Source organism: Saccopteryx leptura, chromosome 1 (genome assembly GCF_036850995.1).
Source record: "Saccopteryx leptura isolate mSacLep1 chromosome 1, mSacLep1_pri_phased_curated, whole genome shotgun sequence".
NCBI lineage: Eukaryota > Metazoa > Chordata > Mammalia > Chiroptera > Emballonuridae > Saccopteryx > Saccopteryx leptura.
Window position 1 is genome coordinate 260,661,062 of NC_089503.1, and position 68,878 is coordinate 260,729,939.

Below are 68,878 nucleotides of genomic sequence, written 5' to 3' on the forward strand. Positions count from 1 at the left end.
GGTGGGCTTCAGGTACCAGGTCAGGCTCCTCTAGCCTGCACCTTTTAGCCCCTCTACTCTCTTGGCATCCCCACCCCTCTGTTGGTCATTCATTTCCCCTCGCCTGAGGAGGGCTTCAGTTCTACTCTTTTTTATTTTATTTATTTTTTATTCATTTTAGAGAGGAGAGGGAGAGACAGAGAGAGAGAAGGGGGAGGAGCTGGAAGTATCAACTCCCATATGTGCCTTGACAAGGGTTTCGAACCGGCGACCTCAGCATTTCCAGGTCGACGCTTTATCCACTGCGCCATCACAGGTCAGGCCCAGTTTCACTCTTGATGTCAGTTCAAGCCATTTTCCCAGGAGGCTTCTGGTTTCCATGGAAATTGGCCAATACAAATAGCTGTGAGAGGCATCACCCTGGCCCCACCTCCCTGTGGTGTCTAAGTTTCCCCTGCTTCCAACTGGGTGAGCCCTGCCAGCTGATTGGGGCTGACATGTCCCTCTGCCCCAGTTACCCTACCCTGACCCCTCTCATCGGGGACTTGGCCAGGGTGTAGGAGAAGGACGTTTGTCTGCCCTAGGCTGCCTCCTGACTTTGACTTCTGAGTCGGCCACCTATGTGACCTTGGAACAGTCCTGTAAGCTTGGGGCAGTCCTCAGGCTCTGTGAGCCTCATTTTCTTCATCTGTTGCATGATGGAGGATGGGGAAGATTCTGCCAGCAAGTTTCTGAGGAAGTGTGAAGTGTTGTTCTGTGATTCCTGCCCCACCTCTGCTCTCAGCCTGCCTGTGGCTCCCCAGTACCCTCCTCATAAAACGAGACTGGATATGCCAAGGTTGTGAGTTTGATACTGGTCAGGACACATAAAAGAATTGACCAATGAATGCATGAATAAGTGGAATAACAACTCAGGTATCTCTCTGTCTCCCCCTTCCTCTCTCTAAAATCAATAAATAAAAATAATTTTAAAATAAAAATAAAACCAAACTGTACTCCAGGCCCTGCCTGCCATTTCCCACTCTCATCTTCATGCTCTCCTTTAAGCGTGATTCCAGCTACACCAGCCTCCCCACCTCAAGGCCTTTGCGCGTGCTGTGTCCTCTGTTTAGAATACCCTTCTTTCTGCCCTCTCCCTTTTGCAGTGCCACAGTCCCATGCCCCCTTGTGCTATGCCTCTGTCCTCTGATGCCAGCTAGGTCCCCTTATTTGTATGCCTTCCTGTTTGTCTGTCCCCCTACTTTGTGTGAATAGGCCCTTGTCTCCCTGCTCTGCTCCAGCTTCCTGTAAACAGTTCTGAACATATACCTGAATAAATACCACAGGTGGTTGGAGAGAAAGCCTCCTCCACAGCCCAGGGCCCTCCCCTGGGTCCCCAGCCAGCCTTCCTAGGGCAGCTCCCATTTATCAGTTCTTCCCACCTTAGCCTGAGGAAATAGGCATCTTCAGTGGGTGCACTCAGGGCCTGTTTGGACATCCTCAGGCTGGGCTGGGTATTCCACACCCTGCTGAAGACCCCACATTTCACAGAAGTTGGCTCTTCCTGTGTTTCAGTCACTGCTCTGCCACCTCAGGTTAGCCTCAGCCTCCTCTCCTGAAAACAGGCTAAAGTGTTGTTGTTGCACTGGGCCATAGCTCCCTGCAAAGCTTGGTGGGGATATTCCCAGCGCCACATTCCACCAAGGAGTGCTCGTCAGCCTTGTTGATGACTACAATACGTGGGCTGAAGGGGACACCACTGCAAAGGAGGTGCCAGCATGTTCAGGCCGTGCCTCTGTTACTGGGTGCTCTTGGATGAGTGACCAGGCTGCAGAGCCTTTGGGGAACTGAGTGAGAATGTCTTGAGACCAGTTGGGCTTGGTTGTAGTCACTGTTGTGTCCAGGACATGTCCCTCCAGCCAGGGAAGGGCCTAGGCTCCTGGTTTGCAAACTGAGGGCCTAGGCTTTGAGAGGCAGGGCCTGTGAACCCCATTTTTCAAATAAGAAATAGACTAGCCAATATGTGGTGGGCTGGCAACTCTTTTGCCAACATTGCTAACCTGACTGGGCAAATGGCTCTCTTGTCTGTGTTGATTAAGCCCTGTCACTGTACCTGGCTCATTGCTGTTGTGTGAGATGATTCCTGGGATCCCTGAAAGGTAGAGAAAATGGGGTTAAAGAGGTAGTGTCCTGCCCAGGGTGAGCCAGGCCAACTCAGAAGAGTTAGCTAGGATCCTGGGCACCGTGGCCAAGCATAACTTAGGTGCCCATTGTGGGGTATCAGCTGATGATGCCAAAAGGCTTTGCCTGACATTGTTGGAAGACTACAGGAAGGTTGGCTGGCACCAGCTTGCTGACAAGCAAACAGAAGCCAGAGCCCAGTGTTTCTGGCACCATCAGGAGAAGCAGCTGGGTGCTAGGCCACTGCCTGACCTTTGCCTCAGTTGGCAATGTCTGTGGGGGTACCTTGGAACTTTCCAGGAGCTTGCTGCTTTCCTCTGGGCCTGGCAGGTGGGTGCTGTGAGTGGGGACTCCTCTGCCATTAATATCTCCCTTTTTGGGTGGCAGACTACACCCGTAGTTGGTCTATGTCCACATCCCTTAAAGTTATATTTACAAAAAGAGAAACAGGCCCCCAAGAACAATTTGTCCATGAATGTTCAGCAAGCACTCGCTGCAGACAATGCAGTTGTTTTACTTCCATTCAATAATGCCACTGTCAACCCTGGGAGGTAGTTGGAGAAGCTGAAGCAGGGAGTTTGAGTTACTTGATGAAGGTCCTATATCCAACAAGTCCAAAATAGCAGGGATTCAGCTGTGGTTGGTTAGATCCATCATCCCCATGCACAGAAGTTGCTGGTTTGATTCCCAGTCAGGGCATACACAGAAACAGATCGATGTTTCTCTCTCTCTCTCTCTCTCTCTCTCTCTCTTTCTCTCCCCCTCTCCTCCTCTCTCTCTAAAATCAATAAGTAAATAAAAAAGAGCAGGGATTCAAACCCAGCCCTGAGCCCTTCCAGCAAGGAACACTTGTAGCATGGAGCTAGCTTGTCTCATCTGTAAAGTAGGCACTGTCACCCCCCACCCCCCAAATCTGGAAGTCAAGTGGTGACAGGTGTTTGGGAAGCACCAGCCTGGCAAGGACCTAACATTTCAGTACGTGTTCAGCAGACTCTGGGTTCTTCCTTTTTGCCAGAAGGCAGAAAGGAGACCAGGGCCTTAAAGATGTGGGGAAGCAAACCACAGCGAAAAGGTATGGAAGGCAGGAATATCATGGGAATATCAGGTACCAGATGATGTTGAGCTGTGACTTCCATGGTATGAGTCCCAGTCATTTCCTACAAGAGGGCCCTTTGACACGTCATGGATTAAGCACATATGGGGACTAGTACAGCCCTGAACTGTGAGCCCTTATTAAGGCTTAGCTCAGCCTTGCTCCTCCCTTCCAGGACTCCCTGGTTCTGAACTGCATCTCCACCACCCCCAGCCTGCTCCTGAAGTAATAAGAGCCAGTATTTGGAAACATTTGTAACCCTCTCTGCCCTGGAGATTAAGGGAGTCAGAGAATGGGTAGGTTTGGAGGAGGTGCCAGTGACAGCAGAGCTCCGAATGACAGATGGATCCCTAAACTGCTGGTGTCTTTCTGCCAGGAATTCCAAGAACCACACCTCACAGAGAAGCTGAGGCTCACAAGCTATGACCTTCTGTGGGTCAAAGGCTTTTACCAGAAGATCAAGGTGAGGGCAGGGATATAAATTCTCCAGATGTAGGAATCATTTTCCCATGAGGAAACTCAAAAGTGCCCAAGGTTGTGCAGTGGCTCAGAGGCTATTCTTTGACACTTGCCTTATCCCCTTCCAAAGAGCAGACTGCTCTAGATTCACACCCAGATCAGCCATTGAAGTACTTTGTGATGTTAGGCAAAGAGCTTCACATCTCTGTGCTCTGGTTTCTGAAAAAGGGGGCCAGTGGTCGCTTTGAACTCATGGGGTTATGGTTAAGATGATCAAAAGGCTTATCAGGGAAGAGGACGGACTGGGATGTCACTGAACTCAGAGAAGTCAAACATTTCCAGAAAAATGACAGCGCGTGAATAGGATTCCACGTCTTCACACTAACCCAGGGCTGCAGAGGGCGAGCCAGAGTGACCTCCAGCGAGTTTGCCCTCTCCGTGTCGTTTGCAGGGTAGTAGTGGGGAATGAGGAGCTGGAAGATTATTCATGAGTCCTTCGGCTATGATGGCCCAACTTCACTCTAGACACTCTCGGGATCGCACGCGGTGCGTCCGAGGGCACCTCTACCCGCCATACTCAGGGCCAAACTGCACCTTGCACAGTCGAGCCCCGCCCGTGGCGCACCGCCCACGGCCTCTACGACTGGCTGCTGGGCCTGCTCATCTTCGGCTTTGTAGCCAATCCTCTTCCCCCTCTAGGCTACTCCCTCCGTTCCACTCGGCCCAGTCGCTCCACCACCTGGCAGCCCCATTCATGTTCTCCAGCGATTAGTCATCTGGTCTGCCTGTCTTCTGCCAGTGTTCCAATACTCGCCTGCCTTCAGGGCCTCACCTCCCAGCACCTCGCACCGGGAGGGATCAACCCAGGATCCTAGAGTCTCTCCCGACAGCCCCGCCTCTACCCCTCAGCAATTGGCTCTCGGGGATGCTCATCTCTTCTATTCTCACCAATCATTGCCTCATTCAGCACTGATTGGTTACCGCGCAGCCAATAGGGGAGCGTCATGGACCCCTCCCGTGGCGCGCGCTTGGGGGTGATCGAGGTGGAGTCTTGATAGCTGAAGGTGGTGGCGGCGGCTGTGGCAGTGGCGGTGGCGACACGTCCCAGCCGGTGAGTGAGCGCGGGGGGCGCGGGTTGGCGCAGGCTTCTGAGGGCAAGTTCCTCTCGGACCGAGCCACGGGGAGGCACGGCCCTGTCATGGGGCGGGGGCGGACGAGGTGGGGCGTGACAGCAGCGTTGCAGGGGCAGGGAGACGACAAAGCCCCCCCTCCAACCCACTCACCCTGCGTCTAGTGTCCCCCAGGGGCTCCCATAGCCGGATCTGAGCCTCTCATTTCAGCCTACGCACACTTGACGCGGAGTCCATTCTTCCCCCCATACACCTGAGACTGTCCACCTCTCTGACGTCCCCTGGGGCTGAGTCCTCAGGCGCCCCGCACAGATAGGTCTGCACCCATACACGCATCTGAGTCTGTACCTTCCACTTATTGTCACCTACACCGAGTCCATACTCATGGATACTCCTCATATTTCCTGAGACTGCCCCTCCCCCCTTGATGATACCTCACAGCCGGAGCTGTCTGCCCCTACACCCACTCCATCTCCATTGGGCCTGCACTTCGACACCAACATTTGAGCCTGTGACCAAAACTCACGGCCCTACACTTACATCTGAGCCTGTTGGTATCCCTTCACTGACTTTGCTCACATCCAGGTCAGTGCTCCTCTTCCTGCCCTTCTCTTCTTCATCTACTTGGGTCAGGACCCCAGGTACTCCTCCCTAGCACCACATGCCCTGTGCCCCTAGCAGCCTCAGTCAGTTGCTCACACAGCCCCAGTCAGTGCACCTGCTGGTACCTGTATTTGCGTCCTGTAATACCCCCCAATCCCCCCCCACACACACACACACACGCAGGCACGCCAGGTCCTCCACCATTCCAAACCTCAATATCTCAGGATTACTGGGCACACATACCCCAAGAAAAGCCTACCCAGATTATTTTTTCATTTATGATTGTCTATAAAGTGATTTCTGGGTTTAGAATAATTCCATCCCAAACTAAACCAGAATTATCTCCATTTTAATTTAATTGTAACAAACCTAAAGTGGGACTTTAATTGGGGAGGCAGAGTGCACTCCTCCCTGAGCATTACTGATCCTTCTCTGTGGACCCCTCCATTTTGCACATCTGTTGTATTTATCTCTGAAGGGTTGGCAGGGGATCCCCACCTGCCCTATAGCCATTCTCTTAGGTATCATGTCTTTGACTAGATCCAGAAAGACTGAGCTGGAAGGGCAGCCCATGGTTGCTGCTGGAGCTTGAGTCTCCCAGCCCTCTGGTGGGAGTGGGGAGGACAGTGGGGGAGAGGTGCTTCAACACCTGGGGTGTTGCCTCTAGCAGGGTCACTTGGAAGGGAGTTGCATGCTCTGGCCACCTTTCTTGCAGAAGCCGATGAACGCAGAGTAAGGAAACACTCTTCAGAGTGAGGTAGCTATGTTATAGGCACCTGAAGCTAAACTGCAAAACTGGAGCCTGGTGTGGTGCTGGGGATAATGATTTTTCTGGAATTTTTCAATCCTGGGAGTATGATTTGCAAGTGTGTAGCACAGAAGACTAATTGTTTAAAAAGTCAATGATGTCCCCCTTCCTGTAAGGCTTGCATAATACTCTTACACATCTACCACCCCTCCACCCCATCTCTCCCTGCAAAGATGGTGCTGGAATATTCTAGAGCAGTGGTAGTCAACCTGGTCCCTACCACCCACTAGTGGGCATTCCAGCTTTCATGGTGGGTGGTAGCAGAGAAACCAAAGTATAAATAAAAAGAGAGATTTAACTATAGTAAGGTGTTTTGTAAAGATTTATTCTGCCAAACTTAGCGAAAATCTGACATAAAGTACTTGGTAAATAATTATTATATGCTTTAATTTGCTGTAACTCTGCTTTATAAATTTTATAAAGTAAAGTTACTTCCCTACTTTATAAATCACCATTACTGTGGAACCAGTGGGCAGTTAGAAAATTTTACTACTAACAGAGATACAGAAGTGGGCGATAGGTATAAAAAGGTTGACTACCCCTGTTCTAGAAGGTCATAGCACTTTTAGCTTCTCCTGTGGAAATTGAGGCCATTGGAATTTTCTGTCCAAATTCAAAGGAAGTCATTTAAAATGTAGGTATGTGTAGGTGTATATATAGATGTTGTTATACACAAATATGCATATACCCATATATACATATACTGTATACCAGTTTTATATATGTATATACACACACATATATATATATACATATACAAATACATATGTGTAAACTGATGAGATAATTGATGTACATGTAAAAAAAAAAGGTGGTTGTAAAGAGCTTACAATAAAATAGGCAGGTCTTCCCATACCTACACCCCTACAGAGGCACCATGGTTAATGTCTTTTGTTTCCTTCCAGAGATGTTTGATGCCTGAGAGATGGGGGAGGGAGAGGAGAAGTATGTCCCCTGCCCCTTTTAAACCATTGGTAAATTTGCATCAGATTTTATCAAACGGATATGTTGATTTTCTTAATTTTATTTATTTATTTATATTTTACAGAGACAGTGAGTCAGAGAGAGGGATAGCCAGGGACAGACAGACAGGAATGGAGAGAGATGAGAAGCATCAATCATTAGTTTTTCATTGCTCGTTGCAACACCTTAGTTGTTCATTGATTGCCCTCTCATATGTGCCTTGACCGCGGGCCTTCAGCAGACCTAGTAACACCTTGCTGGAGCCAGTGACCTTGGGCTCAAGCTGGTGGGCTTTTGCTCAAACCAGATGAGCCCACACTCAAGCTGGTGACCTCGGGGTCTCGAACCTGGGTTCTCTGCATCCCAGTTCGACGCTCTATCCACTGCGCCACCGCCTGGTCAGGCCGGATATGTTGATTTTATACCCAGTGTCTTACTAAGTTGTCACTTGTATTTACTTTTACAAACCAGGCTGCACTGAACAGATAGACTCATGCATGAACAAATATGTAGTGAACGTGTGTGGCACAAGCTCTTTGAAACCTCCCTGACTTCATGAAGCTTATTTATATCCAATTCAGCGAGTTCCTAGGAGTGTCTACTCTAGGCCAAAGAGCATGTTCATTAAAATGGTTAATGTTCCTCCAGAGAGATTCTGTGGTCAACAGTCTCTCAGCTCTGAAGTTGGAATGCCTGTTTCCTCCAGAACAGCCAGGATGTTTTTTTATCAAGTATTCTGGTTTCTCTAATCTGATTGGTAAAAAACAGCCAAGAGGTCTTTTTGAATGTTGCTTCCCTGCTTCCTGCCCATCTCTTAAGGATTCTGACCCATATTGGGGTAATTAAACTTTAGATTTCTGTTTCTCTTCCATGATTAGATAGAAGTTCAATCCAATAGTTCCTTCTCTGCAAAGCTCTGAAGGAAACCTTGGGTTTGGTGGGTCATCGCCAGGAGTCCCAACATCCTGAGATGTTGGCACAAGGTACCTTGACAAGCATGAGATACCTTGATAAGAACAATTGGCTAGCAGAACTGTTTAGCTGTTGCTAAGTATTTTTTTCCAATTGAATCCAGCAAAAGAAAGTGGGTGTGAGGTGAGATCTAGCGAAGTCAGATGTTAAATCTATTTGGGAAGCTATCTCAAAATTCAGTTGTTGGCAATTTCCCATTATTGGCACCAGGTAGAGGGTGTCATCACAATGAGGTCAGGCCTTTTCCCACATGCCTGCCCATTTTATGTTCTTTTCTATTTTGACAGTTAAACATTAAAGGACTATTTCGATGGCCAGGGCTGTTAGCTTGTTTGGGTTTTATTTGGGCTTATTTGGGTTTTATTACTGCTTAACAAAAAGTATATAGTGTGCATATGAAAATAACCAAAGTAGAAGAAATATTGAAACTAACACTCAGCTCAAGAATTAAAGTGACCCCCTCTCACTTCCCACAACCCCTTCTTAGTCACTGAGCTATTTTTAAAATAAGCTAGTCAACATTTGTTTTCATCACTGAGTACCTTTTGCTGCAGCTGAGTGCTGGGATTCCAGGGTCTCAGCAAAGTTCCCCAGAAGCCAGATTTTCTGCTGAAGCTCTGCCAGCAGAACACCACTGAGGTTCAGAGAGGAGAGCAGTGACCTCAGGGCCAGGAACAGCTAGTTCACTAGCCAAGGGGACGAGCCAGCACTGGAAGGTTTGGTCTCAGACTCCTGCCATATTAGTTTCCTGGTGTAGCTGTAACAAATTACCACAAGCTAGGTGACAGAAATTTATTCTTTCATAATTACGGAGGCCAGAAGGCCAAAATCAAGGTTTCGTCATGGGCTATAGACTGAATATTTGTGTCTCCTTCACCTTGATCTCTGTCCTTGTCTCCATAGGCCTTCTTCCTTGTGTGTTTGTGTATTCTACTAAGGACACCAGTCACTGGTTTTAGGGCCCACCCTAAATCCAGGATGATCTCATTTCAATATCTTTAATTACATCTTCAAAGACCCTATTTCCAGATAAGGTCAACTTCTGAAGTTCTGGGTGAATATGAATTTTGGAGGACCGAATTTAACCCCTATAGCTGTGAAGCAGCATTCCATCAGGACATTATTCAAGGAAGTGTTTGTCCAACTGCCTCTGCCATTTCTGGCAAGACGAGGCCAGCAGGGTTGTAGTACATTTCCCAGCCCCTCCAGATATGGCCCATCTGGGCAGTTTCCTTGGGCTCCCTTGGTACCTGCCTCCCCGCCCTCAGATGGTGGCATCTGCCCAGAGCTAGTATGGACCTGGAGAAGTGAATGTATATGTCTCAATTTTGCTCTTTGCCACTCCTTAGCAAATGCTTACTGGGATGAGAGCTTGGTCCTAGGTTCTCCCAGTTTTACAGAAGGGAGACCAAGGCTCAAGGAGGCTTTTGCTGAATAACACACAAGGAGAACATGGGGAAGCTCAGACAGATGTAGGTTGGTCTGAATCCAAACAAGCACTGTGATTTCAGTTGCTGTTAGACACAGATGTTTGTAAACTGTCCCAGAATGCTGCCATTTTACAGCCTCCAGGAGTGGAACAAACTCAAAACCTAATTTTACAATCTAAACATTTGTATGCCAGGGCTGGGGACAGGTGCAGAGGATGCAGAAACACTGGGGCTCAGAAGGGAAGGGTACACGGGTAGATCAGACCCTCACCAAGTGGTTAGGGCACTGTACTTGATTGGTCCTGACCAGAGGCTGAGGTACTAATTTAGGGGTCCAGGAAGGTTCTCCAAGATCTGAAGCTATTAAGGAGTTCTCTTGATGGCAAACGTTGTGAGCAGAGGGAACAAGCGAGCCTGGATTTGTAGGACCCGAAAGGAGGCTGAAGGGTTGGGAAACCTTAGAGGGTCCTGAGAGGGACCTACCTGGTCTGTGGTGCTGGTGAGAGATGCAGGAAAAGCCAGCAGAGGAGTGGGCTCACATTCAGGCTGCTGTGGGCTGGCGTGGTCAGCTGACCTGGGGCTCAGAGCCTCTGATGGCCTGTGCCTTTCCAGCTGTGAGTTGGGGACCTGAACTGGAAACCAGCCTTGAGAAGGATTTCGAGATTTCCATGATGAAATATGACCTGAAGGTGTCAGAGCTGTTGCTCCTTCTCCAGGCCCTATGCCTTTGCCATGGGATGAATTGGAAAAGTGACTGTGTACATTTCAGCTATGTACGTACGTATTCATCACAGACTCGTCAGTGTGAGACCCACTAGTCTTCCATGTTTGTCAGCACAGCATGTCTCCCCTTGTCCTCGCTAAAGGGGTGATTCCTGGGCCTCATTCTGGCGGCTCTGACTTAAGTCACAAGTGTCCTCAGCGATTGTAGGACAGGTGCTCCTGGAAACACCTGGTGGAATAGTTCAGAGTTGGGGGAATATACAAGACACTTCCCTTCCCTGTGTTGTTGACAGATCCCTGTGGCCTTGAGGGGAAGGGGGCAGAATGGCACTCCTGGCTTGCAGCACTATGGGAAGATGCTGCCCACTGCTGGTCAGGTTTTAGCCTGTGGCTGGTCTAACCTCGATCTGGCAAGGGAGTGCATAAGAGCAATGCCTTGAAGAATGGGCAGGTTTGGGGGCTTTTCACGGCCCCTTTTCCTGGAGCACATTGGCCAGAGCCAAATAATAGCCAGCCTTGAATGTCAATTGGAGATTGCATCACTGTTGTGCTGGGTAGTGAGGGTCATGGTGTAGTGCTTGGTGGGAGCAGGCCACTTCCTGCATGACCACCATTTGAGGGATGGCAGGGCACTGCTATCCAGGTTTGCTCAAGAGTTGGGGAGATGAAACTGGAGGAGAGAGAGTTGGGGAGCTGGATTCCAGAGATCAGTGCTCAGCCCTTTCAGAGGCCCTGGTGTGGTGGGGTGCAGGCTGGCTGGTGAGAGCTGAGAACTTGGGTGGTGGTAGATAGGTTCCTGCCCAGCCCCTTCTAACTTCTTATTAGGCAGAATAATAATTACCAATACTTGTGACCCACTTGAGCAGCACCAGCCTGAAAAGATAGTGACAGATGGAGAAACTGAGGTCTGGGGAGATTTAGTCTAAAGTCACATGCTGAACCATGTCATCTCACAATACCAGCATGGCATGTCAAGAAGTCTGTATGTGCTCTTGCTTGGTGAATGAGCAGAGACTGAGGAGGTGCCCTTCCTGAAGGGCAGGATGATGGACAGCATAAGCACCTGTCTGCAGGTACCTCTTCCTCCTTGCTAGGCATGAACACTGAGCATGATCCAGGTCCTGGCCTTCCTGGAACCCTGAGCCTAGCAGGGGAAGCAACTGGAGAGTGGCCTCTTCCAGCACAGCAGAGAACCATGGAGTGTGCAGTAAAGGATAGAACAGCTAACTTTGGGGAGATGAGGACAGGACATTTAGGATGGGCTTTGAAGGATGCAGAGGAGTTTGCCAGGCATGAAGAGAGTACAGCCAAAGCAGAATTTGGCATTTCCAGGGAATTAATTCACTCATACAGCAAATAATTAAGTAACTGTGAGTGCCATGCTGGGATATGTGTGGTGAGAACACAAGGCTTTTGGGGCTTGGGCATTACACAAGTGCACCCTCTTAGTACCACTGAGTGCCTCAGTTGTTTCAGGTTACTGCAAGTTCAGTTGTCAACAGGTATGGCAGGACTGTCTGCAAGGACCAAGGACAGTGACTAACTGTAGAACGTTTTGGATCTTTCTGTATGTGGATGCTTGCATGTCTGACCGGTAGAAACTGCAGCACAGGGTTGCAATGACCGGAGTCTGTGTGAAAGGCACACACGGAAGTGAATGTAGCGTGGAGAAACACACCGCTGCCTACTGGGTTGGGGTTAACAAGGAGCAGCAGTTATGTAAGATGCTTTGGCTTGGCTTTCTTAGGTGAAAGTTAATGCCCATTAACTGGAAACAAGGAAAGGCCTTTATCTACAGGCAGATGCGATATTAATTGGTTTCTGTTTACTAAGCCATTACAGTATCTGTAACATGACTGCTTGTAAATTCCATCGACTGAAAAATTGCCCATTTGTGCAAACATGTCCCGTGGAGCGCAGCACACTATCGTACAGTGATCCCCCCCACACACACACGCGCACACATTGGCATGAGCAGTGGCCTTGGGCAGGAAACTTCCAAGGGAGTTGGGCATGAATGTGTGTGCACATGTGTGCAGTGTCTGCGTGCATGTGGTGTGTGTGTGTGTGTGTGTGTGTGTGTGTGTGTGTGTGTTAGGACAGCAATGCATAAGGAGCAGCTAGCTGCAGCATGGGGCTCACAGGCTAGGCTCCCTAAAATCCTATGACCTAAGGTTCACAGTTTCTAGACAGTGCTGTCCAGTCAGTTTAAGTTATATTGTTGAAGCCGCCTGCTATGCTACCCCACTTCACTTCGTTTTTTTGTTTGATGAATGGAAGTACTGAATTACCAGAACAGAAATACTGTGTGAAAAGATGAATGCTTGTTCACCAGGGCTGGTCTGTAAATGCTGCCCACCTGTGGCAGGTGGCGATGGGGGTTGGGGAGTTGGCGCCACTGCACCTGACCCCTAGTTTTCACCCTACTATTGGGGAAGACACTTGCTAAAGGTGCCTGTGGATAATGTGCTAAGGCGGGCCCACTGGCGCTGCAGACTGCTGTGTCTGTTGTTGGAAATGCAGCCCAGGGCTGGGGGAGGGTAAGGAAAATACACAGGTCAAGGCTCTAGGAGGTGCAGGGAGTAGAAATCCATCCCAAACGGGCTGAATTGGAAAGGGGGCTTCATGGGCTTCAGGGTGAAAAAGTCCAAGTTCTTACACATTGGGTCCCTGGACATCCCCAGTCTGCAGACATTGCCTCCCCACTCTTGGCCTTGGCTCTGTGTCACTGCCCTCCCTGGGAAAAGAGAACTGCCCTGGCCCAGGGGCCCTCTCAAAAGTCTCTTTGATTCCAACACCCTGAACCTAGGAGAGTGAACTCATGACCTGGCCAGGGTACCCCAGTTACCATGAAGTCAAGGGGAGGGTAAGCCCCCCCTTCTCCAAGGTGACAGAGGGTGGAGGGGTGGCTGCTCAGAGTGCTGTCTCCAGGAAGGGGCTAGACATCCACCGCGAGTCCAGCTTAACCGTCCTCCAGACTTTTCATCTTACAAAACTGAAACTTGGTTCCCATTAAACACTAACTCCTTTTCCCCCTTCCCCAGCCTCTGACACCCACTCTTCCACTTCCTTTTTTTCTTTTCCAAACTATAAGAGAAAGTTTACTTAGAAAGTCACAGAGTTAGAAGAAATGGGCTCAGGAAACAATCTACAGAGACCAAAGAAGTACCCTTGGAGCATCAGCTTTCCGTCTCTATGAATCTGACTACAGGGGTCATCGGGTTACAGCACTTCTGTTCCTACAACAGTGATGTAACCCGAATTTTGGTGTAAGTTGAAACATACCCTAGCCTAAGTAACTTACCTATCCTAACACAGTTGTAAAGTCATTATCTACCAGAAAGAAACATAACTAAGCCACAGATAAAGGAAAAGGACGTAAATATACTGTACTGTACACTGTACATAGTAACAGAAAAAAATGACAATGAGTGTAGCCTGACCGGGCAGTGGCACAGTGGATAGAGCGTCGGACTGGGATGCAGAGGACCCAGGTTCGAGACCCCGAGGTCACCAACTTGAGCGAGGGCTCATCTGGTTTGAGCAAAAAGCTCACCAGCTTGAGCCCAAGGTCGCTGGCTCAAGCAAGAGGTTACTCAGTATGCTGAAGGCCTGTGGTCAAGGCACATATGAGAAAGCAATCAATGAACAACTAAGGTGTCGCAATGAAAAACTGATGATTGATGCTTCTCATCTCTTTCCGTTCCTGTCTGTCTGTCCCTGTCTATCCCTCTCTCTGACTCTCTGTCTCTATAAAAAAAAAAAAAATGACAATGAGTGTAAAAAAAAGTTCCTTACCTTTATTCCTGTGGTTGGCTTGCACACTGGAAGGGTATTGCAAGGTGGAGAGAGTGACCTATGGGGAGGAGGAAGCTGGAGAGGCAGGAGAACCTGCAGAAGGTGCTGGAGATGCTGGGTCAGGAGAATCAGGATTACCTAAGGAACACGCAGGAGACGCTGGAGATGATTCTACCTGTACAACTAGTGCTTGACTTGCGACCAGGATTGGTTCCGACAGACCGGTGTAACACAATTTGGTCGTAAGTTGAGTAGGCTATATGTACAGTTCTGTGAAATGATATAAAAATCTTTAAGTCATATTTTATCATAATTTTCTTTCATTATTGTTATATATCATAATTTTCTTTGTTCATTTTATGCCATTTGTAACATCTCTATACCATTTTGTTTCTTATTTTTACATTCATCAGGTTTAAGTAAAACACTGCATTACCAGTACAACTGGTTTAATATTTGCAAAGACAATTTCCTCTTGGTAGACATCTTGGGAGGGGTTTGATGAAAAATATCCAAGACACAAAACACAAATTGCTGTACCGAGTCTGGGATAACAGTTGAAATGGTGCACACGGAGATGGTAGTGCTGCCGGAAGCTGGTCCACACTGTCGTACGCCCAGCTGGGCAGCGCTTGTGCTGCCAGACGCGGAGCAGTCGTGGCTAGCGATTGTGGTTGTCAAGTCGAATGGTCGTAAGTTGCATAGGTCGTAAGTCGATCAATATTTGTACTCCAGGTGTTTCATCTCGAGAAGCAGCTGATGTAGAGGGTACAGGATCTGTTGCAGGCCTCTCTACCTTCTTAAAGAATTGTTCCAGGCTAGTCTGGAAAGCTGATGACGTCTTCTCTTCCAAAATCTGCCTTAACACTTTTATGTCTCAATTTTTTAAAGTTTTTATGGGAGTGAGCGTCATAAACCCAAAACATCCTATGTCGAGACTGTTATAACCTGAGGACCTTCTATGCTCTAGGGATCTCATATAACTAAAATCATACAGTATTTATCCTTTTGTGACTGGCGCATTCCACTTAGCATACTGTCCTCAAGGTTTATCCATGTTGTAGCGTGTGTCAGTGCTTCACTCCTTTTTAAGGCTGAATTACATTCCACTGTGTGGACAGACCGCATTGTGTTCATGTGTATGGATTTCACTTAGACCAGGTCATTAAACACAGTCTTTTGTGTCTGGCTTCTTGCAACTAGCATGATGTTTTCGAGGTTCATCTGCATTGCAGCGCAAATCAGTGCTTCATTCCTTGTTATGACTGAGGAATATTCCACTGTATGCATGGATCATGTTTTGTTTATCTGTTTATCCATTGATGGACATTTGGGCTCTTTCTACCTTTTGTTTATTGTGACTAACACTCCTGTGAATCCGGTGTACAGGGATGTGTTAGAAGACCTGTCTTCAATTTTGGCTTGTGCCCAGGATCAGAATTGCTGAGTCATGTGGTAACTCCACATTCAACTAGTTGAGAAATCTGCAGACTGCTTTCACAGTGGTGGCTGCATCTGCACTCCCTGTGTATGAGGACTCTGGACTCCCTGGACAGGGTTAGGCAGACCTTAGCAGAATGAGTCGGGAGAACATGGTCCTGTTTGGCTCCCTCACTCTGGTGTGCCACAAGGGCTCTAGGATCTGGCAAGTGTGCTCACCTGGTGAAGGACAGAACCAGCCTTGACCCTGTGACTGCCTCCCCAATTGCACAGAAGACACTTCCTTGACTAGTGAATAGGGGGAGGTCAAGATGTGACCTTCTACCACTGGACCCATAAGGAACCACAGGGACAACCAGTATGACCTGCCCATCAGGGGGTGATGAAGCAGGCGTGAGTGGGTGAGGGAAGTGACACCTAGACAGGATCCACATGGGTGGTTTTTAGAGTATTTTTAGTTAAACTTAAGGGTTTTGTTTGTTTTGCTCACATACGCTCCCTGATGGTGTGATGGAATGTGGTGGTACCAGCAGTCCTGACAACCTCTTCTCATTTGGGAAGCTTGGTGTAGAGAAGTGGGCATAGGCCATTCGTCCCTTACAAGGACATGAATGAGAATGCTATTGAAGGTGAGGCCCTCAAACAGGGGCCTCCTGCCTCCACATCCGTGCCACTTGAGCCTCTCATCCTGAAAAACAGCTCTATGACCTCCAGATCTCAGTCCTTCCATGAGACCCACCTTCTTGCCTGAGTAACCCTGTAGGTATCCTCTCTAGGCCTCCCTGCCTCATTGCATCCCTCTCACACTGCAGCCCAGAGTGACCCTTGCCTCCCTGAACACACAATCCCTCCCCTCTCTCTCACTGGTCAGCTAGATCTAGCCCCAGGGCCTTTGCACATCCTGTCTCACTGCTTGGAATGCAGCACCTGCCAAACTTTCTACCCACTCCCTGTTTATTCGGGCCTCACTTCCAGTACTACCCCTCAGGGAAGCTGGTCCAGGCACCCATTCTTGAGTCTAAGCCCCGTTCATATGGTCTTCTCTCCATTTGCCTCCTTCATAGATTATCACTCCCTGGATTGTCTTGCTTGTTGCATGAAGGTATTCACTGTTGTGCTCCCAGGGCTAGTGGGACCTGGCATGGAGACTGAATGACCATCCCTCCCAGGCAGCTGTTGGGCTTCAGGCAGCACTGGCTGTTCTGGCATTACATTGGCCTGGAATCAGCCTCCCTGTGACTCTTGAGCTTTCCACAGGGACTCCACCTCCCAAAAGCTGCACCTCTTTCTTGTGACAGCCTGTGTCAGTGTCCTGTGGCTGCTGTAACAGACTGCCACATATGTGGAGGCTGATAGCAACACGGGTTTATATCTTTCAGTTCTGGAGGTCAGCATCTATAATGGATTTGCAGGGCCATGCTTCTAGAGACCCCAGGAAACAGTCTGTGTCTGGCCTTCTCCGGCTTCCAGAGGCGCCTCCATGCACTGGCCAGTGGCCCTTCCTTCACCTGCAAAGCCAGCACTGCAGCATCTTCTTGTCTCTCTGAAGTCTGCCTCATCCATCTCATCTCCTTTTCTGACCTTCCTGCGCCTCCGTATCATGAGGATGTTGTGGTGACATTGGGGCCATCCTGATAATACAGGATAGTTTCCCCATCTAAGGAACCTTACCTTGATCATATCTGCAGTCATGTTTACCATGTAAGGTAGCATGTTCACAGGTTCCAGGGGTTAGGACAGACGTCTTTGGAGGCCTTTATTCAGTCCATCACAGACAGCCCTTTAAAAACTGGAGCAAGGTGATCCTTACAGCTTCTCCTTTCCAGGACCGTTTCCCTCAGTATCAGGACAAGAGGATTCCAGGACCTTTGACCTCCAGTCATGGGTCTCCCAACCTGGTCCTGCTAGCAGTGCCATTCCTCCTGTCTGAGATCCTCTTACCAGGAGTGAAGGAGTGAATTCCCCTCAGTGCCCACTGCCCAGGCTCTAGTCCTTGAGTGCCCCTCAGAAGGCTGGGCTGTCACAGGAGCAGCACAGTAAGCATAGGGGTGAAGGGAAGGGGAAGATGTGGGGCAGTAAGGACCAGATGCATAGCAGGAGCAAGCATCCCACCCTGTACTGCCATACCCCTGCTCCCCGTACCACCTTCTCCTCCTTTGTCTACAGTACACCATCGGGTTGCAGGCCCCAGGCACACATTGATATCTAACTCTCAAGCTCACCCAATTGGCTCCTGCAGCTGCTGGGATCTTTGGCTTTGCCAGTGCCTTCAGGGGGCCTCTGATGCAGTTAGACCTTCGCATCTGCCTTCCGGTGCATTGGAGTTCCTTCTGGGGAAAGAACATCATTCAGGATGAAATGATGTTCAAGCTGACTGGAGGCCAGGTTCTGTGGAGAATGACATAGCAATGGCTCTGAAGCTTGGTGTCTTTGTGTGTGTCAAGACTGGGGTTCCCTCAGCCCTTGGTCTGGTCAAGCTTCTCCAAGTCTGCTTACCAGAGTAGGGAGATAAGCCAGCAATACTCCGGTGGTTAATGGCAGCGGTTACCACCATAGTAGTCTCAGGCAAGAACTCTAAGGCAAGGACTCACACTGCCCCAGCCTCCCCATTGGTGAAGCACCCTAGTACTTATTGGTTAAGACTGGCTTGATTAGAGAACACAGGGCAAAGGGATTTAAGAAACAATAGCTGCGACTGTGTAGAGCATCTCTCTTGACCCCATTCTCACCCCACATACAGAACCAGAGCTAGGCTGCAGTGAAGGCCGTGGCCTGAGGCCCTGCACCTGCTCACACGTAACAACCGCACTACTAGGAGAAGCCAGAGTCAGAGTGTACCTACCAGGAAGAGCACTGGTCACCCCACAAACCTGGCAGCATGAATCCCTTGCATGGGGCTCCCAGGGCTGCTGGTACTGTTGCCTGGCCTGTGATACTGGGCCTCTGGCTCAGATGCATAGACTGGACAGCATGGAGCCAGGTCACTGGGTCAGCCTCTCAATAGCCACAGACATCTGAAATGTGTTTCTAAAGGCAGCACATCCCAGAAATTTCTGGATTTCTCAAGGCATTTTTCCAGCTTTCTTTGAAAAATAATTTTAGACTTATAGAAAAGTGACAGAAATAACTGAGAGTCTCTTAACCGTTCACCTAGCTTCCCCCAGTGTTAGCATCTGTGTCAGCACATTAGTTATCTGAACCAGGAAATTTGCACTGATGCAACACTCCTGTTGTAGGTACAGGCCTGCAACAGATCCTGTACCCTCTACATCAGCTGCTTCTCGAGATGAAACACCTGGAGAACAGGTGGAATCATCTCCAGCATCTCCTGCAACGCTCTGCACCGATTTCGGGCTTCCCCAGCTTTGCCCTAATGCTCCTGTTCTTGTCCAGGCTTGCACTTGCACTGAGTCCTCTGTCTCCTTAGTCTTCGATCTGCAACAGTTCCTTGGTCTTTCCTTGACCTTCACACATTTGCTGAGAACTTGTCAGTCATTTGTAGTGTGCTTCAGTGTGGTCTGTCCAGTGTTTTCTCATGATTAGACTGTTTTTGGCAGGAATCGATGTGTGTCCTTCCTCAGAAGCAATGTGTGTCCTTCCCAGTGCCCCCAACATGCTTCTGTGGAATCTCTTCATTTAAGTTACCTGTAGAAATAACGGAAGACTACCCAACTAAGAACAGAGCCTGCTATTCAGACATTGCTAGAGCCAGGGAGCCAGCTGCCACTCCTCCACTGGGCAGGCAGAGACTCAAGGCAGGCTGGGAAGAGAGGGCTTTATGGTGGAGAAGGGAAGGCTTAGGGCCCCCACTGAAGGCTGTTGGCATGGGAAAGCCTATGTGATTGGTTAGGGAGTATGTTCGCATTTTCTGGTTGGTCCTGAGTTGAAAGCAGAGCCAAAATTAGGGAGACCACAGTCACCAACCAAGTCCCAACCGTTTTAGGCTGATTGCTATAGGGGCTGTGGTTTGCACCCTGGCTGGTTGCTATAGAGGTCACCAGTGAGAATTCCACCATCATGCATGGTCTGCCCTTTGACCCTGTGTATACTGTCTTTCTTACCTGAAGCATGGGGCTGTTTTGTTTTGTTTTTTCATTTTTAAAATTGAGATATAATTGACATAGAACATTATATTAGTTTTAGGTGTACAACATAGTTATTTTATATTTGTGTATGTTGAGATACAGTCACCACAGTAAGTCTAGTTAACATCCATCACCTCTCATAATTGCAGATTTTTTCTTGTACTGAAGGTTTTTGGGGGGTGTTTTTGTTCATTTGTTTTAGTGAAAGGAAGGGAGGTAGAGAGACAGACTCTAGCCAGGATCCGCCTGGCAATCCCTATCTGGGGTCAATGCTCAAATCAACAAAGCTATCCTCAGTGCCTGAGGCCGATGCTTAGACCAACCAAGTTATCCTCAGTGCCCAGGGCAACACTCAAACCAATCGAGCTGCTGGCTGTGAGAGGGGAAGAGAGAGAAAAGGGGGAGAAGGAAGTGGAGAGAAGCAGATGGTTACTTCTCTTGTGTATGTGCCCTGACCAGGGATTGAATGTGGGACATCTGCACACTGGGCCGACGCTCTATCCACTGAGCCACCAACCAGGGCCAACTGAAGGTATTTTTAAGAAACAATCCCAGCCCTGGCCAGATAGCTCAGTTAGAGCATTGTCCCAAAGCACAGAGGTTGCCACTTTGATTCCCGGTCAGGCGCATACAGGAACAGATTGATGTTCCTGTCTCTTTCTTCCTTCCTCAGTCTCTAAAATCAACAAAATAGACATCAATGTGACTTTTTACTGTGATGTTGCCCTTGATCCCTTGGCTGAGGTGGTGTCTGTCAGATTATCTGTAAAGCTTCTCTCTTCCCCCTTTCCTCTACCCTTTGGAAGGCAGTTTCAATTTATCGCCCACATCTAAGGGTAGGAAGTCCCTCTCTCCTTCCTGGAGGGTGGGACATCTGCAAAATTATTTGGGATTCTTCTGATGGGAGATTTGTCTTTTCTCGCCCATTTACTTATTTCTTCAATCATTCCTTTATACTAGTGTAGACTTGAGGACATTTTCTTTTTTGGATTATAATCTAGTACTGCTTTATTGATTTTGTTGCTCAGATTGTTCCAGCTGACTTGACTCAATTCCCATGTCCCATAATCGCACCCCCTTGATTTTGGTTTATCCCTGGCACCTCACGGTGCTCCAGGCTCATACCTGTTTCCTGCTCCATCCTGAAAGCAGCTGTTCCTTCCAGAACCAGGCCTGTTTTGAGTAGGAAACGGGCAGAGGGCGAATGGAGCAGAATTCCGCTTGCGCTTTTTAGAACCTTCTGCACTGACACTGATATGGAATGCCTGGGAGGACCCAGAGGGCTGGAGAGGTTTCCATAGCTTGCTTAGGACAAATATGCATTATTTGCATCATTTTATAGGAAAGTGTTTTGGTTTATTGGGTAATTTTAAAGCGTGGGAACTGAGCCCTCAAAGGACATTGGTGCAGAGTGGCATCTCTGTGATGCCTGGCCTTCACCCTTTCTTCCTTGTGGTCTCCTCACTGTGATTTGCTGAGCTTTGCATGTGCTTCCAGCTGGAAGATAAATGTGGGTTTACAACAAGGAATCCTCAAGTATTAAGGTCCTTTGCTATAAGCTCGGCTGCAAAGGGGAGGCAGCCGCTCAGTAAGAAAAAAATTGATTTTCTGCCCTGGCCGGTTAGCTCAGCTTAGAGGGGTCAGCCTTGTGTTTGTATGTCCCAGGTTCGATACCCAGTCAGAGCACACAGGAGAAGCAACTGTCTGCTTCTCCACTTGTCTCCCTCCCCCCATCTCTCTCCCCCCTCTCCCTCCCTCTTTCTCTCTCCCCTCACCCTCTTCCCCACACACATACCAGCCGTGACTCAAATGGTTCAAGCAATTTGGCCCCGGATTCTGAGGATGGCTCCATGGTCTCTGCCTCAGGCGCTGAAATAGCTCCATTTGGAGCAACGGAGCAGTGGCCCAAGATGGGCAGAGCACCGCCCCCTAGTGGGCTTGCTAGGTGGATCCTGGTTGGGGCGCATGTGGGAGTCTTTCTGCCTCCCTGTCTCTCACTTAATAATAATAAAAAATGAATAATTTTCTAAAATTATTTCTGTGGGCAGAGGCTCAGGTCCAAGCTGACAAGTGGGCATTTGGCTCTGGGCAGGTGGGCCCTCTCACATCTGTGCCTCACAGTCTACTATGCCCCCTGCCTCCTACTCTGTGACCTCACTGTGGTTGCTTAACTTTTCTGAGCCCATCTGCCCAGTTAAAAGGCAGGTGATTCAGAGGCCTGTTTGTGACCATCAAAAAGTCTTTTGTAAATGATTAAGCCTTCTGCAGAGGGGACTGTGGCATCTGGATGCTGGTGAAGTGTCCTTCTGCAAGGAGACAAGCACCAGGTTAGGAAAATCACACTCAGACAGTTCTGGCTTCAGATGGCTAGGGCATGAGGCAGATGGGTGAGGCCCTTTCTCACCAGGTTCGTGTCCCCTCTTGCTCCTCAGGACCAACTCTCCACTGTCCCCAGCAGCCTGGAATGGGTAATGGTGTGAAGGAAGGTGCGGTGCGGTTGTGTGAGGATGCCGAGGCCATCTTGCCCTCGCCTGTCTCTTCAAAGGCAAGTACCTGACCTCCCCATGGGTGTTCTCATGGGTCTTTCTCTTGTGCACGTACACCCGTCACAGATCACTGCCCCACACATGAGTGGGACTGCATTGGTGTGACACCATGGGGGGAGATGCTGGCTACCCCATTTGTGATGTGAATCCAGCTCCCCAGCCACCTGGCAAGAAACCAAAGCCTTACCCAAAATTGGCTGGGATGTCAGAAGCCCTTTTTCTCACTCAGAGTAGAGAACATAAAAGAATCAGCAAGCTCGGGGTCAGTCATGAAGAAAGGCCCTGATGGGCCCATCCTAGCTCTTAGGGCACATCTCAGGTAGGTCTCAAAGTCCCAAGCTCAAAAGCTGAGGTGGTAATCCTCATAACCCTCCTGACCTTTCCCAAATTCCAGGTGGCCCTGCAAAGCGCCAAGCAGGTAGGAGGACTGGTTTATGGGCCGTGTGTGTGGGGCCACTGTCACCACACCATGTGGGGCAACAAGGGTGAGCCTATAGCAGTTATGTGTGTCCCTCCCAGTTTATTGAACTTCCCAGTAGAGCAAGTGGGAGACTCAACCCCTCTACTGACTGGATGGATCCCAGAAAAAGGCCTGTCTATTCCCAGACACACAGTGCCCATCTTCCTCTGGGCACACACTTGATATCAGTCTTGGTCCATTTGATCAGCCTGATGTGGGAGCTACCCTGTAAATCCTGTTTCTTTGGTCAAGAAGCCGAGAGTCTTCTCACAATGCTCACAGGCATGTGGCTCATCTGCAATGGCCCACATCCTCTGTCAGACTCTCTGCCTCGCACTTCATTTGCAGGATCCCTCCATGCGGTAGACAGGGACACGTTGACCACTTAGTGATACCTATCAGAGCTCTTCAAAGAATAAACTGCTGTGGTCAGTAAGAGGCATTGGAAGCATTGCTGGAAGCAGCAGCAGCCTTCTCTGCTGAGCCAGGAGGTGGACTCACATAGTGTCTGGGAGCCACCTTGAGAGCAGGGTTTAAGGATGTGTCCCAGATGCACAGAGCTGGCCTTGAAGTTGCAAGAACCATGGATTGCACAGCAAGTAACCTGCTGAAGGAGGCATGAAGGACACACCAGCTTCTCCCTCACTGCCCACAGGCTCATGGGCTATTGTGGCATGTTCTCTTTGCTCATGGTTCACAGAAAGGAAACTGAGGCAGGTAGCTGGTGCTAGTACAACTGAGCTTTCTGGCACCTGACATCCACATCTGTCAAAGCCAACATGACCAGACAAGTAGAAGCTTGCTGTGGGGCCCATAAAAGTCAGAGTCCTCTTGTGAAGCAAGGAGCAGGTGGAACCCTCTGGTAAAGCTCTGCCGCAGAAACACAGGAGGAAAAGCACTGCCCTAGAACTTGTTCTTTTGGGGAGGGATGGGGTAGGCAGGTGGAGGGGGTGCCGAGCATGAAGGCAAAGGAGCTGGAATCATACAGGGATGGGGCCAGGCTGCAGGGCACACAGCTGCTGGTAGCACCTAGGACACATAAGAGAGGACCTGGGAGTGGGGCCTGGACCAGGAGACATCACTCAGTGTGTCAGAGATGAGGAATGGGAGACCAGAGAGGCCATCCTATGGTCACTGTGGTTAGGACAGAGCCTAAAATCAGGGTTCTGGGCCACCGCTGAGCTAAGCAAACATGGTGAGGGGTTGTCCTGAGCCCCACCACATACACTCATCAAGGCTGCCAGTTTTATGTCCCCTGATGCCCACATGGTCTCCCCCGGTCACATCCTCTCTGGTCTCAGCCTCTACTACTCCATCCTGATTACTGCAGGGGCCACTGCTTCTCTGGTCATAATGAAGATGGCCTACCTTCCATGCTGCTCCATGTCTCTTTGGGCAAAAGCCAGCCTCCTTGGGCTCCCATGTGGACTGGTGACTGCACCTTTATCTGGAGATTTAGTTCATGTCTTGCTCTCTCTGTAGACTGGGGGCCCCATGGGAGCTGGGCCCCCACCTGCTTTACATGTTCCCAGGCCTCTCAGGGCGCCTCGTCAGTGTGGCACTTCATGGGTTCCTGGGATCATTGAACGACTTGACTCTCGCCATTCTTGCTCATTGTGGATCGAGGAAAGATTGGGGCATCTCCAGTCTAGAACGTTCTAAAGTGTTTTCTGCATTTGTTTGTGAGAGTCAGTTGGAGGAGTGGAGTGTCCAATGCAATGTGCTTGCTCAGGGCTCAGATGGACACTTGAGGGAAGAAAGGAGAGCAGTGCAAGGAGGGCTTGGGGAGCCTCCGAAAGCCTGAGGAAGCACTGGCCCCGAGGCTGGCCCTGGGAACATGGGGTGCGATCAGCCGCCATCACCATCACCCTCATCTGGCTGAAGAGCCACAGACACCACTCCCTGAAGTCTTGACAGAAAGATGTGGAAAGGAGCCTCTCTGGCACAGGCAGAGTTCTCTTGCCCAACACCCCCTGCCCGTCCCCCCACCACCTGAGGGCCCTCGTGACTTTGCCCTGCAACACTGCACTGCAAGAGTCTTGCATACTTGGGTGGACAGAACCAAGGCATGTGAGTGGAATGGGTCAGGGGTGACTCTTATGTTTGGAGTCAGTCTCATGGGCTTTCTCCACGAACATAGAACCTCACTGGATGGCCCAGACAGTGCATCACCTCTCACGTGGATGGTCCCTATTACCTGGGAAGTTTTCACCGTGCCCTGTGAAGGCTCAGTGGTCTCTAGACCAACCACTGTTCACCCAGGGCCTATTGACATTCAAGCCACTGTGCATCTCAGCCCTGGAAGGGGGGCGTGGAGGGATGAGGAAAGGTGATCTTTGCAGTGCCAGCCCCAGGGAGCAAACCCCTCCCCGCCCTCTCTGACAACAGATTGTGTGTTCGTGTGTGTTTTGCAGAGCGATCATAGGCAAGTTCTCAGCTCCCTCTTGTCTGGGGCTCTGGCTGGCGCTCTTGCCAAAACAGCAGTAGCTCCCTTGGACCGAACCAAAATCATCTTCCAAGGTAAATACTGTCTGTGCTTCCGTTCATCTGTAATAGAGATGCTGCCTGGCAGTCACCCTCCTTCCCAGCCCCCCAAACTGCCCTGCAAATTGGTTTTTTAAATGCCTCCTAAATGCACTTAGAAACTCTATTAATGTCTTGGGACAGCCATCACACAGAACCACAAGTAGGCAGCTTGGAACAGGAATTTATTCTCTCACATTTTCAGAAGCCAGGGTTGGTTCTATCTGGAGGCTCTAGGAGAAGAGCCTTCCTGCCTTTTCCAGCCTGGGGGCTCCAGACATCCTTGGCATGTGGCTGCATCATCCCAGTCTCTACCTTCCCTTCTGTGCCTGTGTCCTCTTCTCTTCTTATAAGGACACCCACCATTAGATTAGGGCTGACCCTACTCCAGTACAGTCTTGGTTTAATTTAATGACATCTGCAAAGGCCTTGTTTCTTTCTTTCTTTTTTTTAAGTGAGAGGCAGGGAGGCAGAGGGACAGACTCCCATGTGCACCCTGACCAGGATCCACCCGGCAACCCCCGTCTGGGGCTGATGCTCTGCCCATCTGGGTTGCTGCTCCATTGCTCAGCAACTGAGCTATTTTAGTGCCTGAGGCGAGGCCATGGAGCCACCCTCAGTGCCTGGGGCCAACTTGCTTGAACCATTTGAGCCATGGCTGCAGGAGGGGGAGAAAGAGAGAAAGAGAGAGAAAGATGGAAGGAGGAGGAAGGGTCAAGAAGCAGAGGGCCACTTCTCTTGTGTGCCCTGACTGAGAATCAAATCCGGGACTTCCACATGCTGGGCTGATGATGCTCTATGGCTGAGCCAACCAGCCAGGACTCCATTTCTGAATAAGGTCAATCACAGGGACTGGGGATGAGGACATGGACATGTCTGGTTTTTTTTTTACAGGGACAGAGAGAGAGTCAGAGAGAGGGATAGATAGGGACAGACAGACAGGAACGGAGCGAGATGAGAAGCATCAATCATCAGTTCTTTGTTGCAACACCTTAGTTGTTCATTGATTGCTGCTCATATGTGCCTTGACCGTGGGCCTTCAGCAGACCAATTAATCCCTTGCTCGAGCCAGCGACCTTGGGTCCAAGCTGGTGAGCATTTTTGCTCAAGCCAGATGAGCCTGCACTCAAGCTAGCAACCTCGGAGTCTCGAACCTGGATCCTCCACATCCCAGTCTGACGCTCTATCCACTGCGCCACCGCCTGGTCAGGCTGGACATGTCTTTTTAGGGGACACAGTTCAAGAAACCATCTCCCACTCCTTACGGTTAAGCAGGCACAGGATCCTCTGAAGATAAAGCCTTTCCACCCTGCCGACCGTGGCCAGTGCCTGCTTGGTGCCAAGCAGGAATGTGATCACAACCTGAGAACCTCTGCTTTTTGGGAAGAGAAGCCCTCCCAATTCCTTGAGCTGGTCCTTAGCCTTTCTGTGCCTCAGTTTCCTTATCTGAGAACGAGGACAGCCTGACCAGGTGGTGGCACAGTAGATAAGAGCGTCGGACTGGGATGTGGAGGACCCAGGTTTGAGACCCCGAGGTCACCAACTTGAGTGCGGGCTCATCTGGTTTGAGCAAGGCTCACCAGCTTGAGCCCAAGGTCACTGGCTTGAGCAAGGGGTTACTCGGTCTGCTGTAGCCCCCTGGTCAAGGCACATATGAGCAGCAATCAATGAACAACTAAGGTGTTGCAACAAAGAACTGATGTTTTTCATCTCTCTCCCTTACTGTCTGTCTGTCCCTATCTGTTCCTCTCTCTGACTCTCTCTGTTTCTGCCACACACACACACACACAAAAAAAAATAGAACAAGGACAATAACATCAACCCCCTCCCCAAGGCTGCTGGAAGGGAAGGCATGAGCTGATCTCTCCGTGTTCATTCCCCCATGTCAGCTGCGTTTTTATCCAGAGTTGTGTGTTACTCTACAGGCATGCAGATGAAAGTGCAGGGGTGTCCCAGGAACATAGCAGAAGCTCAGGAAGTGAGGAGGGGAGGCTGCAAGACCCAGACCCCTCATGACCTGTGTTTCTGGATCCTTCTGGCCCCTGTGGCTCTAGCCCTTGGTGACAGTGCACCAAGGAACAGGGGAGTGAGCCAGGCAGCTAGGGGAGGTGAGAGAGGCAGGTTAGGGGTTCCTATATTGGGCCATTGAGAAGCAAGGGCAGACCCCAGACAGAGACCTCCTGGCCTTGTCCTGTGGGATTTTGAGCCCCTGGACTGATCCCCACACAGATAATGGCTCTGATACCTTCCCCGAAGGAGTTTGGTTGAGTGGGAACCCCAGGGCATGTCCTTCCACAGGCCACATGGGAGCCCCTCACTGTCTTGGGGGTCATATGGCAACTCATCTCCCCCTGCCTGGAGACAAGGTGGCATGCAGAGGGGTGATACAGGAGGTGAGGAGGTTCCTAGGAGGAGAATGACCCTGCTCAGGACACTACCCTCTTAGCCCTTTTGGGGAGAGCATTCTCAGGGGCTGCTGTCATTCCCCCGCTCAGATCACTTTCCTGCAGTGGGGGCCATGCAGACTGGGGGTGTCCTGTCCTTCACATCTAATGACCTATGTTGTGTTTTTTATTTTCAGTGTCTTCAAAAAGATTTTCTGCCAAGGTAAGCCACTACCTCACCAACTCCTGGCTCTGGGACTGGCACTAACTGCCTGCTGGGCTCGCAGTAGGCCATGGAGGCCTGGGCGGGGGCAGGGGAGAGTTGGGGGTGATGCTTTCTCCTCTGGCTTCCCCCCAGGATGGTTCCCAGGAACCCAGGTGACCAAGGCCTCCCTGACAGGCCCCAGGGCTGGGATCACCTATCCTGGCACCCTGAGCTCTGCCTGGATGAAGCCCACCCTGGGAATTGACAGGAGAGTGCCTGTCTTTGGGGGGGGGGGTGAGGGGACTTGGCATTTTAAACCCATGTTTTCATATTTGATTTTTTAAAAACAGATCAGGTGTTACTTAATAAAAGAAGAAAAGGGTTTTTTTATTTAGAAATTAAATGTATGGGCCCTTGCCAATTGGCTGTGTATAGAGAGTCGGCCTGGCATATGGCTGTCCCAGGTTTAATTTCTAGTCAGGGGACACAAGAGAAGCGACCATCTGCTTCTCTTCCTCTTCTCCTCCTGCAGTCAGTGGCTCAGTGGGTTCGAGTGTTGGCCCCGGGTGCTGAGTGGCCTCAAGCACTGAGGATAGCTCAGTTGAATTGAGCATTGGCCCAAGTTGGGGGTTCCTGGGTAGATCCTGGTCGGTGCATGCGAGAGTCTGTCTCACTATTTCCCCTCCTCTCACTTAAAAAACATAAATAAATAAAAATAGAAATTGCCTGACCAGGTGGTGGTACAATGGATAGAGTGTCGGCCTGGGACACTGAGGACCCAGGTTTGAAACCCCAAGGTTGCCAGCTTGAAGCACTGGGTCACTGGCTTCAGCATGAGATCACAGACATGACCCCATGGTCGCTGGCTTGAGCCCTAAGGTTGGTGGCTTGAGTAAGGGGTCATTAACTGGGCTGGAACCCCTGGTCAAGGCACATATGAATAAGCAGTTAATGAACAACTAAGGTGCTGCAATGAAGAATTGATGCTCCTCATCTCTCTCCCTTCCTATCTATCTCTCAATCTCTAAAAAGAAAAAGAAGAAAAGAAAAAAATTAAATTGGTTTGAGCATCACCCCAATATACAGGGCACATACAGAAACAGATCAATGATGTTTCTTTCTCCCCCTTCCTCTCTTTCTAAAATCAATAAATAAATTTTTTAAAAAGTTAAATTTAATGGGATGACATTGCCCTCTACTGGGTATCTACCCAAAAACCTCGAAAACACTTGTATGCAAAGAATATTTTTAAAAGCTAGTCTACCAGACAAACATGAACAAAACACTCTCTGTGTGGGGTTCTGAGCCTGCTTTGCAAACCTGGTCTTCCCTTCTCACTTTTCAATTCCCAGGGTTGGGGCTGGGGGTGGGCAGAGACTGCCGCTGGTAAGGTGGGGCCGCGGGTACAGGGCTGGAGGAAGTAAAAAGAGATGTTCACGGAGTGGGGAGGAGAAGGACAGGTGGAGTGGGAAAGAGGCAGGTAGATGTGTTGACCTTGCCCCCCCTCCAGGAGGCTTTCCGGCTGCTCTACTTCACCTACCTCCACGAGGGCTTCCTCAGCCTGTGGCGCGGGAACTCGGCCACCATGGTGCGCGTGGTGCCCTATGCCGCCATTCAGTTCAGCGCACACGAGGAGTACAAGCGAGTCCTGGGCCACTACTACGGCTTCCGCGGAGAGTGAGGCCCCTGCCCCTCCAACCTGCTCAACTGTCTCCTGTCACCCTGCTCTCCTGTCTTTCTTTCACATGCTTACCATGTCAGAACCCAGGTCCCAGGAGGGCCACAATGGAAGGTCCCTATCACTCATTGATTGAATTGTCCACCCAAGAGGCCCTGCAGCTCAGCTACCAGGAAGCCAACTTGCCTGTCTTTGGTTCCCCAACACAGCCCTGTGGGCCTCGGGCTGGGCTTCCCTCCTTCAGGCCTTGGGGTCTCACCATTTCTCCTTTTCCCCTTCTCCCCATTTTCAGAGCCCTGCCCCCTTGGCCTCGCCTTCTCGCAGGGGCACTTGCTGGAACCACAGCTGCTTCACTCACCTACCCCCTGGACCTGGTCCGCGCTCGCATGGCTGTGACCCCGAAGGAAATGTGAGTCCCACCGTGGTGACCTTCACACCAACCCTCTGTGTCCAGTAGGGCCACCAGGTTGAATCCCTTTATCATCCCCTTGGGTTTGGGTCTGGGCCTCTGTGTCTAGCCCACAGAGGAAGCTATAGTGTCAACACCAGCCTGGTACAATGTAGACCCTGCCTGGTACAATGGGGCAGGGCAGGCCAGACGTGGCATTCTGCAGCTGTTCCAAAAAGTTCTTTATGCCTGGGGGTTGATTCTGCTTCCATAAAACTAGAAGCTTCCATCAAATGGTCACAGATGCATTAAAAACGCACAGGAACGAGAAGCAAGGGCTGAACACCCTGATAATCCCAGTGGTGAAGTCAGAATATGGCCTTGGGCACCCATTTCCCCCTCTGATGCCAAAACTTTTGCGAGGAGATTATGTTCCTCAAAGAAAGAAATTGTCAGCATCTAGACCTGCCCTCCCCCCACTGTGAAGCAGTAGCAGAGAATTAGGGCAGTGGCCCTTCCTGTGCAGAGTTCACAAAGCACCCTCCAATCCCTCTGCCCTGGCAGGTATAGCAACATCTTCCACGTCTTCATCCGCATCTCCCGGGAAGAGGGGCTGAAGACCCTCTACCATGGCTTCACGCCCACGGTGCTGGGGGTCATCCCTTATGCTGGGCTGAGCTTCTTCACATATGAGACACTCAAGAGCCTGCACAGAGGTGAGGAGGGCACGGGCAGCACCCACCAGTCACACAGATAGAGGCTTAGGCACTAAGACCTCGGGTCAGGCAGGCTGGGAGCTCAGGGTCTGAATCAAGAGAAGACACATGACATCAGGCCACCCCTGAGTAATCCAGACTCACAACCTTTAATGCCTGGTTTTAAAAGCAACCTTATAAAGTCCAGTGTGTTGCCCAGAATTTGGTGGTCCCTTGTGCAACCACAGGCACCTACACAAAGCCAGTGAGTATCCTAGATGGAGGAGGAATGCTCTCTTGTGTTTTGGTAATTTTGAGAGATTTGAAAAGTATAGACTGTAACTATCACCACCCTCCCAAGTGCCTGCCGCTTCCTTTCCATGGTTGGGAATACTTGTGCACTTATATGTGGCTGGAACAGCGCCTTGGCTTGTTTCCTGGTTATCAAAAGTAGAGTTGAGTCACCTCCCACCTGGGTAATACAGTTGTGCCTCAGCTCATACTGAGCCTCTCCTGTAGTATCAGGATGAGCCTGAGCTCATCCCTTTAGTTAGCCCTGGGTGGGCCTCCCCCAAGGGAAGGTCAGAAGAGGGGCATTTAGGCAGGTTGCAGATTTTCTGTGATAAGTGGCCATCCAGGACTGCTTCCTCGTGGAGGTGTCAGACCCTTTTTTGGTTTTATTCTTTCGGGTGCTGCACTTGCCCTGGGGCCCTGATGTTTTCCCAAGTGATGAGTGAACAGTAGTGTCTCCCCATGTTTAATTCCTAGTTATAAATTTACAGCCCATGTTTGGAGAACCCCTATTGATGGGGTGCACATCTTCAGTCCCTTTGGAACCAGGAGGCAGTGCTGGATGTTCATATTCTGTGTTTGCTCTCAGGCCTCTGCACAGGGGACCATGGCTAGGAAGGGGTCGTGGACCCTTGACGTCTTTACTAGAGGGAAAACGGGAGTAATTCAATGGGAGCTTATTCTGGGTCTTCGGACTTGGTTATATGATTTGTGGTGCTATTCTGTCTTTTAAAAAAATATCTTCTCAGTTTTAAAAAATAACCAAGAGGTAATGAAGTGTCCCAGGTGGGAAGGCGCAGGGGACACTTCCACACACACCCCCCCCACACACACACACACACACACCCCGTCAGGTCCTGAAATGCAGGGACTGCAGGAGCACATGGTGCGGTGCTGTCTGGCTGTGGGGTGCGCTTCCTAGCGGTGCCCTCACAGCCCCTCCTGACCCTTCCTGCAGAGTACAGCGGCCATCGGCAGCCCTACCCCTTCGAGCGCATGATCTTCGGGGCCTGCGCAGGCCTCATCGGGCAGTCGGCCTCATACCCGCTGGACGTGGTGCGGAGGCGCATGCAGACAGCGGGCGTCAGAGGCCACGCGCGCGCCTCCATCGCCAGCACACTGCGCGCCATTGTGCGGGAGGAGGGCGCCGTGCGTGGCCTTTACAAGGGCCTGAGCATGAACTGGCTCAAGGGCCCCATTGCCGTGGGCATCAGCTTTACCACCTTTGACCTCATGCAGATCCTTCTGCGGCGCCTGCAGAGCTAGGGGCACACACTTGGCCGCTCTTGGGACAGGGAGCCAAGCTCCAGCACACTGAGGACCGAGGATCGCTGACCCTTAATGTTTGGAGCCTGGGGAGTGAGGGGGTGCTTGGTTCTGCCCCAGAGCCACGTGGGAGTGCCTTGTGAAACAAGCAGGTGGGCCAGGGGGCCTGGCTCTGTGCCCATGGGTCCACAAGAAAAGCCAGCGGCTCTTGAAGTGCAGTGTTGGGAAGTGGGAGAGCCTGTCACCTCTCCTCTCCTACCTGGGGCTGGCTCTGCCTCCAGGAGGTGGTCCCCTAAATGCCCTGATGGGGGAGTGGCCAGCACCACCTCCTGGTGCTGTGTCTTTGGACATGCTCCCATTCTAGTGACCCTGTCCCCACTGGGCTCAGAGCCAAACTAAGCCTTCCCCTTTTTGGCCCCTGTCTATGCTCAGGGTGGAGGAGCCAGAGAGTGTGGGAGAGGCCTGGCCTCCCTGTCCACAATGGGACCAGTCTCCTGCTCAGCTGTGGCTATAATGCAGCCTGTGGTCTGCCCTGACCCTCCCCAACCCACCCTTGTCCTGTCTTTACTTACCAAGTGACATGATTCCTCAGTCCCCAGAGCCTTCTGCCAGAGCCTCTCTGGGCAATGGCCTTCTCCAAGTGTTATTCTGATAGTGACTCACATAAAGGTGGGACCCTGGAACCAGTCTTCCCCTCTGTTGCCTACCCTACAGATGAACCCATAGAAGTGGTGCCTCAGGTCCTGACCCTCTACCCACAGGCCAGTGGCTTCTGGGAGAACCCGTAGCATCTGGCACATCCTTGGCTCCCCACCTGAGAGGCACTGGGCCTGGACACAAAGCAATTTAAGGCTTACAGGGTTGTCTGATTTCCATGAATGGAGTATATGGGGGTGCCTGGCAGCTTTGATCCTTCCCAAATGGGAGGCACAACAGTGTATGGCCTGGGGTGGGAAGCTCAGAAGAGTTGAGCTACCACGGGCACTTCCAGGGAGCTGATCTCATCGAGAACTTCCTGGGGCCCCTGGATGTCACAAGGACTCAGAAACACCCCTTTCTAATGACATTTGGAGTTTTGTGGCTTTTTTATTTTAAAATTTGGCTGACCTTGAGTTTCTAACCTTCCTGATTTGGTTCCAGGACAAGGTTGGCCCAGCCCCATGTGTATGACATGATCTGTGTGCTTGCTCCACATGCATTTCCAGTCATGACTTTTCATTTCCTAACTTTATTTTGTTCTGGGTCTGTTCTTGCCTTGGACTTGTGGAGTGACCTTCGTTGCATGTGTCCAGCGACCTGCCCTGGTATCATTTCCAGATTCTTGTCCCCAGGGGCCCAAGCAGCCTGTGATGGCTATCCTCCTCTCCCAGCCTTGCCCAGCGCACAGGAGGGGCAGGGGCACCCCTTGCAGGGAGACAGGATGGGGGTCCAAGGGCGAGAGAGAACATCAAAGACTATGGGTACACTCTAGGCAGGTGAGACCAGGGGGCTGGTTGAGCAGCACCATCTGAGCTGCAGGCTGGGCAGAAGCAGGAGTGTCCTCTAGGTCCTGATGGCCTGTGTGCCTCCCCAGAGCGGCTCCCAGCCCAGTGGAACTTGGCAGTGCCATCCCCACCCCACCTCCAGCCCTACACACAGCTGGGCCAGCACCCTCTGCAGTCATATCCCTCTCCCACCTGCTGCCTGTCCTGGTCTGGAGCTATTTTGATGCCATGAAGACACTTTGTTTATATATAATGTTTATATATTTTAAAGATTTGTGCCAAGAGAGTATATTTAATAAAAATTAAAATGACTTTTCCTCCTGCCCATGCCTTTTTCTTAGCTCTGATGCCCACCTACTGTGAACTAAAAACAGGGTTGGAGTTATTTTGACACTTTTTGAATAAAGTCATAAATAAAACTTTTTAAGAATATAATTGTTTGATTTTTTTTTTTACAGAGTTAGAGAGAGGGACAGATAGGGACGGACAGACAGACAGGAAGGGAGAGAGATGAGAAGCATCAATTCTTTGTTGCGGCACATTAGTAGTTCATTATTGCTTTCTCATATGTGCCTTGACTGGGGGACTGCAGTAGAGCGAATGACCCCTTGCTCAAGCCAGCAACCATAGAGTCATGTCTGTGACCTCTTGCTCAAGCTGGTGAGCCCATGCTCAAGTTGGATGAGCCCGCACTCAAGCTGGTGACCTCGGATTTCAAACTTGGGTCCTCTGCGTCCCGGTCCAATGCTCTGTCCACTGCGCCACTACCTGTTCAGGCTAAATGTTTGAATTAATTTATACTATGATTTTCTAGAAAATGCAAACTGCAGGAAAGGACTTTTCAAGTAGGTGGGTCTCCCAGTTCCTTCTGCAGGGATGCCTGTGATTAGTTCATTGTGCTTTGCAGAGATCCTGTGCATACACTGCCTTTGGGGCTGCCAGTCAGGCTGGGCCACGTCCTATTCAGCAAGCCCGGTCAGGTTTCTCGCACCCTGTCTTTCACGTGTTGGGGGCTCCAGTCCACAGCTGGATGAGGTCTTGGGTGTGAGTGTTGCCATCTTCCAGTGCAGGAGGGTGAAGCCACCGGAGGTGTGTCTCACAGTAGCCATGGCATTCAGGGCATGCCAACCAGAGGGAGGAACTGGGAGCCTTGTGTGTAGGTGAGCGACATGGTATTTGCTTACTATTTAACCCCATTTACTTATTTCTGGCCAGCTTTTTGCAGTCAGAAATAACGCAGTGACTGCCACCTGGCTCCTGCACCCACAAGGGAGACTCCTGGGTTGTGTTCCTGAGGGACCAGCCAGCTGTGGCGTTACCTCGTCCAGGTACTGCCAAACTACTCCCCACCGCAGTTGTGTGAACTTAGGTACCCACAGGAGTTGTGCAGGGTTCAGGCCACACCCTAGCAGGCGGCCTCTGACTCCCCATTTGCGGGTGTCATATGGTACCTCCTTGCTGTTTTAGTCACACCTTCCTGTAATCCCTTGTAAAGCTGGGCATCTCTACATGATTGTTTTCCATTTATTTCCCTTCTCTTAATCATTCTATACACTGTAGCCCAAATCAGCAGGTCTCGTAGAGAGGTGAGGTGTTCTTGAGTGACGGAAGCAGGAATCTTTTTTTGTGCCCCAGCAAGACAGCAACAGGTGTGACCCACACGGAAGGAAGCAGCTGCAGCTTCTTCACGCAACTCCCTCCAGCCCCCGTGTGCAATGGGCCTCGTGCACCTCCAGGGAGGAATGAGTCAAGGCTCCCAAACTGAGTCTACCCTGAAGAGCTATACTTGGGACAGGCAACATGATGGGTTATTCTGCTCTGGCTCTTAATGTGAAACATCTAAAATTACACTGTGAAGCCCAGGGGAGGAATTCTGGAGGGCAACTGAGAGAGGGAAAGACCCCAACGGGGTACTGGGGAAAACCACTGAGGCCTGGGAATTCCCTAGAGGGTGGTTGTTAGGCAGCAACCCCAATTGGCAATGTGGAGTCATAGAGGGTGTTTGAGCACATGAGGGAAGATGGAGGGAGACCTCAGGCAGGAAGCTAGGCTGGGGTCTGACCGAGGGGATGGATACAGGGTCTATAGGCTGAAATTCCAAAGGACTCTGAGTAAGGGGTGGAACCAAGAGCACCCCAGGCAGGTCTTAATTGGAGAACCTACCTTCAACCTGGGAGACCAGACCCAAACTCAAGTCTCTTGTGTCTTCTTAGGAAATTGTCACCTCCAGATGACTTTTGATAATCCCTAGTGTTCCCTTAAGATCTTAATTGTCTTTGCCTTACTTGTGACTTCTGCCTCTTCCGCTTGTGTAGGTTACAACAGCCTTGTCGGGGGCCTAGATCCTGGCTATCTTATCTCCTAGGCTGTTACGGACTGATGTCTCCCCCAGCTCCCAAGATTCCTATGTTGAACTCTAAAGCCAATGTGGTGGTGTCAGGAGGTAGGGCTTGAGGAGGTGCTTCGGATCTGGTGAGGTCCTGAGGGTGGGGCCCGCACAATGGAATTGGTGCCCTTAAAGAAGTCATGCCAAAGAGTTGGCTCCCCTCTCCATCCTCTATATGAGAAGTGGCATCTACAACTTGGAAGTGTGTCCTCTCCTGGCCATGCCAGTGCCCTAATCTTGGACTTCCTGCCTCCAGACAGAAACCAGTTTCCTTTGTCAGCCACCTAGGCTATATAACATTTTGTTATAGCAGCCAGATAGATGAAGCCACTGGCAAAGTGATCTTTGTCTAAGTCATGGTCCATATTGCTCTTCCCAGCTGTCCTATCAGACTGTGTGTGGCAGGAAGTCTGGGTTTTTCCCTCTCCGGTGCTGGGCACCCTTCAAACCCCTCATGCTCCCTAATCAACATGGTTCAACTAGGGAATGAGGGGTCTTGGGTTGGCAATCACAAAGCCCCTTTCTCGCTGCGGGGAGGAGCTGTGTGCAAGGGAACAAGCAGCTGTGGCCAAGCAGCGTAGTGGCAGGGGAGGTGGGGACCATCTTTGGATCAGGGTGTTTTTGAAGATGTTGAGACAGGTTTCTCCTCTGGCTATGAGGAGAAAGAGAAGGGTAACAGAAAAGATGGAGCTGCTGGAACTGAGAGGCTGTAGAGCACTGGACATGATGGCCAAGATGCCAAGGGCCATAGAAATAAAACGGGTTTGCTGACAAATGTGGGACCGAGTAAGGATAGAGGGGAGGGACGACAGGAGCCTGTGGGGAGGGAGGGCAGGGGGGCGACCAGGCAGGCAGTGGCTGGTGGGGAAGCAGCAAGAGCAGGTCTGAGGACTTGACAAAGTGAGATCATTCCAGATGCACATGGGCACATCATGAGGTCTTTTCTTTGCACTGGTTCTTTCCTTGGCTGACTTCAGTTAAAGATTTGTTTTGTGGGGTTTTCTTTTCTTCAGCTGGTTTGGAAATTAGTCTATTTCTTGTGATGTAGTTTCTCAGCCTCAGCACTACTGCTATCTGGGGTCAGGCTGTTCTATGTTGGGGGCTACCCTGGGCAATGTGGGGTATTGTGCATCGTCCTGGCCTACACCCACCAGATGCCATTAGCTAACTCCCTCTCCAGGTGTGACAATCAAAAATGTCCCTAAACATTGACTAGTGTCACTTTGGGGTAGACTCTACTCCTGGGAGCAGCACCATTATGTGGTAGCTGCCACTGACATGTCAACAAAAACTAAAATACTTATCTTCCCCCTGAAAACACAGGATCCCTGCCACCACTTCCCATTTTCCCTATTCTTCTTACCGTGGTTCCACCCTTTGGGTTTTTAAAAAATATTTTTATTTATTCATTCATTTTAGAGAAGAGAGACAGAGAGATAAGTGAGGAGGAGCAGGAAGCATCAACTCCCTTTATCTGCCTTGACCAGGCAAGCCCAGGGTTTTGAACCGGCGACCTCAGCACTCAGGTCAACGCTTGATCCACTGCACCACCACAGATCAGGCCCCACCTTGTTTTTTCTCATTCTTACCTTTTTGTGTGTGAAATATGTCACAAGGAGTCCGTGAATGTCTATGTGGTTTGATGCACATCAGGGAAGGCTGTAACTGTCACTGTTCTTCCTGCCTTGGCTGCCCTATGAGCGCTGCACCTGCTTTTGTTTATGGCATTTCCCCCTTCCGGTCTGTCCCTAAACCACAAGGTGTTGAACTCCAAAGCCAAGAGCAAGCACAGACACAGTTGTGCGATGGGCCACACAGCCTGAGGCACCACTGCAGGAAGAACTATGCCCGATGGGCACAGGGGCTACCAGGTGACAGCTGAAGGGGAGTCTCTGGTGGCTCCTGAGGTGCCAGGGGACAGTGCAGGTCCTGTAGAGCTGGGAAAGTTAGTATTGGGCCACTAGATGTGGCCTGTTCTGTCCTCACTGGGAGCTGTCTTTCCTCTAGAACAGGGGTAGTCAACCTTTTTATACCTACCGCCCACTTTTGTATCTCTGTTAGTAGTAGAATTTTCTAACCGCCCACTGGTTCCACAGTAATGGTGATTTATAAAGTAGGGAAGTAACTTTACTTTATAAAATTTATAAAGCAGAGTTACAGCAAGTTAAAGCATATAATAATAATTACTTACCAAGTACTTTGTGTCGGATTTTGGCTAAGTTTGGCAGAATAAATCTTTTTTTGTTTGTTTGTTTTTGTTTTTGTTTAATTTTCTGAAGCTGGAAACGGGGAGGCAGTCAGACAGACTCCCGCATGCGCCCGACCAGGATCCACCTGGCACACCCACCAGGGGGCGATGCTCTGCCCACCAGGGGGCGATGCTCTGCCCCTCCGGGGCGCCGCTCTGTCGCGACCAGAGCCACTCTAGCGCCTGGGGCAGAGGCCAAGGAGCCATCCCCAGCGCCCGAGCCATCTTTTTGCTCCAGTGGAGCCTCAGCTGCAGGAGAGGAAGAGAGAGACAGAGAGGAAGGGGGGGGGGGGTAGAGAAGCAGATGGGCGCTTCTCCTGTGTGCCCTGGCCAGGAATCGAACCCGGAACTCCTACACGCCAGGCCGACGCTCTACCACTGAGCCAACCGGCCAGGGCCAGAATAAATCTTTATAAAACAACTTACCATAGTTAAATCTATCTTTCCTTGGTTGCTCTGCTACCACCCACCATGAAAGCTGGAACGCCCACTAGGGGGCGGTAGGGACCAGGTTGACCACCACTGCTCTAGAACTTCCCAGAGACAGTCTGGGATGAGGCATCCCAAGATGCCAAGGGCCAGCACCAAGCACCTGGAACCTTCTGGCCCTGGGAAGTTCCCTTTGCATTGTTCCATGGAGAGTCTCCCTCTGTTAGCTTGGATCTCTCCTGCCAGAACTCACTGTTTTGAAGATTCTTCTTTGGAGCCAATCTTCTCATTTCCTTTGTCAGTTCTTGTTTTGCACATCTTTTATCTTTTTGTCTCTTTTGTAAGATTTCTACAACTTTATCTTCCATCTGCTTTTAATCTCCAAGAGCTCAAAAAGAGAAAAAGGCTCATCCAAGTGTTCCTTTTCAGTAGCACTATTCTTGTTTCATGATACAATCTCTTCTCTCAGAACATTCTGTACTGTTTTTTGTTAAGTTCTCTTCTCCCTGTAGAGTTAATTCCCTGAAGTCGTGTTTTTTGTTTCGGTCTGTTTTCCACACTGGGCACTTCCTCAGATCACTGGACATTCCTGGTTGTCTGCTCACAACCAAGAATAAGAACTGAGGCAAGCAGGCTTGACAACCAAATGAGTGTGGGGGATACATGGACTCACGGCTAAGCTGGTGGCTGATGGGAACTCTACGGTGCCGGTGTCATCAGGTCTTCCTTCTTGGACCAGTTGGCTTCCCCAGGGGTCTTCAGTCTTGTGGCTGGAAGGTTCTGGAATCTTGCAGGAAAGCTGAAGGATAGTGGCTCTGTTTGCATTAATTATGTGTGGTCCCCAGCAAGCCTGGCTTCCCTCCTGGCTGTGCAGTGGTGTCGTGGGAGGCGTACAAGCACCTAAGAAATTTCCAAACAGCTTCCATGCCAGTAACCTCTGTGTCTCACCGCATCTCAGCCTGGCCTATTGGGACCTGGTGCGGTCAGTGGTATGGAAGGTTCCACAGGTAAATCCAGCTGTTTCCTGGGCTTTGGGTTTACCACCCATGGACTTGGCAGTCAGTTGTGGCTCCTCCCTTAATTCTACTTTCTGGAACGTACTGCAGCCTATGTTGTATTTTTACTGGGGATTTGAGGATCAAAATTGGATTATTCATTTAGTTTGCCTTAGCACAGGCTTTAACCCTTGTTTTTAATATACTTTTCATGTTTCTCCACATATCAAAGCACAGGTGATGCCTGATTCATGAGTCACTAAATAAAGCCAATTAAGATCACTAAAATTTACTCAGTTGAATTTTGGCTTTTTAGCCATACATATGTTGTTATACACACATGCATACACATCGGGTTCCCACTGTAGCCACAGTGCCAAAATTTCAGTCAGAGAAGGCCCCTCATGCACTTTCTTTTGGGTCACCATGACCTCAACAATATGCCCATTTGCCTGTGTGACCTTTCTAGGAAAGCAGTTCCCATGTACCTGTGGCAGAGAGCAGGAGCCACTGTGGCCTAGCACCATGGGCCCAACCACCCCTCTCTCTCACCGTTCCCTCCTTCCATATCCCTGCTGTTTCCCTTTTTGTAAAAAGCCACCCCTCTTATTCAGAAGAGTTGGCCCTCTTGCTCTACAGTCAAACCTGAGTGTGCAATCCAGGAACAATGGCTGTGGGACCTGCTGCCACAGGCCTGGGGAGACAGTTTTGAGACAGAAGCTCAGGGTCCAAGAGGGGCCTACACAGGCACTGCAGTGAAGGGCTGAGCATAGTGGGGACTCCCAGGCCTGCTTGCACCTGGGGATACTGAGGCACACACAGAGAGGCAGCCATGGGGCCTGAGGAGTGTCTTCAGGTGCCTAGGAGCCCGCCAGGTGCTGGTGGAAGTAAAGGCCAAAGAGGCTGGAAAGCAGCTGACAGGCAGCAGCCCACCAGATGAGGAAGGCCAGGATGCCACGGAGGAAGAGGGGTGTGAGCAGGCCACCCAGGGCCCCAGCGACCTGGGCTACCACCTGCTGGGCCTCGTCTTCCATGGGGCCCACTAAGCCATCTCTGGCTTCTGCCAGCACTGAGGACAGTGGGAGGGCTGGCACCGGGCCCATGCCCCAAGAGTAGCCACCTGTGAGAAGACAGTAGAAGAAGGGAGAGGTAAAGGGAGGAGGGGAGGGTAAAGGGAAGAAGGAGGGAAGATATGGGGGCCCGAGGAAGGAGGGGTGGAAGGAGGGAGGCCTGAGGGAGGGAGGCCAAAGCCAGGGCTGCCTCAGGCACCCCCAGCCTACCCTCAACCCGCAAGGCTACTTCCTCTCACCCAGTGTCTTGAGCAGAAGCGTGCAATTGAGGGTGAGGATGAGTGGTGTCAGGTACTGCAGGCTCACCACCGTCAGGTAGCAGTAGACCCGCACCACCTGGAAGGCAGGTGGCAGTGGCAGGTGCCCGTCTGGGCTCTGGCTGACCCCATACCGAGAAGGACTGAAAGGCCTGCCCTGCACTCCAGGCTCCCTCCCCGACAGGCACTCCTACCCGCCGCTGGATCTCGCAGGCCTCAATATGGCCAGCCTCCCGCCGCAGCTGCTCCACACGCGCCTTGGCCAGGCACAGGTAGGCCTGCAGGTGGGGCCGGGTCACTGCCAGCCGCAGCAGGCACAGTGCCACCAGTGCCCAGAGGCGCAGTGAGTCAAAGGCTGAGTCCGACAGCCTGCACAGAAGAGGGTGAGGGCGCTAGTGAGGCCCCTCTGTCCCGGGGTCTTCCCCCACCCCACAGGACCCACAGCTCTCTCACAGCTTCTCCCTGAGCCTCAGATTGGAGTATGCAGAGGGGCCGCCCAGCTGCCCTTCCTCCTAGCCCCATCTCCATACGCACAGGGAGAAGGGTGTGCCCCCAAAGGGTGCCTGGTGCAGGAAGTTCCGTGCAATGGGCTTGGTCCAGAGCCACAGAATGAACAAGGGGGACAGGAAGCTGGTGTGCAGGAGAAACCTGGAGGCAAGGATGCAGTAGGGTGAGTAGGCACCAACCATCTCCCATCTTCTCCCCTAGGCTCCCCGACATCACACCCACCCAGTCCACCACTTAACTGCAGCATGGGCTGGTCTTCTGACATGGTCAGTGCATCTCGGTGGGTCTGGGCCAGCCGCAGGCCTGGGAAGGTGAGGAAGGCGCCCAGCACTGAGCCTAGGATCGCCAGCCCCACACGGATGACCAGCTTGACTAGAGGAAGCCTGGGAAGAAGAGATGGGTCAGGGAACCCTCAGCCTGTCAGCCCCACCAGCAGGTCACAGCCTGCCTTGCCCCTCTCTCTTCCCAGGACTCACATCCAGTCCCAACCCTGTGTCTTCAGAAGTGGCTCCAAGTTCTGGGTCATACTGGCCATGCCTGGGGAAGACAAGGAGAAGAGTGGGGTAAAGTAGCCATCTGGAACCTCAGAGCCTACTCTGCTCCCCTTCCAGATGTCCTTTGCTTCTCAGATAGGAAGCAGTGGCAGCCAGGCCCCATGCTAGGCATGAGGACTACTAAGTGCTCCAGTGATATGTAGCTCTTTTCAAAGAACAGGAGAATGTGCCAGACAGACCCTTGATTAGACTGGGAGACACGGGGAAGGAAGCACTGAATATGGGCTTACAGGATTACACCAGGAATCAGGAGACATGAAGGGCTCCTGAAGGAGAAAATGAGAGTCCTGGGAAGAATCCTGAGTTCAGGTCCCCAGATTTTCCAGAGTAAAAGCAAGGTAATATGAACTCACAACAAAAATCACCAAACAGTCTGACCAGGTGGTGGCGCAGTGGATAGAGCGTTGGATTGGGATGTGGAAGGACCCAGGTTCAAGACCCCGAGGTCTTCAGCCTGAGCGCAGGCTTATCTGGTTTGAGCAAAAGCTCACCAGCTTGGACCCAAGGTCTATGGCTCGAGCAAGGGATTACTTGGTCTGCTGAAGGCCCACGGTCAAGGCACATATGAGAAAGCAATCAATAAACAACTAAGATGTCGCAATGAGCAACGAGAAACTAATGATTGATGCTTCTCATCTCTCTGCTGTTCCTGTCTGTCTGTCCCTCTCTCTGACTCTGTCTGTTAAAACAAAACAAAACAAACAAACAAAAATCACCAAACACACATGGAAACAAATCACCATAAATGAGAGTCAGCAGCCAAAAACAAAACACAAGTTTAGACCCCTGGCACTTCAGAAATTAGTGTTATCAGTTTTGTATGAAATGACTGAGAAAAATAAAAGCTAGAATCACAGAACAGGAGACATAAGGCTACCTCGAATGACGAGTTAGATTTGCAGAAACCAATTAAGCTTTCCAAAGGGAAAAATACAGCCTGACCAGGCGGTGGCGCAATGAATAGAGTGTCAGCCGAGGATCCAGGTTTGATGCAGAGGTCGCTGGCTTGGGAATGGGCTCACCAGCTTGAGCATGGCATTGATAGCTTGAGCGTGGGATCATAGACATGAGCCCATGGTTGCTGGCTTGAGCCCAAAGGTCGCTGGCTTGAAGCCTAAGGTTGTTAGCTTGAGCAAGGGGTCACTGGCTAGGCTGTAGCCCCCGGGTCAAGGCACATAGCAGAATGCAACCAGTGAACAACTAAGGTGCTGCAACAAAGAATTGATGCTTCTCATCTCTCTCCCTTCCTGTCTGTCTGTCCATCTCTCTCTTGCTAAAAAAACAAAACAAAAAAAAAACCCAAGGGAAAATATAATTACTGAAATGATAAGTTATTAAAGAGTACATTAGAAATAGCAAAGGAGAGCCTGACCAGGTGGTGGCACAGTGGATGGAGCATTGGACTGGGATGCCAAGGACCCAGGTTTGAGACCCCGAGGTTGCCAGCTTGAGTGTGGGCTCAACTGGTTTAAGCAAAGCTCACCAGCTAGGACCCAAGGTCACTGGCTTGAGCAAGGGGTTACTTGGTCTGCTGTAGCCCCACGGTCAAGGCACATATGAGAAAGCGGTCGGTGGGCGGCTGGGGTGTCAAAACGAAAAACTAATGATTGATTGGTACTTCTCATCTCTCTCCATTCCTGTCTGTCTGTCCCTATCTATCCCTCTCTCTGATTCTTGCTCTGTCTCTGTTAAAAACAAAAAACAAACAAACAAAAAGAAATAGCACAAGAGAAATTGATGAACTAGATCTGAAAAAAGTTGGCCCTGGCCAGTGGCTCAGTGGATAGAGTGTTGGCCCAGTGTATGGACATCCTGAGTTGGATTCCCAGCCAGGGCACATAGGAGAAGCGACCATCAGCTTCTCCCCCCACCCCGCCTCTCCCACTTCTCTTCCTCTTCCCCTCCCACAGCCAGTGGCTCGATTGGTTCGAGTGTGGCCCAGGGCACTGAGGATAGCTCAGTTGGTCCAAGTGTGTTGGCCTCAGGTACTAAAAATAGCCCAGTACTCAAGCATCGTCCCCACACAAGGATGCTGGGTGGATCCCAGTCAGGGCACATGCAGGAGTCAGTCTCACTATCTCCCCTCCTCTCACCTAAAAAAAAAAAAAAGAAAAAGAAAAAAAAGAGAAAAGAACAGGATAAGAAGCCTGACCTATGATGGTGCAGCAGCTAAAGCCTGACCTGGAATGCTAGGATTGCCAGTTCAAAACCTCAGGTTTGCCAGTCAAGGCACATGAGAGAAGCAACTAGGAATTGATACTTCCTGCTCCTCCACCCCGCCCCCCACCTTTCTCTCCCGCTCTCTAAAATCAATAAAATGAAATCTTTTTTTAAAAATCTCAAAAAATAAAAAAGAAATACGGGGCACTGGTGGGGTAGCTCAGTTGGTTAGAATGTTATCCCAATTTCAAGGCTGCAGGTTCGACCCCCAGTCAGGGCACATACAAGAATCAGCCAATGGCAGCATGAATAAATGGAACAACAAATCAATGTTTCTCTCTCTTTTCTGTCTCTCTTTCTCTAAACATCAATAAATAAAATTTTTGAAAAAGATAGAAAATACTAATCAAAAGAAAAGTAGAAAAAGAAAAAGAAAAAGCTGGAAAGGCTATATTAGAACCAGATGAACTAGACTAACATGGAAGTGTAGAATCAGAAAGGGTAAATACATCATGATAAGTGATAAAATGGCCAACTCACCAGCAAAATGTAGCAATTCTAAACTTGTAAATGCCGTGTCAATTCACCTCAGTATATATATAAAAAATACAGAAGAACCTAGAGAAATTGAGACCTCTATCCCAGAGGGAGATTAACTCTTTAGTGACTGACAAAAGGGAAAGTTGGATATGTGAATTTATTTCCTGTCACAAGTTAAACAAAAATAGGTAAATATTAAATTACTGCAGCTGCTGGGTAGAGGACAGACTGGAAGGGAACAGTGTGCCTGTGTGAACCTACAATGTACAGGTGGAACAAGTCACTGAAACCGCACTCGCCAGCTTACAGGAGGGAGTGACAGGTGTCCCCCCACACCCCTGATACACGTACCTGGCTCCAGGCCTAGCTCAAGGGTTTCCTCTGGCACCACCTGGATCAGCATGGCCAGGAGCAGGAAGAGGAAGGCAAAGGTGAGGCAGACAGAGCGCTCGCCCCCCTCCTCGGCACTGAAGTACAGCTGAGTCACTGTCAGAAACATCTTGCTGGGGGCAGAGTTAAGGAGGCCTCCACCTGGAATGCCGCTGCCCACTCCACCACCCCCAGCCAGTGATACCCCAAGTCCAGAATATAAACACCACGTTTGGGTTTGGGGTTCTGGGGTGCAGGGGAGTGACTGAAGAGTGAGCCGGTAAACAAGCCCAAGGTGGGAATGCTGTTCAGCCTGTGTCGGGCCTCCAGCTTAGCTCATCACACTTTGTGCGGCCAGTTCAAAGTGGCCACCAAGTCAGTCTCTGCAGGTCCTGCCCCTGTACCACCTGGCTCCTGGCCACAGTCACAGCACGTTCCTCTGAGAAGCTAGCAGATACACCTGGCTGTATCTCCAATCTTCCCTGAAGAGACCCCAAGGCTTTTGGGAACAGCGTGGATCCCAAGCTGGGCTTCCCTTCTTCCTAAGCCCACTCGACAAGAACAGTTGCTCCTCCTTGGGTCCCTAAAGTCACGGATTCACCTCTGCTATCTGTGTAACTTAATTAAAAAAAATGCAGAGGGGGCATCTCCTTCCCGGCCCCTGCATCTAGGCAGGCCTGGTGACTTGCTTGGAAGGATGAACAGGGAGAGGGTGGGCCAGCTTGGGTAGTGCCCCGTCTTCCTCCTTGTGGCCTTTCTACAGCTGCAATGGGACCCTGGTCCAGCCTACTACTAGATGGGGGACTGCTAGGAGCAGAGGTGAGGCCACCCAGCTGAGTCTGGCCCCAGAGAGCAAATGAAATAGCAACTGTTTTACCCCACCACGTTTGGCAGAGGTCTGTGTCACAGCAGTCCATAACCAATTACCAATTTAGGGGAGACAGGGAGCTTCAGTCAGATTCTCACATGACTCCCACCGCCCCACCCAGAGCTGGAAGGGTACATAGAGAATGCGATGGTAAGCAGACACCAAAATATAGCAATGTTGGTCTCCCTGGCCGGGCCCAGAACATAGTAATAGGCCTCTGTGAAGAGGTACACGCCACCTGAGTACACGGCAAAGTCCACGAACCACTGGTACTCCAGGAAGAAGTGCAGGACTGTGGGACACAATGCTCAGCCAGGGCTACCTGCCCAGGGCTTCCCCCACACCCTGCCCATCCAAGGCTCCCCTTACCACCCACCCTGCTATGGTATGACCAAAGTGAGGGAGCTGGGGACCCCCTAGACTGTTACCAAGGGCATCCACAGCTGTGAGGGGGCAGGTCTCCAGCTGGAAAGGGGCATCACGAGGAACACAAAAAGTCTTCTCTTCACCGTAGCCATTGGCCCACCTGGCGGGGAGCAGGAGTCAGAGCAGCAACTGCCATTCTCCCCTCCCCAGTCCAGCCCAACTCTCCCTGCCGAGTCGGGGAGGTTCAGAGTGCCACTCTCAGAGTATAAGAACTGGCCTGGAAGGTGCCTTCTTTCCCAGTTTGGGAATCCTCTAAACACCAGGGTGTGGGCACCACCCACCCAAGGGGCTGGCCCACAGCAAACTTCCAAGCACTCAATGCTAACTGAAGGCAACCCATGCATGACAGTAAAAATCATTCAGCCTGGATACCCCTGATTTTCCTGTGTCCAGAGCAGTGCCTGAGAGTGGACAGGGCAGGCCCTGTGTGCCCCTGCAGCCTCTCCTAAAGTTGGGGACTCACCGCTCCCTCCTGCCTCTGGGCCTCTGCTTCCCTGCCAGGGCCCGAAGCTCTTCCTCAGAAGGGTGCTTGTACCGAAAGAGACTGAGAACAAAGACAGGCACGCAGTCAGGAAAGCTCGGGAATGGGGGAAGGCTGTGATGTCAGGGCAGTGAACCCCTAACTCAGGACTGGAGTCAGAGAGAAGGCTGGGCTTCCCCACACACCTCCCAGTGAGGGGGCCCATGGTTCAAACTGGCACAGGAGGAGCAGGGACCATCTAAGGCCAGGGAAAGCCACAGGAGGTGGGCTGGGGCAGTGCAGTGGGGCGTTGCAGACACCTCTGAATCTGTTGGCTAATTCTCCTAGCGGAGCAGGTGTGCACACTATCCTGAGGAAAGATACACAGTTCCCACCAAATCTCAGGAAGGGCTCAGACCCAAAAAGGGACTTAAAAGCTTTTCAGGAAACATCTACAGTGAGAGTAGAGTAGAAGGGAGTGAAGTGGGGGAAGCAATTGCTCTTCCGAGTGTGAAGATGGTTTTGTGTGTGTGTGTTTGTGAGTATATCGGTCAGAACTGATCCAACTGTGTACTTTCAAAACATGCAGTTTATTGTATACCAACCATATCGCAATAAAGTTGTTTTTATAAAAAAAACTACCTGCCAGGGCCTGAGGCAGGATTGGGAGGGATGAGAGAAGGCTGGGCTCCTCTCACTTCTGGGAGGGGCTGTGGCTCACCTGCCATTGCAGAGCAGCCAGCGTGCAAAGGAGCAGTGCGGTGCCAGCCTGTGCATAAGAGTGGCAGTCAGCAGCGTCACCACCAGCTGCACTCCAAGGACTGCCTGGGGAAGGGGACATGACAGGCAGTGCAGGCCAGAGGGTAATAAGATCACTCCCTGGGAACTCTATTTATAGAGAAGACCCAGAGCCAGGTGGGGAAGGCGGCCTCCATGGCTCCAGATACATCTTGGGAAAGAAGACTGCGGTGAGCTCAGACCCAACCCTGGAACCCCCTGCTGAGTCCTGAGCCCCCACAGTTGGCTGGGGGGATGGAGAGCATATGCTGGGACAGAGACAGGGTCAGACAGGTTCACTTCCATTCTCTCCCATGGAGTTCAGTTATTCATCTCCCCAGCCTGGTTTTCCTCATCTGGAGATGAAGTGCTTCCTATTTTGTTTCTTGCACTCTTTTGACGGCCTTCTGGACCTACGGTAACCCGGATATACCCAGGGAAAGTGGCTCCTCTCCCACAGCAGTCCCAGTATTGGCGCTGTCTCAGGCCAGCGTCTAGCTTCAACGTTCACCCTGGCGGCTGTCTTAATTCATCCCTGAAGGCTCCATCACCCTCTCTCCCTCTATCCTTCCCTTTGTTATCAACCTCTTCAGCTGGCCACACTACCGGTTTCAGGATAAAGACTTAGACATATGGGTGGGATGACTTTTTTCAGTAGGAATTTTCTCACCAAGTTCTTCATAACAACCTTTTAAACAATTATTTGTAACACACTTATTTTAAAACGTTTTAGGAGAAATGTTTTTGGTACTCAGTCTAAAGCTGAAGCTGTTTGAATGTAGTAATTACCAATCTGCTATTAGTAATTATGTAATTATGTAAAATGTGCTCAGGAGAGCTGTCTACCAGTGTTATGGTACTATAATTAACAACTGGAAAAAAATAAAGATTAATATTATTAAAATTAACCTTTAATCAGGCAAAAATAAACTAATTTTAAAAGGAAGAGCTCTAGTGGGATAAATAACAGGCCTGGCACTGTAATTCAGAATAATTGCTGAGAAATCCATCATTAAAATAACCAACTCAGCCCTGGTGGAGTAGCTTAGTTGGTAAGAACATTGTCCCAATATGTCAAGGTTGTGGGTTTAATCCCTGGTGAGAGCACATACAAGAATCAACCAATGAATGCATAAACAAATGGAACAACAAATGAATGCTTCTCTGTCTCTCTCTCCCCCTTCTTCTCTGTCTCTCTAAAATCAATCCATCAATCAATAAATAAATAAAATAACCAACTCAGGATATTTTCTCTATGCCTGTGACTTATAAACTGAGACCATAAGTATTTTTTTAGTGAAAAAACAAATCTGTCCCCCTCCCTTCCTCTCTTTCTCTCAAAACAATAAAAAAAATATTAGCTCTGACCAGTTAGCTCAGTTGGCTAGAGTGTCATCTTAAAATGGCAAGGTTAAGGTTCGATCCCCAGTGAAGGGCATAGAAGTAACCGATGAATGTACAACTAAGTGAAACAACAAATGAATGCTTCTCTGTCTCTCTCTCCCCCCTTCCTCTCTGTCTCTCTAAAACCAATCAATCAAATAACCAACTCATAGGATATTTTCTCTATGCCTGGGACTTGTAAACTGAGACCATAAGTATTTTTTTTCAGTAATGAGGGTGGGGTGTCATCTTTCTGATCTCCCAATCTCACTAATCTCCTAGTCTCATTGTTCACCCTCCCCACACCAGCTACAAACTGGACAGCAGGCACTAATGACCACAGCATTGTCAAGGTCTGTGAGCACCCCCAAGCACAGAGAACCAGGCTTTCCCACGTGCCCTTCCTTATAAAACCTCTTCTACTCTCCTATGGGGACCCCCAGCCTTTCCCACCAATGCTCTCCAAACTTTCAGGCCTCTGTAATGCCGTTGCCTGCTTTTCTTCTCCCTCTGTGGGCCTCTCCTATGACCCATCCCTCTGCCAGCACTTTAACCACTGAACTGGCCCAGCATGACTCCTGTGTTTCCCCTGGCCCTCTTCGGGAGCCCATCACCCAATCCTCACTCCTGAGGAAACAGCACTTGGCTCCTCGAGGGGTCTCAGTCCCTTCCCAGTTTCACAGTCACATGCAACTTTGCTCCACAGCTTGCAAGGCCTGACAGATTCAGCTCAAGACCACCTCACCTCACTACCTACCTGTCCCAGGGGGGCCCTCCCTACATGCAACCTCTCCAGTCTCAGAGGCTCTCCCAAGCCCTGGGGCTCTCCATCTCTAACCCCATCACCCCTCTCTCCACCACACACCTCCCAGTGAGGTGCCCATGGTTCAAATTGCAGTCCCAGCACCTATGTACAGGAAGGAAAGACAAGAGGGAGGGAGAAAGGGAGGGAAAGATAGGAGGAGAGAAGGAAGGCATCTGTCCTCCACTTAAGGCCCCAGAGGTCTCTGCAGGAATGTTCCTCACGCTGGGTCCCCGGCAGCACCCGGTCTTGGAGTCCACGCTCAGCAGATCTCCAAAGATCTTCTGGAGCCTCCCACCCACCCACTTCCTCCCCTGCTCAGAGCCTTTCCCTGGATCTTTCCTCCACCCCAGTCCTGAGAGCCCTTCCCTTCACAGCTCACAGCATCCCACAGCCAGTCTGGAACAACGCCCCCTTACAAGCACTCCCTCCACCAGTGCTCTCACTTCAGGTCCACCTCCAAGTCACTGCTAAGGAAACCTCCCCTCCCCCAGGGCAGGGTCAGGTCGCCTTCTGGGCACCTGCAGACTGTCTCTCTGTTCAGTCCGAAACCGTAGGGCTGGGGTGAAGAGTGTCGCCACCCTCGTCAGGTGCCAGCCTGGCCCACAGGACAGGGCAAAATTTGAATAACAAACTCAAATTTGGGGCCCGGAGACGAGTGAGACCTGAGGGTTCCAACTGTGCTGTCTCTAATCTGGGACCCCTGCCCGCCCTGAAGACACCCAGATAGATCCCCTCGACCTGGCCTCCTCCTCTCTGGGCTTTCCCTGGCCCTTTCGCAGCTACCGGTACCCGCAGGAACCCGCCGGCACTGCCCCCATACTCCCGCTAGACCCAGACCTCCCTCGCGGGTGTCCGAACGTGCTCGGGTCCCCAGGCCCCTCGAGGATAGGGCTTCCAGAACGCTAAGGGGTTTCCATTCCTCTCGACACGACCCTCGACACTCCTCCCCCAACACACACACAGGTCCCGCAGCGAGATGCTGAACCCACAGGGGGACACACATAGCACTCTGCGCGACCCGGAGCCGCAGAGCCCCCAACCCCCACAAAAGGCTCCAGTCCCTTCAGTGTCCCCCTGGACCCCACGGCAGTTCCCTGAGCTCCTTAGGACCTCCACTACACTTCAAAACGCCAGCTTACCATGGTTCCAGCGGGAGCGCGATGCGCGCGGACACTGGAGCCACAGGGCGCTTTATGGGAACTCAACCAACCAGAACTCGACTCTGGCCTGACAAGCAGCCTGTGCGACCAATCATCAGGCTGATATGCGGAGCGGAGCAGGAGAGACCTGGAGTCGCTCGCGTTTCATACCGGAAGTTGTAGTTCGAACACGCCCAATGCGCTCACACCAAGGTTGAATAAGGACTGTATCAGGGACACCTGTGTGCGCGGCCACGCTCTAAGGCTCAGTCTCCTGACCTGCACCTGCCACACAGGTCTGGGGGCAACACATTCATTGTCTCCCAGGGGACAGCTCTGAGCCTGAAACTCCCCTGATGAACATTTACTAGGCCCTGACAGGTTAGCTCAGTCGGGTAAGAGCGTTATCTGGAAGCCACAGGTTGCCTGCGGTTCAGATTCCCTGTCAGGGTACACACAGGAGGCGGTCAAAAAATGCACGATTGAGTGAAACAGCAAATGCTTCTCTTCTCCTTCCCCTCTCTCTCTCCCTTCCTCTTTCCTCTTTTCTCTGTCTCTCTGAAAACCAATAAAAATTAAGCCCTGGCGGGTTGGTTGGAGCACCTTCCCAGAGCATTTGATTTGCACATACAGAGCAGCCTGATGTTCCTGTCTCCCTCTATCTCAAAACAAACAAAAAAAACCCACAAAAACATTAAATAAGGTCCCAGCCACTTAGTTCAGTCGGTGCGAGTGTTGAAGCAAACAACAAATGCACAACTAAGTGAAACAAATAAATGCTTCTCTCTCTTTTTCTCTCTCTCCCTGCCTCTCTAAAATCAATCAATAATTTAAAAAAGAATTTTAAGTAGCTCCCACTGACTAGATGCCTAAATGCTCCTACTGAATCAGAACCCTCTGCCTGACTTCAATAGGCAGCCTGGACTGTTGTGTACACTATAGTGCACCTTACCACTAACCACTCTATGTCATACCTCCAGACCTCTTTAAAAGCCATCATCCTGGCCCTGGCCCGTTGGTTCAGTGGTAGAGCGTCGGCCTGGGTTGATTCCCGGCCAGGGCACACTGGAGAGGCGCCCATCTGCTTCTCCACCCCTCCCCCTCTCCTTCCTCTCTGTCTCTCTCTTCCCCTCCTGCAGCTGAGGCTCCATTGGAGCAAAAGATGGCCCGAGCGCTGAGGATGGCTCCTTGGCCTCTGCCCCAGGCGCTAGAATGGCTCTGGTCGCGACAGAGCGACGACCCAGATGGGCAGAGCATCACCCCCTGGTGGGTGTGCCGGGTGGATCCGGTCGGGCGCATGCGGGAGTCTGTCTGACTGCCTCCCCGTTTCCAGCTTCAGAAAAATACAAAAAAAAAAAAAAAAAAAAAAAGCCATCATCCATCTTGGAATGTCTCCTTTCTCAATATTTTTCACATGACAAAAGTCTTATTCATCTTTATCATTGTGAGCCCCACACACACATACACACAATACAACTCAAATGGGCTCCAGCAAAAAAAAAGAAAAGTTTTACGTATTTTTAAATTTTTTCCTGACTGTGGTGGTGCAGTGGATAAAGCATCAGCCTGGAACGCTGAGGTCACGGGTTTAAAACCCCTAGCTTGCCTGGTCAAGGCATATATGGGAGTTGATGCTTCCTGCTCCTTCGCCCCTACTCTCTGTCTCTCTGTCTTTCCCCACCTCGCTAAAATGATTAAGTAAAAAAGAATACTGGCCCTGGCCGGTTGGCTCAGTGGTAGAGCATCGCCTGGCGTGCAGAGGTCCCGGGTTCGATTCCCGGCCAGGGCACATAAGAGAAGTGCCCATCTGCTTCTCCACCCCTCCCCCTCTCCTTCCTCTCTGTCTCTCTCTTCCCCTCCTGCAGCGGAGGTTCCATTGGAACAAAGATGGCCCGGGCCCTGGGGATGGCTCCTTGGCCTCTGCCCCAGGCGCTAGAGTGGCTCTGGTCGCAACAGAGCGACGCCCCAGAGGGGCAGAGCATTGCCCCCCTGGTGGGCTGAGCTTCGCCCCTGGTGGGCGTGCCGGGTGGATCCCGGTTGGGCACATGCGGGAGTCTGTCTGTCTCTCCCCGTTTCCAGCTTCAGAAAAATACAAAAAAAAAAAAAAAAATTATATATATATATATATTTTAGCAAGAGAGGAAGGTAGAGAACATCGATCTATTCCTGTAAGTGCCCTGACCCAGTATCAAACTGGCAACCTCTGTGCTTCAGGACAATGGCCTACCCAACCGAGCTATCCAGCCAGGGCAGTAAAGAGAAATTTTTAGTTCCTGTAAGAGAAAACTTTAAAGTAGCATCCACTTCAGGAATGGCTAGATCAAGGACCAAATGTCAGCCTCAGAAATCTAATGTTTCATTTTTCTCCTTTTCTTTTCAAATAGAAGCAAAAGTTTATTTAGAAAGTCACAGAGGTAAAAAAAAAAAAGTGAGCCAACAGGGTTGTGTGGGCTCAGGAAACAAGTTAAAGAGACAAAAGAAGGGCTCTTGGAGTTTGGGGGAGAGAGAGAGAGAGAGAAAGAGAGAAGTTATGTGCCTTGAGGGAAGAAAAGGGGGAAAGATGCTGAAGATGCTGGCCTGCTCCAGAGGGAGGGAGAGAGTACAGGAATCTTACGTTTTCTTTTTCTTTTTTTAGACTTGGAAATAAAGGTTTCTAGCATAGGTGCCTAAGTTTTGCATATGTTTCTATGGATGTGAGTCTATGTGAGTGTGGACATACAAGTGGGTGTGACAATGTCTTTACAGAGGGTGGGTACCTGTTATTAGGGCCTGTATAGTTGATTGCCTCATCTCTATGGGTAATTTTGTCTTTATTGGATTTTGTCTTTGTGGATATCTGCAGGGATTCTCTGTTTGTGATTTTGGTCCTCTGGATTCAACGTCCCTTTGAAAGAGGTGGGATAACAGTGACAGTGATAGTTGCTGGGATTTCCTAAGACTTACATGGGGGTCATGACATACCCCTCAGGGCCAGGAAATACAGGTAGGATCCAGGGAAGATGGGATTTGAGGAAGGTGTCAGAAAAAAGAAAGAAAGAAAGAAAGAAAGAAAGAAAGAAAGAAAGAAAGAAAGAAAGAAAGAAAGAAAGAGAAGGAGGCAGGGAGGGAGGGAGGGAGAGAGAGAGGAAGGAAGGAAAGAAGGAAGGAAGGAAGGAAGGAAGGAAGGAAGGAAGGAAGGAAGGAAGGAAGGAAGGAAGGAAGGAAGGAAGGAAGGAAAAGGAAAGGAAGGAAGGAAGGAAGGAAGGAAGGAAGGAAGAAAGAAAAAGAAAGAAAGAAAGAAAGAAAGAAAGAAAGAAAGAAAGAAAGAAAGAAAGAAAGAAAGAAAGAAAAGGTGCAAGGGGCAGTATCCCATTGCATGCTATACTGGGAGTTACTCATATGCTCCCTCCAGCAGGACAGGGTGGTGGGACAACTGTCTTCATTTAATTGATGAAAATACTAAGGTCCTGAGAGGCCCAGATCTCTACTTCTACCAGACCTCTCCCTTGGGCATGGAGCTTCTGAGTCCAGGTGTCACAGTGCCCTCACGTGGTAAGTCACAAGCAACTACACACATCCTGGCCCCTAAGAGCACCCAATCTTCCCTCCACTGCCTCCCCATCCTCCTGGTGCTTAGTTACAAACCCTGGAGTTGGCCTTGGCTCTCTCTCACCCCACCACACCTAATCTGTCAGCTCCTCCTGATGGCTCCACCTTCCAGTGTAAGCATAGTTCCACTTGGCCTCAATCCCTTCAGCCTCCATCATCTCTTGCCTATGATCCTCTCCTCCCTGGCTTCCCTGCCTCATCCTCCACACCTCCCACAGTCTATTTTCTCCTGAGCAGCTTGAGGGAACCTGTTAACCAAACCATGTCCCTCCTCTGCTCACAACCAGTCATGGCTCCCAACTCATGCAGAGCAAAACCAAAGTCTTCTCTTCTACACTGGAAAGTCTCTGTGTTTTATTCTTCATTGTTTGCTCAATATCTCTGTTCTCCACTGGATACTCCCTGGTCTCCATCCTCTCCACTGGGTATTCCATGTCCTCTGATCCTCACTGGATGCTCCCTATGTCTGCCCTCACTAATGTCCCACATTATCTGACTATACTGAGGTCCACACTCTCATTCCATACTGACCATTTCACCACAGTGCTCTCAAAAATGCACCTCTCAGATATCCACCTTCTACCACCATTTGTGCCCAGGTCAAAATTCCTATGGTGTTTCCATTCTGTGACTGAGCTCCTGGGGGATTTGGGGCCCACTGATTGTAAAATTGGCCCTGGCCAATGTCACCATGGTGTCCTTAGCAAAGCTGGTGGTAAGATACTTCCATACAACTCTCCTTGCTTCCTCCCCAACAGAGCCATGGGGGTATATCTGGGGTCTAAACCAAGAGATGTTTCTAGAACCCAGTAGCTTGCCCACTGTCCCTTCACAGGCTAGGACACAGCACCCTGAACATGTATAATCATACATGCAACACATGACAGACTGTTTCTGAGCCTCCAGGCTGGAAGCCTAAAAACATGGGGTAAAGCTGCTGGAAACCAAGATGGATTTTATTTACTTATTACTGTTTCTTTTTTATTTTAAAATGTCGAGTGAGTGCAGAATCCAAAGGTGGTGCCATTGGGCGCCACCTAATGGCAGATGGCAAAAGTTCAGTGTCCGAGGGATGGGGACACACCACATGTACCAGCCCTGGGGTTCCCCCAGCCTTTGAAGGCAGCCCACGTTTTCATGAACTCCACACTGAGCGCTTAGCTTGTGGGCACAGACTTCAGAGACTGTCCTGGCTTCTTGTCCACTGCAAGGGACAAGAGACTTACAGACTTACAGTGACTGGGAAGGGATCCTGTCTGGCTGTGACTCAGTTTCTCCCAGGGGCCCTATGTCTGGTTGTGTTGGGAGCTGTGACTGTGATGTTGTGGGGGCCACCAGGTGAAAAGTTTATCCACTCCATATAGATGACCAGGGTCCTTGTGACCTGAAGGAGGAGTTCCCCAGGAAGGTAACCCAGGTGGAGAATTTGCACCTACAAGGTGACCGCCATGCCCATGCTGATGGTGCTGCTGGGGTGGTAGAGATTGTATGCAGGGCCCGGATACTGGAGTGCACTGTCATGGGCTGGAGTAGTAGCAGTGGTTCTCTCTTCCTCTGAGGATGGGCGGGGACATAAGGGAGCAGGTGGGAGGATTTTGGACCTGAGTCTAATTTGGGTGAAGGGACTCTCCAGCCTAACTAGGGTACCCTACAGAAGCCTTGAGTTCACCCCACAATCCCTGCATTCTCTGCAGGCCTCCCAGCACAGGTGGGGGATTCCCTAATACCTCCATCCAGGTCAGAGGCCGTGAGTTGCCCATGGCACCTTCTTCCCTTTATCCCCACCTCAGAGCAATCCAGGGGTCCTGGTGGCTTGATCCCCAAACACACCTTTCTCCCCACCCCTCAGCCTCCTGCTGCTCTCACTTCTGCCTTCCCCTCACTCTACTGCATCCCCCTGCCACATAAGCCTTCGGGGGGGGGGGAGCTTTGATCATGCAATGTCCCTCCCCTGGAAACTGGGGCCCCAAAGCCCCTACTTTACTGGGGATAAGTGTTTAGGACTGCAAAGATCCACAGAGGACAAACCCCAGATGGGTCTGGTGTGTGGGCAGCATGGTGCTCTATACACGGCCACTTAAGAGTGTCCCTACCTCACATAAAGGTCTGTCATTTTACGTATTCTACCCTCTCCCCCATCCCTGGAAAGCATTAGTCTGAAGTCTTGGTGGGGAAATGGGGACTACAGGAAAAGAGAAGGCATTGAATTCCAGGGACTGGAGCTGACTTTGAAGCCTGTTATGCACATACTTCCTCTTTTTATCCACCATCTGTGATTGTGTGTGCTAATGGTGGGGATGGAGAGCATTCAATTTTACTGGAAAAGCACCTCTGTGGGGCGCTGGGGTGACAAGGGAGGACAAGGGTCTTCAACAACCAAGTTGAACCAATCGTCTTTGGATCTTTGTAGAATGGGTTGGCGGGGGTAGGGGGAGACAAATCTTTTAGGCACTAATGCCAATACTTCATGTTCTCCACATTCCTGTCCAGATTGGTAATCTGCACTCAACAAATCCTCTGCCTGCTTAATTTAGCAGTTGAAGCCATTTCTCAATTTGGGGCAGTATAGAAAGAAGCCTTCCTGAAGGAGGGGCCATGGAGTCGGGCCTTGGAGGGTGGGATGCAGTCTTTTTTATAAAAAGGTGAATTGGGAGTTGGGGTAGGTGGTTCAGGAGGAAGGAACTGGGGTTGGAACTGCAAGTGTTTCTAGGGGGCTCAGGGCAGGGGAAAGTGGGGGACAGGAGCAGAATGGGTAGGGGCAGCTGAGGAGCTATGAAGGTTAGGGGTCAGATCTGAGTATCATAAAGATCCCACTGAGACCACCTGCAGGGTGGTTGGATATGGGATGAGCAGATAGAGCTCCCTTGGGCTCCTTCACTCCCAAGTCTGCCCACAAATGGGACAGGCCAGAGTTGGGGGTGTGTGTGTACAACTTGGAGTAGGTAGATAACTGCCTGGCTCACTTCTCCCTCTGGTGGAACAAAATTGCCGAGTCAAGGTATCAAAGGATAATACTATTTAAAAGAGGAACAGCATAGTGCCCCAACATTCAAGGTTCCCAACTGCTTCTTGCTGCAAGCAATTGCAATCACGTTGGGTACTTCCCTTGAGCTTACCACCTGACACCCACAAAATTTGAGGGCAAATAGGCCCCTGCTGGAAGGTTGGAACCACTCTAGGGGAATGCTCCACACTTCCCCTGAAGGCCCATAGGCCCAGATTCACCATTTCCCATGTTTGCGCCCCCTGCAGTGCCTATGTTCACATCACCAACCATCACGGAGAATTTTCTCCCTATAACCCACCCGCACTCAATCTTCATCTTGGTGTGGAATTCTATCGGGAGTACCCCAAACCCAGGCAAGGCAAGACTGAGGCCACTGGGGAGGAGATGGGAGGACCTGGGTGGGTGTTGGTCAAATAAGTTTTTTGTTTTTTGGTTTTTTTTTTTAACAGAGACAGAGAGAGAGTCAGAGAGAGGGATAGATAGAGACAGACAGGAACGGAGAGAGATGAGAAGCATCAATCACCAGTTTTTCGTTGCGACACCTTAGTTGTTCATTGATTGCTTTTTTATATATGCCTTGACCGTGGGCCTTCAGCAGACCAAGTAACCCCTTGCTTAAGACAGTCCCTTGGGTCCAAGCTGGTGAGCTCTGCTCAAACCAGATGAGCTCACACTCAAGCTGGCAACCTCAAGGTCTTGAACCTGGGTTCTCCACATCCCAGTCCGAAGCTCTATCTACCAGCTCTATCCACTGCGCCACCACCTGGTCAGGTCAAATAAGTTTTTTGGGGGGAAGGGGTATTTTTCTATTTAAAAATTTTTTTTTTAATTTTTTTATTTATTGATTTTTAGAGAGAGGGGAGAGAGAGAAAGGGGAGGAGCAGGAGGCATCAACTCCCATATGTGCCTTGACCAGGCAAGCCCAAGGTTTCAAACTGGCAACCTCAGTGTTCCAGGTCGATGCTTTATCCCACTGCGCCACCACAGGTCAGGCAACCAAATAAGTTTTTAAATATGATATATATGTTTGCTCCACCGCTCAAAAGTGGTGGTGGCTCTATACTCAGCTGTATCAAATCTTGCCACAGACTACGCCAAATGTTAAGCCAGTAGCCACAGCCACCATCACAGCCACCTGGCCCGTGCAGGTTCGCATCAGATTCAGACAGACGGTAATGAACAACCAACAGAGCCAAGAACTGGTGGGCCATTACCTTTAATCCTAGCTTGCACCCAGCGGGCAAGTAAAAACACACACTGGGCTCCAAAACCCACTCAGTCAGTGCTCACAAAGCTACTGATTTATCCGAGTTTCCTAGAATCAAAGGTTTTTACCTCACCAGCCTTATTCACCTCTGTTCCCCCTCTCCTTCTCTCTGCACAAACTGGCTTCTCCTTTAGCAGTCTGCCATCTTGGCTCCTTCTCCTCTCCTCCACGTGGCCTTTATCTGCTCTCCTTTCTCTACTGTCTCCTCTAATGCTAATCTCAGGAACTGAGAGAGAGCAAGCTCCTGGTCTGCCCCACTTTATAGTATAGAAATCAAATATATGTTTGCTTGCTTATAGTTTGCACTGGGTGGTGGAGACAGGCTGTAAGCAGGCAGGGTGGTTATAGCCTAAGGCTTAGGTTTTAACACTAAGCTTTTCCCCACACCCTTGACTGATTGCATGATGCGGGTGGTACACTCTCATGAGGAATCCCATTATGCCTCAGATAAGTGACTTTGTATCAGAGACTTTCTTGTTTGTATATTGGATTAAGGGTTTTGATTTCTATACTATAAAGTGGGGCAGACCGGGAGCTTGCTCTCTCTCAGTTCCTGAGATTAGCATTAGAGGAGAGAGCAGATAAAGGCCACGTGGAGGAGAGGAGAAGGAGCCAAGATGGCAGAGTGCTAAAGGAGAAGCCAGTTTGTGCAGAGTTTGTGCAGAGAGAAGGAGATGGGTGTTGGGCAGGTAAAATATATTATGCTCACTTTGTTAAAGATGGCGCTGCCCACGAGGAGGCCGTCACCCAGGTGATATTAATGTGTGTTGAGAATCCTTGTAGCCTGGGGCTTGGTTTTGGGATTAAGCCTTTCCCACCCTTTTTGATGTGGGGTGGTACAATCCAATCATGCCTCAGAGAAGTGACTTTGTATTAGAGACTTCCCTATTTTGTATATTGGATTAGAGGTTGTGAAGCTACAATATAAAATGGGGACGGAGCGGGAGCTTGCCCCCTTGGTTCCTGAGAGTATCATTAGAGGAGAGAGCAGAGCAGAGAGCAGAAGGAGGCCACGTGGAGGAGGCCAGGAGAAGCAGCCAAGATGGCGGAGTGCTGAGTGAGATGCCAGTTTGTACAGAGTTTGTATCTGGGACAAGGAAAGAGATGGGGAACTGAGGAGAATAAGGCTGGTGAGCTAGAAACCTTTGATTCTAGGAAACTCGGATAAGTCAGTGGCTTTGTGAGCACTGAATGTGAGTGGGTTTTGGAGCCCAGTGTGTGTTTTTACTTGCCCGCCGGGTGCAAGCTAGAATTAAAGACTATGGCCCACCAGTTTGTGGCTCCGCTGTTTCTTTACCGACTGTCCGAATCCAATGCGAACCTGCATAGGCCAGAAGGCTGTTGTGATAGTGGCCCTGGCCATGGCTTCTGGCTTTACAATGGGGAACAGGTGAATAAGGCTGGTGAGGTAAAAACCTTTGATTCTAGGAAACTCGGATAAATCAGTAGCTTTGTGAGCACTGACTGAGTGGGTTTTGGAGCCCAGTGTGTGTTTTTACTTGCCCGCTGGGTGCAAGCTAGGATTAAAGGTAATGGCCCACCAGTTCTTGGCTCTGTTGTTCATTACCGTCTGTCCAAATCTAATGAGAACATGCATAGGCCAGGCTGCTTTGATAGTGGTGGCCCTGGCTACTGGCTTAACATTTGGCGTAGTCTGTGGCAAGATTTGATACAGCTGAGTATGGAGCCACCACCACTTTTGAGCAGTGGAGTAGAGGACTGGCTGCTGTTATGGTTCCCCATGGCTGTCCTTTTGGGGACCATAGGCTGGCTGACTTTTACAGCCATGTGTGAGCAAACCAAGAACTCTGTGGAAGAGGCTGCCCAGGACCGACCTGCAAACCGAGCAGTGGAAGGAGCTGGAGCAAACGTGGGAGAAAGAGATGCCAACCCTGGAGCTGGAGGAAGCACCGGAGAAGGAGGCCGACCAGGTTCGTGAGATTCACCTGGAAATGGAGCAGCTGCTGGAGAAGGAATCACAGGTGTGTGAGTTGCAGATTGCCCTGGACGTTGTGGAGAGCCAGCAGCAATGGGAGGCCAGGGCTGAGGCTGAGGCTGGAGCTGGGGCTGCAAGGGCACACAGAGTAGACAGCAGCAGCGGCCTGGGGCTCATGTCTGGCAGCGGGAGCTGATGTTTTCAGTTCCTCTTTGGAGGATGAGGAGAATTGGGCTGGAGTTGGAATCCACAGTCTCCAGAAGGTGAAAGCCCAGCAGCAAGGAGTACCTACTACTCCCCTGGTAGGGACACAGGGGAATGCCATCATGCTCTCCGGAGCAGAGATGGAAATGCTAATTGTCATTGTCATGTGCTCTTCTTTGGAACAGTGTAAGACCTTCCAGGATGACAGGAATGAGGGGGGTGGCTAAGGCCTCATGTGCTTGGACTGATTTCCTGGACTATGACCGGAGTGGGCACTGGCTCCTTTGTTGGATGGACTTACGGATTTTGGACAATGTGAAATACCCTGATGGGGGGTGGGGGTCGGCTTAGCTGGAGGCACTCCCCTGCCCCGGGAAGCTTTTCCCATGGCTAGAAAGAAGGTCGAGGACATTTTGCTCTTTTGGCAAAGTGCTCAGAGACTGGTGAAATGTACCTTTGTAATTGTTGAAATTGTATGATTTTTCATGTTGTTGTAATTTGTGTAATGTGCCTAATTTCCTTGTGCAGGAATATCTGTGCTTTAGATTGTGAAGCAAGCAAAAGGGGTGGACTGTTGGTCAAATAAGTTTGTAAATATATATGGGGTTGCTTGCTTATAGTTTGCATTGAGTGTGGGGACGGGCTGTAAGCAGGCAGGGTGGTTATAGCCTAAGGCTTAGTTTTAACACTAAGCTTTTACCCATACCCTTGACTGATTGCATGATGCGGGGTGGTGCACTCTCATGAGGAATCCCATTATGCCTCAGATAAGTAATTTTGTATCAGAGACTTCCTTGTTTGTATATTGGATTAAGGGTTTTGATTTCTATACTAGAGTGGAGCAGACTGGGAGCTTGCTCTCTCTCAGTTCCTGAGATTAGCGTTAGAGGAGACAGTAGAGAAAGGAGAGCAGATAAAGGCCACATGGAGGAGGCCAGGAGAAGCAGCCAAGATGGTGGAGTGCTGAGTCAGAAGCCAGTTTGTGCAGAGAGAAGAAGTTAGGGAACAGAGGTGAATAAGGCTGGTGAAGTAGAAACCTTTGATTCTAGGAAACTCGGGTAAGTCAGTAGCTTTGTGAGCACAGAATGAGTGGATTTTGGAGCCCAGTGTGTGTTTTTACTTGTCCAGGTGCAAGCTAGGATTAAAGATGATGGCCCACCAGTTCTTGGCTCCATTGTTTCATTACCGACTGTCCGAATCAAATGCAAACCTGCATGGGCCAGGCAGCTGTGATGGTGGCCGTGGCTGCTGGCTTTACAGTGGAGGAAGGTAGGGGGTGGATCTGAGCAGCGATAGATCATTTCATGCACAGAAGCCATGTATGTTTTATTGGTGGGTACACACTCAGGAAAGGGAAACAGAGCCTTGCCCCCCACCATCATAGATCCGAATCCAGCCTTCCTCCTCCAGGCCCCCATCATGAAGGGCGTCATTATCCCCTGGGTCTTCTCTGAGGATATGTAGTGGGGGCAGTATGGGGGGGGGTTGGGAGCCCACGTGCTCTTGCCCGGCCTGGCTTTGGGGACTTTGACACCCCTGGGTCCACTACCGGGGCCAACCGTCAGCATTGGGTAGCCGGCGCAGTGGAGGCCCAGGCCGTAGGGGCTCTGCCAGGGGCCCGGCCAAGAGCAAGGGGTAGGGGAAGGTCTTGGAAAAGTCACCAGGGCCCCTGGGTGCCGGCGAGAGGCGCTCAGACTTGATGTTGACGTGGGGGGTCGGTGGGGAGGCACCGCGGGATGGGGGGCCCTCTTCACCTAGACTGCGGCCCCCACTACAAAGAGAGAGGGGAGAGAGAATGGGGGCCGTGAGCTCTGAGAGGAAGGAAGGGAAGGAAATCAGGAGGTGGAATGGCTTGGGAAAAGGCTCGGCAAGAAGACCTTGGGAAATGAGGAGGTGGCTATCCCTCTTGGGGCCTCCAAAATAGATCCCCCACCCCACCCCACCCCTGCCAGCTCTCGGAAAGGATGGAGTGCAGAAATAGGAGTGGCCACCAGGTGTCAGAAGTGGATAGGGGCTTCGGAAGACTTGGAAGAGTCCCACTGTGGGGCCTGATTGGGTAGGAGAGGCAGTCAGGTCACTTACCTGGGCTGAACAGGTGCGGCTAGGGGACCATCACCCCTTGAGGTCTGCCATGAGGCCAGAGTAGGAGGCTGCAGCAAGCCAGGTGGTGGAGGGGGGTCTCCCAGATCATATTCTGGGGGGGGGGGGGGATGGCAAGAGGAATAAGCTGAGACCTTCAGGTCCGGGAGCCCCTTGCCCAAGCCTGACCTACACCACCAGTCAGCTTCCAGTTGGTGGGTGCGGGAATGTGGACTGCCAGCAGGCAGGTGTATGGGTGTTTCCCACAGCATGGCTGGTGGGCGGTGCCTACCTGGGGGACCAGCTGGGAGGAAGGGAAAGCTTCCGAGTGGGGGTCCTGGAGCTGTATCAGAGCATGGACTCTGAAGGCTACCATAGAGGCCTCTCTGTGTGGAGAAAGGAAGAAAGGGAAACTGAGGCCCACACTCAGGCCACCCTGCCTGTCTCCATCAGCCCTGACACTGCTTCCCCGTACTCACCGAGGTGCTCAGTCCCACTCGGGCTCCTGCCAGGCCCCCGGGCAGGTCTGGCCTCCGCCCATCCACTGCCAGGTACAGAGGTGGTGGTGTCTTGCTGGCAAGTTGGCTTGGGGAGAACAGAGGGTGGGCCAGGCCTGCAGAGCAGGAGACCCCAGAGAAAGGGCAGGCAGCCATGTCATCCGATGAGGGCTGAGGTCCAGAGGTGATGAACACAGCCAAGCAGTGCCAGAGCCAAGTTCCTTACCCCCACAAACTCCCCTGGGACCAGCACCCACCTCCACCTTCCCAAAAGCCTGTATCCCATGCTTACCTGGGGGCCCAGCTTTGGGGACTGCTGGCCGGAAGGGGGATGGGCGGCTCTGGGCAGGCAGGGCTTCCCCAAGTCCGTTGGAATCACAGCCTGGTGGGGGCAGGGCCCCATATACCATATCTGGGCTAGGCATAGTGGGGGCTGCTGGCTGAGGGCAGAGGATGGGATTGGTAGGAGGAACAGGAGGTGAGAGCACCAAGACAGAATATCCCAATGAGTTCAGGAGCCAACTTCCACCTTTTGTTAAGTCCTCACTACTCCTCCCTCTGGCCTAACCTCACACGGTGAGTGTGCCTGTGTCTGTCTCTGTTGCTCCTGGGCAACTAGGCCCAGAACTGGGGCTTCTTGCTCAGCATGGGGTTGGCACTGAGGGGGCTCCCCAGGTGTTTGATGAATAAAAGGAAGGAAGGAAAGAAAGAAGGGAGGGAGGGAGGGAAGAAGAAAGAAGGAAGGAAGGAAGGAAGGAAGGAAGGAAGGAAGGGAGGGAGGGAGGGAGGGAGGGAGGGAGGGAGGGAGGGAGGGAGGGAAGGAAGGAGGAAGGAAAGGAATTACCTGCCTGTTGAACTCTTATTCATCCTTCAAAGCCCCATTCCTCCAGGAAGTTTTTCCTGCCCACCCAAGCAGAGATATGCCACCCAATTCTAGGCTTCCTGGCCTTTTTTCCATTAGCCTTAACCACTAGAAGGGGTGGGGAGAACCACATTTACAACAGGGTAGGGATTCACTTACAAAGAGCCGGGGCCGGGGCAAGGCGGGCTCACCCCCATCACCTGCCAGCCTCCGCAGCTTCTCTCCTGGCCCCTCAGGGCCCTCATCTGGCTCCAGATCTGGTCCATCAAGACCCACACCCCTCCGCTTCAGTGTCTATGAGGAGGGGACACAACAGGGTGAACTTCTCCCCATCCTAACCAGGGAGTCTGGTTGTGTGGGTGAAGGGAAGAGACCTACCTACCTCTGTGGGTCGGGTGGAGTGCAGGCACAGTAGCTCCAGCTAAATCCCATTGACCAAAGCCCCCAGTGAATTGTGATCTGGTAAGTTATAACTGTGTGCGAGTGAGAGACTGTCCTGCCCTGAAATCAGAGGTCCACGTAGGCCTGCTGGCACTGTCCTAACACTTCCCTTACTATAATTCCAGTATCTGCATTCTGCATCCACATGATGATTTACAGCCTGGCATGTAGTAGGTGTTTAAGAACTGTTGGGGCCTGACCAGGCGGTGGCGCAGTGGATAGAGCGTCGGACTGGGATGCCGAGGACCCAGGTTCGAGACTCCAAGGTCGCCAGCTTGAGTGCGGGCTCATCTGGTTTGAGCAAAAAGCTCACCAGCTTGAGCCCAAGGTCACTGGCTTGAGCAAGGGATTACTCAGTCTGCTGTAGCCCCATGGTCAAGGCACATATGAGAAAGCAATCAATGAACAACTAAGGAGCCTCAATGAAAAACTGATTGATGCTTCTCATCTCTCTCCGTTCCTGTCTGTCTATCCCTATCTGTCCCTCTCTCTGACTCTCTGTCTGTCTCTGTAAAAAAAAAAAAAAAGAAAGAAAGAAAAAGAACTGTTGGGAAACTGAGCACTGGAGGGCAACCTGATAGGATTTCCTGAGCTCCCTGGGACAGTGACCTGCACAGTCATGGACTGCAGCAAGGTCAGCTTGCTCCACGGTATCTTCTATTTTCTGATCTGCACTTACCAAAGGTTCATAAAGTTAAATGAGATGAGGATGTGTGGGAGGGGCATGCAGTGAAGCCCTCAATGTGTCATGGTTGATGTTTTTATTTTTACTATCTGGATAACTACCCCAGAGGAACACTTCATTACCCCAAACCTGCTTTAACTGGCAGCAAAGCCAGATTGCAACACTCATCTTTTGTACAAACCAAGGGTCCCTTGGCTCTGAGAGGGCAGAGTGTGCTGGCTTTATGGGGCTGAGGAGGAGGGCCCAGGGTACCTCGAGGATGTCAGTGTTGGTGCGGCTCTCATGGGGTTCACTGTACTCTGTGTACTTCAGGAGCACACGGTCCATGTCCGTGCTGGCATACTGAAAGAGGCGGTTGGTGCTGTTAAAGATGATGAGAGCGATCTCACAGTCACAGAGCACGCTCAGCTCATAGGCCTTCTTCATCAGTCCGAACTTCCTTTTGGTAAATGTCACCTAGACCCAGGACCCACAGGTGAGAAGGAGAAGACAAAGATCTGGAGTAGCATGGGGGAGGTGGAGATGCCTGGTTCCCACACAGGCCTCATGATCCTGTGCTTCTACATGTGCTGTTCTTTCTGGTTGTACTTCTTACTTCTTAACCTGGAGAACTTCTACTATTGATGCTTCATATCCCAGCCCAATGGCCTCTTTGGGAAGTTTCCCTGGTCTCCTGGCAGAGTGCAAACTCCCTCTCTGAGCTGCTCCAGTTCTGTGCCTCCCTCTGTCCTCCCTCTGGATGTGTTTGTGTCAAGCTCCATCTCCTCTCTGACCAGAGCTTCAGTAAATCATCAGGAAAATCAGTACATGCTCCATCTCAAACTCCAGAAATGGTACCAAGACTCATTTCCCTACAATTCCCCAAAATGTCCAGTTTTTGAATGCCTGCCACAACCACTGTTCCACCCAGTGAACTCACCTGCCGATTTCTTTGGTCCAGAATGCGTGAGATCTGTATTTTTTTCCTCCCCATTGTCCTAGGCTGGACTGAATGATGGTCTGGGGGAGAAGGAGAAGAGGACAGAGTGTGTGGGTGGAGAGTGAGGCCCAGCAACCAGCCTTCTGCTGGTCCTCCTCTTCCCCCTGCCAGGCACTAAGCAGAGATGATGAGGGAAATCAAGGCAGGTTGGCCCACCCCCACGGCCCCTATTCTCAACTAGCCCAGGATGCAGTAGATGCTCATTGAACACCTCTGCACCAAATTCCACATGAGGAGAAGGCCAAGCCAGGGTAAAATATGGAGGTACAGATGCTCTTGCCCCAGCATCTAAAAAAATTACCCCCTGGTAACTATGGTACCTCAGGGAGCCTAACCTCCCTGGGCACCAGTCTGTGCAGTAGGGATGACAGTGTTGTATACTGTTCATTGTTATTGGAGACAAAGTGAGCTAACCTACATCTGCCCAGCACACAACAGATGCCACATACATACTGCTATTAGGAATATTGGCAACAGCCTAAAAGCCCTCAACAGGCCAGGTTGGAGGGACATCCAATGCAACTCTCAGTCATCTGGAGCTTCTGAAAATGAGCTTGGCCCACCCTTTGGATATCTTTCAACTTATTCAACACACAACAACCCCCCAAACAAGATTGAGGGCTGTGGTTACAAAAAAAAAACACAAAAACACAACACATTCAAAAACCTTATTGAGTGTGGAAAAGACTAAAAGGAAATGTTTGTGATGGGAGACACCATCTGTTGGAAATTAACAGATAAGTTTTCCTTTTTTTAAAAAGTGAGATGCAGCATGCCTGACCGGCAGTGGCGCAGTGGATAGAGCGTTGGACTGGGATGCGGAAGACCCAGATTCGAGACCCCGAGGTCGCCCGCTTGAGTGAGGGGTTACTCGGTCTGCTGAAGGCCCACGGTCAAGGCACATATGAGAAAGCAATCAATGAACAATTAAGGTGTTGCAATGCGCAACGAAAAACTAATGATTGATGCTTCTCATCTCTCCGTTCCTGTCTATCTGTCCCTGTCTATCACTCTCTCTGACTCTCTGTCTCTGTAAAAAAAAAAAAAAAAAAAAATTAAGAAAAAAAAAAAGTGAGACACAGCCCTGGCCAGTTGGTTCAGTGGTAGAGCATTGGCCTGGCATGTGGATTTCCAGGTTCAATTCCTATTCAGAGCATACAGAAGAAGCGACCATCTGCTTCTCCATCCCTCCCCCTTCCCCTTCTCTCTCTCTCTCTCTTTTCCTCCCACAGCATGGCTTGATTTATTCAAGCACATTGGCCCAAGTGCTGAGGATGGCACCGTGGAGCCTTCACCTTAGGTGCTAAAAATAGTTTGGTTGTGAGCATGGCTCCAGATGGGTAGAGCATCTGCCCCAGATGGGGTTGCCGGGTGGATTCCAGTCAGGGCACATGCAGGAGTCTGTCTCATTATTTCCCCTGTTCTCACTTGGAAAAGAAAAAAAAAATTAGATGAGCCTGACCAGGTGGTGGCACAGTGGATAGAGCATTGACCTGGGACTCTGAAGACCCAGCTTTGAAACCCCGAGGTCTCTAGCTTAAACATGGGCTCATTCAGCTTGAGCACGGGCTCACCAGCTTGAGCACGGAGTCACTGGCTTGAACATGGGATCATAGATATGACCCCATGGTCACTGGCTTGAGCCTAAAGTTCACTGGCTTGAAGCCCAAGGTCACTGGCTTGAGCAAAGGGTCACTGGCTCAACTGGAGCCCCATGGTCATGGCATGTATGAGAAAGCAATCGATGAACAACTAAAGTGCCACAACTATGAGTTGATACTCCTCATCTCTCCCCTTCCTGTCTGTCTGTCCTTCTCTTTATCTCTCTCTTAAAAAAAAAAGTGAGATGCTCTCCAATCAGGGCACATACAAAAACAGCTCAATGCTCCTGTCTCGTTGTCTCTCTCTCCCTGCCTCTCTCAAAAATAAAAATGAGATGCAATTCACATAACACAAATTCACCATTTTATTTATTTATTTATTTATTTATTTATTTATTTATTTATTTATTATTTGGTGAGAGGAGGGAAACTAGTGAGGCAGACTCCCACATGTGCCCTGATCAGGATCCACCTGGCAACCCTCCCTGTCTAGGGCCAATGCTTGAGTACTGAGATATTTTTAGTGCCTGAGGCTGACACTCTCTAACCAATTAAGCTATCCTCAGGGCCTGGGTCCATGCTCCAACCAATTGAGCCACTCGCTATGGGAGGGGAAGAAGGAGAGAAGAGGGGAAGAGGGAGAAACAGATAATTAGTTCTCCTGTGTGCCCTGACTGGGAATCAAGCCTGGGATGTCCATATACCTGGCCGACTCTATCCACTGAGCCACCAGCCAGGGTCAAAATTTACCTTTTTTTTTTTTTTTTTGTACTTTTCTGAAGCTGGAAACGGGGAG

The 68,878-nt window shown here is 50.6% G+C and overlaps 4 protein-coding genes across 9 annotated transcripts in view; 2 read left to right on the top strand and 2 right to left on the bottom strand.

Moving 5' to 3' along the window:
• ARMC6 (armadillo repeat containing 6) overlaps window positions 1-3,430 on the top strand; it is a 19,370-nt gene extending 15,940 nt beyond the window's left edge. Inside the window, exon 8 of one of the 2 annotated variants that reach the window (XM_066350600.1) lies at window positions 3,408-3,430. The gene's annotated coding sequence lies outside the window, so the exon portion shown is untranslated. Of the gene's footprint in view, window positions 1-160; window positions 397-3,407 lie in introns of those variants that run through there. The other variant, XM_066350591.1, reaches the window with a different exon arrangement.
• A 1,247-nt stretch (window positions 3,431-4,677) lies between these two features.
• SLC25A42 (solute carrier family 25 member 42) lies at window positions 4,678-33,880 on the top strand. Its single transcript, XM_066350623.1, has 8 exons — window positions 4,678-4,802; window positions 22,076-22,188; window positions 25,064-25,169; window positions 27,754-27,779; window positions 29,272-29,438; window positions 29,732-29,848; window positions 30,392-30,543; window positions 31,772-33,880. The coding sequence occupies exons 2-8, from the start codon at window positions 22,108-22,110 to the stop codon at window positions 32,077-32,079; spliced, it is 957 nt and encodes a 318-aa protein (XP_066206720.1). The 5' UTR covers window positions 4,678-4,802; window positions 22,076-22,107; the 3' UTR covers window positions 32,080-33,880.
• A 6,014-nt stretch (window positions 33,881-39,894) lies between these two features.
• On the bottom strand, window positions 39,895-50,975 carry TMEM161A (transmembrane protein 161A). 3 transcript variants are annotated; one of them, XM_066350638.1, is made up of 12 exons: window positions 50,937-50,975; window positions 47,554-47,657; window positions 46,836-46,916; window positions 46,375-46,472; window positions 46,082-46,238; window positions 45,061-45,212; window positions 41,932-41,992; window positions 41,695-41,838; window positions 41,483-41,596; window positions 41,143-41,317; window positions 40,931-41,027; window positions 39,895-40,741 (listed from the first exon to the last, which is right to left on the bottom strand). In XM_066350638.1, the coding sequence occupies exons 1-12, from the start codon at window positions 50,937-50,939 to the stop codon at window positions 40,482-40,484; spliced, it is 1,446 nt and encodes a 481-aa protein (XP_066206735.1). In that variant the 5' UTR covers window positions 50,940-50,975; the 3' UTR covers window positions 39,895-40,481. The 3 variants fall into 3 exon arrangements, with proteins under 3 accessions (XP_066206735.1, XP_066206745.1, XP_066206753.1); XM_066350648.1 differs by lacking the exon at window positions 46,082-46,238 and having other exon boundaries at window positions 45,061-45,195; XM_066350656.1 differs by lacking the exons at window positions 45,061-45,212; window positions 46,082-46,238.
• An 11,392-nt stretch (window positions 50,976-62,367) lies between these two features.
• Window positions 62,368-68,878, bottom strand: part of MEF2B (myocyte enhancer factor 2B) — a 21,995-nt gene continuing 15,484 nt past the window's right edge. The window contains exons 2-9 of one of the 3 annotated variants that reach the window (XM_066361079.1): window positions 66,422-66,501; window positions 65,755-65,844; window positions 64,536-64,670; window positions 63,807-63,954; window positions 63,497-63,630; window positions 63,310-63,430; window positions 63,021-63,132; window positions 62,368-62,709 (exon numbers count right to left, since the gene is read on the bottom strand). In XM_066361079.1, coding sequence (XP_066217176.1) covers window positions 62,484-62,709; window positions 63,021-63,132; window positions 63,310-63,430; window positions 63,497-63,630; window positions 63,807-63,954; window positions 64,536-64,670; window positions 65,755-65,844; window positions 66,422-66,475 — 1,020 coding nt within the window. In that variant the 5' untranslated portion in view covers window positions 66,476-66,501 and the 3' untranslated portion in view covers window positions 62,368-62,483. Of the gene's footprint in view, window positions 62,710-63,020; window positions 63,133-63,309; window positions 63,431-63,496; window positions 63,631-63,806; window positions 63,955-64,535; window positions 64,671-65,754; window positions 65,959-66,421; window positions 66,502-68,878 lie in introns of all 3 variants that reach the window. The other 2 variants (XM_066361078.1, XM_066361077.1) reach the window with 2 other exon arrangements.

What these genes read in the sequence shown, in the direction of transcription:
- SLC25A42 (XM_066350623.1), top strand. Translation starts at nt 22,108, where the DNA reads ATGGGTAATGGTGTGAAGGAAGGTGCGGTGCGGTTGTGTGAGGATGCC. An exon ending in AACCAAAATCATCTTCCAAG is followed by an intron (nt 25,170 to 27,753) that starts GTAAATACTGTC and finishes TTTTATTTTCAG; the next exon opens with TGTCTTCAAAAAGATTTTCT. An exon ending in CAAAAAGATTTTCTGCCAAG is followed by an intron (nt 27,780 to 29,271) that starts GTAAGCCACTAC and finishes CCCCCCCTCCAG; the next exon opens with GAGGCTTTCCGGCTGCTCTA.
- TMEM161A (XM_066350638.1), bottom strand. An exon ending in TGAGCTAGGCCTGGAGCCAG is followed by an intron (nt 41,993 to 45,060) that starts GTACGTGTATCA and finishes TGTCTTCCCCAG; the next exon opens with GCATGGCCAGTATGACCCAG. An exon ending in CCTGCGAGATCCAGCGGCGG is followed by an intron (nt 41,028 to 41,142) that starts GTAGGAGTGCCT and finishes CCTGCCTTCCAG; the next exon opens with GTGGTGCGGGTCTACTGCTA.